Source organism: Chiloscyllium plagiosum, unplaced genomic scaffold, assembly GCF_037043375.1.
Source record: "Chiloscyllium plagiosum isolate Xiang-an unplaced genomic scaffold, Cpla_swu_hap1 HiC_scaffold_1, whole genome shotgun sequence".
Lineage (NCBI taxonomy): Eukaryota > Metazoa > Chordata > Chondrichthyes > Orectolobiformes > Hemiscylliidae > Chiloscyllium > Chiloscyllium plagiosum.
In genome coordinates, this window is record NW_028270139.1 from 14,272,919 (window position 1) to 14,345,007 (window position 72,089).

Genomic DNA, 72,089 nt, shown 5'->3' on the forward strand with positions numbered 1-72,089 from the left:
ACACCTCTCCCTATCTATATAACCTGTCCTAACCCTGAGTCCTCTCCCTATCTATATAACCTCACAAAACGCTGACATTTCTCCCTGACTATATAACCTGTCATAACCCTGACACCTCTCCCCATCTATATAACCTACCCTAACCCTGACTCCTCTACCTATCTTTATAACCTGTCCGAACACTGACATTTCTCCCTATCTATACAACCTGTCCTAGCCCTAACAACTCTCCCTATCTATATAACCTGTCCTAACCCTGACGCCTCTTCCTATCTATATAACCTGTTCTAACCCTGACACCTCTCCCTTTATATATAACCAGTCCTAACCTTGACACCTCTTCCTATCTAAATAACCTGTCTCAACCCTGACACCTCTCCCTATCTACATAACCTGTCCTAACCCGGACACCTCTTTCTATCTATATAAACTGTCCTTACCCTTATTCCTCTTTCTATCTAGGTAACCTGTCCTAACCCTGACACTTCCTGTCTACATAACCTGGCCGATCCCTGGCCCCTCTCCGTACCTATATAACCAGTCTTAGCCCTGACATCCCTCCCTATCTATAAAACCTGTCCTAACCCTGACACCACTCCCTTATCTATATAACCTGTCCGAACCCTGACACCACTACCTATCTACATAACCTGTCCTATCCCTGACACTTCCTATCTATATAACCTGTCCTAACCCTGACACCTCTTCCTATCTATGTAACCTGTCCTAGCCCTGACACCTCTCCCTATCTATATAACCTGTCCTAAACCTGACACCTCTCTCTATCTATGTAATCTCTCCTAACCCTGACTCCTCTTTTGATCTATATAACCTGCCCTAACCTTGACACCTCTCCCTATCTATATAAACTGTCCTAACCCTAACACCTCTCCCTATCTATATAACCTCTCCTAATGCTGACAGCTCTCCCTATCTACGTAACCTGTCCTAACCCTGATACTTCCTGTCTATATAACCTGGCCTATCCCTGACCCCTCTCCGTATCTTCGAGGAGAAAGTGAGGTCTGCAGATGCTGCCTGACCTGCTGTGCTGTTCCAGCAATAAAGTTTCAACCCTGTCCATATCTATATAACCTGTCCTAACCCTGACAGCTCTCCCAATCTATATAACCTGTCCTAACCCTGACTCCTCTCCCTATCCATATAACCTGTCCAAACCCTGACACCTCTCCCTATCTATATAATCTGTCCTAACCCTGACTCCTCTCCCTATCCATATAACCTGTCCTAAGCCTGACACCTCTCCCTATCTATGTAACCTGTCCAAACCCTGACACCCCTCCCTCTCTATATAACCTGTCCTGGCTCTAACACCTCTCCCTATCTATATAACCTGTCCTAACCCTGACACCTCACCCTATCGATATAAGCTGTCCGAACCCTGACACCACTACCTAATTATACAAACTGTCCTAACACTGACACCTCTCCCTATCTATATAACCTGTCCTAACCCTGACACCTCTCCCTATCTATATAACCTGTACTAACCCTCACACCTCTGCCTATCTATATAACCTGTCATAACCTTGACATTTCCCCCTATCTATATAACCTGTCCTAGCCCTGACACCTCTTCCGATCTATAGAATCTGTCCTAATCCTGACACCTCTCCCTATCTTTTACCTGTCCTCACCCTGACACCTCTCCCCATATATATAACATGTGCTAACGCTGACACCTCTCCTTATCTATATAACCTGCCAGAACCCTGACTTCTTTCCCTATCTATATAACCTGTCCTAAAACTGATAACTTTCCCTATCTATAATACCTGTCCTAACCCTGAATCCTCTCCCTATCTATGTAACCTCTCCCAATGCTGAAATTTCTCCCTTTCTGTATAACATCTCTTATCCCAGACACGTCTCACTATCTACATAAACAATTCTAACCCTGACACTTCTCCCTTTTTATATAACCTGTCCTAATCCTGAGACATCTCCCTGTCTACATAACCTCTCCTAGCCCTGACACCTCTCCTTAACTCTATAACCACTTCTACGCTGACACTCCTCAATATCTACATCACCTCTCCTGGCGCTGACACTACTCCCCATCTAGGTAATAACAATGACTGCAGAATGCTGGAAACCAGATTCTGGATTAGTGGTGCTGGAAGAGCACAGCAGTTCAGGCAGCATCTAAGGAGCAGTAAAATCGATGTTTCTGGCAAAAGCCCTTCATCGGGAATAAAGGCAGAGAGCCTGAAGGGTGGAGAGTAAGCTCGAGGAGGGTGGGGGTGGGGAGAAAGTAGCATAGAGTACAAGAGGTGAGTGGGGGACGGGATGAAGGTGATAGGTCAAGGAGGAGGGTTGAGTGGATAGGTGGAAAAGAAGATAGGCAGGTAGGACAAGTCATGGGGACAGTGCTGAGCTGGAAGTTTGGAACTAGGGTGAGGTGGGGGAAGAGGAAGTGAGGAAACTGTTGAAGTCCACATTGATGCTCTGGGGTTGAAGTGTTCCGAGGCGGAAGATGAGGCGTTCTTCCTCCAGGCGTCTAGTGATGAGGGGGCGGCGGTGAAGGAGGCCCAGGACCTCCATGTCCTCGGCAGAGTGGGAGGGGAAGTTGAAATGTCCCTGTCCAGATAACCTGTCCTAACCTAAACATATCTCCCCAACTATGTAAGCTGCCCTAATCCTGGCACATCTCCCCATCTATGTACGCTGCGCTAACCCTGACACATCTCCCCATCGATGTAAACTGCCCTAACCCTGATGTCTCTCCTTATCCATCTAACCTCTAGTAACCTTGACATTTTCCTTACCTGTATAACTGTCATAATGCTGACACTTCTCCATATTTATATAAACTGTCAGAAATCTGACCCCAATCCCTATCTATATAACCTCCATTTGCACTGGTACTCTCCCTATCTATATAACCTCCATTAGCCCTGATACTCTCCCTATCTATATAACCTCTAATACCCCTGGCACTCTCCCTATCTATATAACCTCCATTAGCCCTGACACTCTCCCTAGCTATATAACCTCTATTAGCCCTTACACTCTCCCCATCTATCTAACATCCATTAGCCCTGGCACTCTCTTTATCTATATAGCCACCATTAGCTCTGACACTCTCCCTATCTATATAACCACCATTAGCCCTGACACTCTCCCTATATATATAACCTCCATTAGACCTGACACTCTCCCTATGTAAATTTCCACTCTATGTAAACTGACCTAACCCTGACTCCTCTCCCCATCTATATAACCTGTCCTAACCCTGACACCTCTCCCTCTCTATATAACCTGCCCTAACGCTGACTCCTCTTTCGATCTATATAACATGTCCTAGCCTTGACACCTCTCCTTATCTATATAACCTGTCCTCACCCTCACACCTCCCTATCTATATAACATGTCCTAACCCTGACTCCTCTCCCTATCCATATAATCTGTCCAAACACTGTGACCTCTCCCTAACTCTATAATCTGTCCTAACCCTGACGCCTCTCCCTATCTATATAACCTGTCCTAACCATGACACCTCTCCCTATCTATGTAACCTGTCCTAACCATGACACCTCTCCCTATCTATGTAACCTGTCCTAACCTTGACACCTCTCCCTATCTATGTAACCTGTCCTAACCCTGACATCTCTCCCTCACTATATAACTTGTCCTAGTCCTGACACCTCTCCCTGTCCATATAACCTGTCCGAACGCTGACACCACCACCTATCTATATAAACTGTCCTAACCCTGACACCTCTACTTATCAATATAACCTGTCCTAAGCTTGACACCTCTCCCTATCTGTATAACCTGTACTAACCATGACACCTCTCCCTATCTGTATAACCTGTACTAACCCTGACACCTCTCCCTATCTATATAACCTGTACTAACCCTGACTCCTCTTTCGTTCTATATGACCTGTCCTAACCCTGACACCTCTCCCTATCTATATAACCTGTCCTAACACTGACTCCTCTCCCTATCTATATAAACTATCCTAACCCTGACACCTCTTCCTATCTATAGAACCTATCCTAACCCTGACACCTCTCCCTATCTATATAACCTGCCTTAACCCTGTCACCTCTCCCTATCTGTATAACCTGTCCTAACCCAGAGACTTCCACTCTATGTAACCTGGCGTAACCCTGACCCCTCTCCCCATCTATATAACCTCTCCTAACCCTGACACCTCTCCCTATCTATGCAACCTGTCCTAACCCTGACATCTCTCCCGATTTATATAACCTGTCCCAGCCCTGACACTTCTCCCTATCTATATAAACTGTCCTAACCCTAACACCTCTCCCTCTCTATATAACCTGCCCTAACCCTGACTCCTCTTTCAATCTATATAACCTGACCTAACCCTCACACCTCCCTATCTATATAACATGTCCTAACCCTGACGCTTCTCCCTATCTATATAACCTGTCCTAACCATGACAACTCTCCCTATCTATATCAACTGTCCTAACCCTGGCACCTCTCCCTATCTATATAACCTGTCCTAACCATGACACCTCTCCCTATCTATATCAACTGTCCTAACCATGACACCTCTCCCTATCTATGTAACCTGTCCTAATCCTGACACCTCTCCCTCACTATATAACATGTCCTAGTCTTGACACCTCTCCATATCTATATAACCTGTCCTTACCATGACAACTCTCCCTATCTATATCAACTGTCCTAACCCTGACACCTCTCCCAATCTATATAACCTGTCTTAACCATGACACCTCTCCCTATCTATGTAACCTGTCATAACCCTGACACCTCTCCCTCACTATATAACCTGTCCTAGTCCTGACACCTCTCCCTGTCTATATAACCTGTCCGAACTCTGACACCACTACCTATCTATATAAACTGTCCTAACTCTGACTCCTCTCCCAATCTATATAATCTGTCCTAACCCTGACACCTCTCCTTATCTATATAACCTGTCCTAACACTGACTCCTCTCCCTATCTATATAAACTATCCTAACCCTGACACCTCTTCCTATCTATATAACCTGCCGTAACCCTGATATCTCTCCCTATCGATGTAACCTGTCCTAACCCTGACACCTCTCCCTCACTATATAACCTGTCCTAGTCCTGACACCTCTCCCTGTCTATATAACCTGTCCGAACTCTGACACCACTACCTATCTATATAAACTGTCCTAACTCTGACTCCTCTCCCAATCTATATAAACTGTCCTAACCCTGACACCTCTCCTTATCAATATAACCTGTCCTAACACTGACTCCTCTCCCTATCTATATAAACTATCCTAACCCTGACACCTCTTCCTATCTATAGAACCTATCCTAACCCTGACACCTCTCCCTATCTATATAACCTGCCTTAACCCTGTCACCTCTCCCTATCTGTATAACCTGTCCTAACCTTGACATTTCCACTCTATGTAACCTGGCTTAACCCTGACCCCTCTCCCCATCTATATAACCTCTCCTAACCCTAACACCTCTCCCTCTCTATATAACCTGCCCTAACCCTGACTCCTCTTTCAATCGATATAACCTGTCCTAGCCCTAACACCTCTCCTTATCTATATAACCTGTCCTAACCCACACACCTCCCTATCTATATAACATGTCCTAACCCTGACGCGTCTCCCTATCTATGTAACCTGTCCTAACCCTGACACCTCTCCCTCACTATATAACCTGTCCTAGTCTTGACACCTCTCCCTATCTATATAACCTGTCCTAACCATGACACCTCTCCATATCTATGTAACCTGTCATAACCCTGACACCTCTCCCTCACTATATAACCTGTCCTAATCCTGACACCTCTCCCTGTCTTTATAACCTGCCCTAACCCTGACATCTCTCCCTATCTATGTAACCTGTCCTAACCCTGACATCTCTCCCTATCTATGTAACCTGTCCTAACCCTGACACCTCTCCCTCACTATATAACCTGTCCTAGTCCTGGCACCTCTCCCTGTCTATATAACCTGTCCAAACTCTGACACCACTACCTATCTATATAAACTGTCCTAACCCTGACACCTCTCCCTCTCAATATAACCTGTCCTAAGCTTGACACCTCTCCCAATCTGTATAACCTGTACTAACCCTGACTCCTCTCCCAATCTGAAAAAACATGTCCTAACCCTGACACCTCTTCCTATCTATAGAACCTGTCCTAACCCTGACACATCTCCCTATCTACATAACCGGCCCTAACCCTGACATCTCTCCCTATCTATGTAACCTGCCTTAACCCTGTCACCTCTCCCTATCTGTATAACCTGTCCTAACCCTGACACCTCTCCCTAACTCTATAACCTGTCCTGACCCTGACACCTCTCCCTATCTATGTAACCTGTCCTAGCCCTGACACCTCTCCCTATCTATACAACCTGTCCTAACCCTGACACCTCTCCCTATCTATATAACCTGTCCTAAACCTAACAACTTTCCCTATCTATATAACCTGTCCTAACCCTGACACCTCTCCCTATCTATAAAACCTGTCCTATCCCTGAATCCTCTCCTTATCTATGTAACCTCTCCCAATGCTGAAATTTCTCCCTTTCTTATCCCTGACACGTCTCACTATCTACATAAACAATCCTAACCCTGACACTTCTCCCTTTTTATATAACCTGTCCTAATCCTGAGACATCTCCCTGTCTACATAACCTCTCCTAGCCCTGACACCTCTCCTTAACTCTATAACCACCTCTACGCTGACACTCCTCAATATCTACATCACCTCTCCTGGCGCTGACACTACTCCCCATCTAGGTAATAACAATGACTGCAGAATGCTGGAAACCAGATTCTGGATTAGTGGTGCTGGAAGAGCACAGCAGTTCAGGCAGCATCTGAGGAGCAGTAAAATCGAAGTTTCAGGCAAAAGCCCTTTATCGGGAATAAAGGCAGAGAGCCTGAAGGGTGGAGAGATAAGCTCGAGGAGGGTGGGGGTGGGGAGAAAGTAGCATAGAGTACAAGAGGTGAGTGGGGGACGGGATGAAGGTGATAGGTCAAGGAGGAGGGTTGAGTGGATAGGTGGAAAAGAAGATAGGCAGGTAGGACAAGTCATGGGGACAGTGCTGAGCTGGAAGTTTGGAACTAGGGTGAGGTGGGGGAAGGGGAAGTGAGGAAACTGTTGAAGTCCACATTGATGCTCTGGGGTTGAAGTGTTCCGAGGCGGAAGATGAGGCGTTCTTCCTCCAGGCGTCTGGTGATGAGGGAGCGGCGGTGAAGGAGGCCCAGGACCTCCATGTCCTCAGCAGAGTTGAAATGTTGGGCAGGAGGGAGGTGTGATTGATTGGTGCGGGTGTCCCAGAGATGTTCCCTAAAGCTCTCTGCTAGGAGGCGTCCAGTCTCCCCAGTGTTGAGAAGACAGCATCGGGAGCAACGGAAACAACACTCTCCATCTGTATAATCTCTTCTGATCCTGACACTATTCCCGATCTATGTAACCTAGCCCAGACACCTCTCCCTATCAAAATAGCTTCTCGTACCCCTGACAGTTCTCCTTATTGATCTAGAGATATGTCTCTCTATTTACTTAACCTCTCCTAACCCAAACAAAACTCCCTATCTACATAAACTCTCCTAACACTTACACTTACACCTGTCTAGATAACCTGTCCTAACCCTGACACATCTCCCCAACTATGTACACTGCCCTAATCCTGGCACATCTCCCCATCTATGTACGCTGCGCTAACCCTGACACATCTCCCCATCGATGTAAACTGCCCTAACCCTGATGCCTCTCCTTATCCATCTAACCTCTAGTAACCTTGACACTTACCTTACCTGTATAACTGTCATAATGCTGACACTTCTCCGTATTTATATAAACTGTCAGAAATCTGACCCCAATCCCTATCTATATAACCTCCATTTGCACTGGTACTCTCCCTATCTATATAACCTCCATTAGCCCTGACACTCTCCCTAGCTATATAACCTCTATTAGCCCTTACACTCTCCCCATCTATCTAACATCCATTAGCCCTGGCACTCTCTTTATCTATATAACCACCATTAGCTCTGACACTCTCCCTATCTATATAACCACCATTAGCCCTTACGTTCTCCCTATCTATATAACCTCTATTAGTCCTGACACTCTCCCCATCAATACAACCTCCATCAGCCCTGTCACTCCCCCTATTTATAATAACTCCACTAGCCATGACACTCTGCTTATCTATATAACCTCCATTATCCCTGACACTCTCCCTATCTATATAACCTCCATTAGCCCTGACACTCTACCTATCTATATAACCACCATTAGCCCTGACACTCTCCCTTTCGATATAACCTGTCCTAACCCTGACACCTCTCCCTCTCTTTATAACCTGCCCTAACCCTGACTCCTCTTTCGATGTATATAACCTGTCCTAGCCCTGACACCTCTCCTTATCTATATAACTTTTCCTCACCCTCACACCTCCCTAACTATATAACCTGTCTTAACCCTGACGACTCTCCCTATCTATATAAACTGTCCTAACCATGACACCTCTCCCTATCTATGTAACCTGTCCTAACCCTGACACGTCTCCCTCACTATATAACCTGTCCTAGTCTTGACACCTCTCCCTATCTATATAACCTGTACTAACACTGACACCTCACCCAATATGTAAAACCTGTACTAACCCTGACTCCTCTCCCAATCTATATAACCTGTCCTAACCCTGAATCCTCTTTCGATCTATATGACCTGTCCTAACCCTGACACCTCTCCCTATCTATATAACCTGTCCTAACCCTGACACCTCTTCCTATCTATAGAACTTGTCCTAACCCTGACTCCTCTCCCTATCTATATAAACTGTCCTAACCCTAACACCTTTCCCTCTTTATATAACCTGCCCTAACCCTGACTCCTCTTTCAATCTATATAACCTGTCCTAACCCTGACACCTCTCCTTATCTATATAACCTGTCCTAACCCTGACACCTCTCCCTATCTACATAAACTGTCCTAACCCTGTCACCTCTTCCTATCTATAAAACCTATCCTAACCATGACTCCTCTCCCTATATATATAACCTGCCCTAACCCTGACACCTCTCCCTATCTATATAACCTGCCTTAACCCTGTCACCTCTCCCTATCTGTATAACCTGTCCTAACCCTGACACTTCCACTCTATGTGACCTGGCCTAACCCTGACCCCTCTCCCCATCTATATAACCTGCCCTAACCCTGACACCTCTCCCTATCTATGCAAACTGCCCCAATCCAGAAACCTCTCCCTATCTATATAACATGTCCTAACCCTGACACCTCTCCCTATCTATATAACCTGTCCTAACACTGACACCTCTCCCTATCTATATAACCTGTCCTAACCATGACACCTCTCCCTATCCAAAAAACCTGTTCGAACCCTGACACCTCTCCCTATCTATATATCCTGTCCTAACCCTGACTCCTCTGCCTATCTATGTAACCTGTTCTAACCCTGACACCTCTCCCTATCGATATAACCTGTCCTAACCCTGACTCCTCTTTCGATCTATATAACCTGTCCTAACCCTGACACCTCTCACTATCTATATAACCTGTTCTAAGCATGACACCTCTACCTATCTGTATAATCTGTACTAATGCTGACACCTCTCCCGATCTATATAACCTGTACTAACCCTGACACCTCTCCCAATCCGTATAACCTGTACTAACCCTGACTCCTCTCCCAATCTATATAACCTGTCCTAACACTGATTCCTCTTTCGATCTATATAACCTGTCCTAACGCAGACACCTCTTCCTATCTATGTAACCTATCTTAAACCTGACACCTTTACCTATCTATAGAATCTGTCCTAACCCTGACTCCTCTCCCTATCTATATAACCTGTCCTAACCCTGATACCTCTCGCTATCTATAACCTGCCCTAACCCTGACACCTCTCCCTATCTATATAACCTGCCTTCACCCTGTCACCTCTCCCTATTGATATAACCTGTCCTAACCCTGATTCCTCTTTTGATCTATATAACCTGTCCTAACCCTGACACCTCTTCCTATCTATAGAATCTGTCCTAACCCTGACACCTCTCCCTATCTATATAACCTGCCTTCACCCTGTCATCTCTCCCTATCTGTAAAACCTGTCCTAGCCCTGACACCTCTCCCTAACTATTTACCCGGTACTAACCCTGACTCCTCTTTCGATCTATATAACCTGTCCTAACCCTGACTCCTCTTTCAATCTATATAAACTGTTCTAACCCTGAAACCTCTTCCTATCTATATAACCTATCCTAACCCTGACTCCTCTCCCTATCTATATAACCTGTCCTAACCCTGACTCCTCTCCCTATCTATATAACCTGTCCTAGTCCTGACACCTCTCCCTATCTATATAACCTGTCCTAACCTTGACAACTCTCCCTATCTATATCAACTGTCCTAACCCTGACACCTCTCCCTTTCTATGTAACCTGTCCTAGTCCTGACACCTCTCCCTATCTATATAACCTGCCCTAACCATGACACCTCTCCCTTTCTATATAACATGTCCTAACATTGACACCTCTCCCTATCTATATAACCTGTCCTAGTCCTGACATCACTTCCTGTCTATATAACCTGTCCTAACCCTGACACCTCTCCCTATCAATATAACCGGTCTCAGCATGACACCTCTCCCTATCTGTATAACCTGTACTAACGCTGACACCTCTCCCAATCTGTATAACCTGTACTAACCCTGACACCTCTCCCAATCTGTATAACCTGTACTAACCCTGACTCCTCTCCCAATCTATATAACCTGTCTTAACCCTGACTCCTCTTTCGATCTATATAACCTGTCCTAACCCTGATTCCTCTTTCGATCTATATAACCTGTACTAACCCTGACACCTCTTCCTATCTATAGAACCTGTCCTAACCCTGACTCCTCTCCCTATCTATATGACTTGTCCTAACCCTGACACCTCTCCCTATCTATATAACCTGTCCTAAGCATGACATCTCTCCTTATCTCTATAACCTGTACTAACGCTGACACCTCTCCCGATCTATATAACCTGTACTAACCCTGACACCTCTGCCAATCTGTATAACCTGTACTAACCCTGACTCCTCTCCCAATCTATATAACCTGTCCTAACCCTGACTCCTCTTTCGATCTATATAATCTGTCCTAACGCTGACACCTCTCCCTATCGATATAACCTGTCCTAACCCTGATTCCTCTTTCGATCTATATAACCTGTCCTAACCCTGACACCTCTTCCTATCTATGTAACCTATCTTAAACCTGACACCTCTTCCTATCTATAGAACCTGTCCTAACCCTGACTCCTCTCCCTATCTATATAACCTGTCCTAACCCTGACACCTCACCCTATCTATAACCTGCCCTAACCCTGACACCTCTCCCTATCTATATAACCTGCCTTCACCCTGTCACCTCTCCCTATCGATATAACCTGTCCTAACCCTGACACCTCTCACTATCTATATAACCTGTCCTAACCCTGACTCCTCTTTCAATCTATATAAACTGTCCTAACCCTGACACCTCTCCCTATCTATATAACCTATCCTAACCCTGACTCCTCTCCCTATCTATATAAACTGTCCTAACCCTGAAACCTCTTCCTATCTATATAACCTATCCTAACCCTGACTCCTCTCCCTATCTATATAAACTGTCCTAACCCTGACACCTCTCCCTATCTATATAACCTGTCCTAACCATGACAACTCTCCCTATCTATGTAACCTGTCCTAACCCTGACTCCTCTCCCTCACTATATAACCTGTCCTAGCCCTGATACAACTCCCTATGTATATAACCTATCGTAACCCTGACACCTCTCCCTATCTATATAACCTGCCCAACCCTGACACCTCTCCCGATCTATATAACCTGCCTTAAACCTGTCACCTCTCCCTATCTGTATAAAATGTCCTAAGTCTGACACCTCTTCCTAACTATATAACCTGTCCTAACCCTAACTCTTCTCACTGCCTATGTAACCTATCCTAGCCCTGACACCTCTCCCTATCTATATAACCTGTCCTAACCCGGACTGCTCTTTCGATGTATATAACCTGTCCTAACCATGACACCTCTCCCTATGTATATAACCTTTCCTAACCCTGTTTCCTCTTTCGATCTATATAAACTGTCCTAACCCTGACACCTCTCCCTATCTATATAACCTGTCCTAACCCTGACTCCTCTTTCGATCTATATAACCTGTCCTAACCCTGACACATCTCCCTGTCTATATAACCTGCCCTAACCCTGGCACCTCTCCCTATCTATGTAACCTCTCTCAATGCTGACATTTCTCCTTTCCTGTATAACATCTCTTATCCCTGACACGTCTCCCTATCTTTCTAAACAGTCCTAACCCTGACACTTCTCCTTTTTTATATAACCTGTCCTAACCCTGACACCTCTCCCTTTATATATAACCTGTCCTAACCCTGACTCCTCTCCCTATATATATAAACTGTTCTAACCCTGACACCTCTCCCTATCTATATAACCTGTCCTACCCCTGACACCTCTCCCTATCAATACAATCTGTCCTAAACCTGACACCTCTCCCTATCTATATAACCTGTCCTAACCCTGACACCTCTCCCTATCAATACAATCTGTCCTAAACCTGACACCTCTCCCTATCTATATAACCTGCCCTAACCCTGACACCTCTCCCTATCTATGTAACCTCTCTCAATGCTGACATTTCTCCTTTCCTGTATAACATCTCTTATCCCTGACACGTCTCCCTATCTTTCTAAACAGTCCTAACCCTGACACTTCTCCCTTTTTATATAACCTGTCCTAACCCTGACACCTCTCCCTTTATATATAACCTGTCCTAACCCTGACTCCTCTCCCTATATATATAAACTGTTCTAACCCTGACACCTCTCCCTATCTATATAACCTGTCCTAACCCTGACACCTCTCCCTATCAATACAATCTGTCCTAAACCTGACACCTCTCCCTATCTATATAACCTGTCCTAACCCTGACACCTCTCCCTATCAATACAATCTGTCCTAAACCTGACACCTCTCCCTATCTATATAACCTGTCCTACCCCTGACACCTCTCCCTATCAATGCAATCTGTCCTAAACCTGGCACCTCTCCCTATCTCTGTAACCTCTCTCAATGCTGACATTTCTCCCTTCCTGTATAACATCTCTTATCCCTGACACGTCTCCCTATCTTTCTAAACAGTCCTAACCCTGACACTTCTCCCTTTTTATATAACCTGTCCTAACCCTGACACCTCTCCCTTTATATATAACCTGTCCTAACCCTGACTCCTCTCCCTATATATATAAACTGTTCTAACCCTGACACCTCTCCCTATCTATATAACCTGTCCTAACCCTGACACCTCTCCCTATCAATACAATCTGTCCTAAACCTGACACCTCTCCCTATCTATATAACCTGTCCTAACCCTGACACCTCTCCCTATCAATACAATCTGTCCTAAACCTGACACCTCTCCCTATCTATATAACCTGTCCTACCCCTGACACCTCTCCCTATCAATGCAATCTGTCCTAAACCTGGCACCTCTCCCTATCTCTGTAACCTCTCTCAATGCTGACATTTCTCCCTTCCTGTATAACATCTCTTATCCCTGATACGTCTCCCTATCTTTCTAAACAGTCCTAACCCTGACACTTCTCCCTTTTTATATAACCTCTCCTAGCCCTGACACCTCTCCTTAACTATATAACCACTTCTACGCTGACAACCCTCAATATCTACATCACCTCTCCTGGCACTGACACTACTCCCCATCTGTATAATCTCTCCTAATCCTGACACTATTCCCAATCTATGTAACCTAGCCCAGACACGTCTCCCTATCAAAATTGCTTCTCGTACCCCTGACAGTTCTCCTTATTGATCTAGGTCGATATGTCTTTCTATTTACTTAACCTCTCCTAACCCAGACAAAACTCCCTATCTATATAAACTCTCCTAACACTTACACTTGCACCTGTCCAGATAACCTGTCCTAACCCTGACACAACTCCCCAACTATGTAAACTGCCCTAAACCTGATGCTTCTCCTTATCCATTTAACCTCTATTAACCTTGACACTTACCTTATCTGTATAACTGTCATAATGCTGACTCTTCTCCGTATTTATATAAACTGTCAGAAATCTGACCCCACTCCCTATCTATATAACCTCCATTAGCCCTGATACTCTCCCTATCTATATAACCTCTATTACCCCTGGCACTCTCCCTATCTATATAACCTCCATTAGCCCTGACACTCTCCCTAGCTATATAACCTCTATTAGCCCTTACACTCATCCCATCTATCTAAAATCCATTAGCCCTGGCGCTCTCTTTATCTATATAACCTCCATTAGCCCTGGCACTCTCCCTATCTATATAACCTCTATTAGCCCTGGCACTCTCCCTATCTATATAACCTCCATTAGCCCTGGCACTCTCCCTATCTATATAACCTCCATTAGCCCTGGCACTCTCCCTATCTATATAACCTCCATTAGCCCTGACACTCTCCCTATCTATATAACCTCCATTAGCCCTGGCACTCTCCCTATCTATATAACCTCCATTAGCCCTGACACTCTCCCTATCTATATAACCTCCATTAGCCCTGGCACTCTCCCTATCTATATAACCTCCATTAGCCCTGACACTCTCCCTATCTATATAACCTCCATTAGCCCTGGCACTCTCCTTAGCTATATAAACTCCATTAGCCCTGATTTGGAGATGCCGGTGTTGGACTGGGGTGGACAAAGTTAAAAATCACACAACACCAGGTTATAGTCCAACAGGTTTAATTGGAAGCTCACTAGCTTTCGGAGTAACGCTACTGTGCTTCAAATTAAACCTGTTGGACTATAACCTGGTGTTGTGGGATTTTTAACTTTGTACACCCCAGTCCAACACCGGCATCTCCAAATCATGACTACTATTTACACCACTAACCGCCGGCTTAAAGTGGAGAGGATCTCCAGGAAGAGTGCACATATCGACACAGACATCATGTTTCTACAGGAATGCAGGCAAGCAGGAAAGATCCTGAAAGGATTACGGATCACAAACCCACTTAGGTCGACCTAGAACACAGACTACGCAGAGAGACTTTGCCACCGCACCTCGCGTAAACTTCTCAATCATCTCGTGCACCAACTCTACAGCAGGCGCCACAACCTTGAAGATGAAGGAGCGTCGCTCCGAAAGCTAGTGTGCTTCCAATTAAACCTGTTAGACTATAACCTAGTGTTGTGTGATTTTTAATCATTAGCCCTGACATTCTCCCTATCTATATAACCTTTATTAGCTCTGACACTCTCCCCATCGATATAACCTCCATCAGCCCTGTCACTCTCCCTATCTATAAAAACTCCACTCGCCCTGTCTCCTCTCCCTATCTATATAACTTCCATTAGCCCTGACACTCTCCCTATCTATGTAACCTCCATTAGTCCTGACAACTTCCCTACCTATATAATATCCATTAGCCCTGACACTCCCGCTATCTATATAACCTCTATTGGTCCTGGCACTCTCCCTATCTATATAACCTCTATTAGTCCTGGCACTCTCCCTATCTATATAACCTCCATTAGTCCTGACACTCTCCCTATCTATATAACCTCTATTAGCCATGACACTCCCCCTATCTATATAACCTCCATTAGCCCTGACACTCTCCCTCTCTATATAACCTCCATTAGCCCTGACACCCTCCCTATCTATATAACCTCTATTAGCCCTGACACTCTCCCTATCGATATAACCTCTATTAGTCTGGCACTCTCCCTGTCTATATAACCTCCATTAGCCCTGACATACTCCCTATCTATATAACCTCCATTACAACTGGCACTCTCCCTATCTATATAAACTTCATTAGTCCTGACACCCTCCCTATCTATATAACCTCAATTTGCCCTGGCACTCTCCCTATCTATTTAACCTCCATTAGCCCTGACACTCTCCCTATCTATATAACCTCTATTAGCCCTGAACTCTCCCTATCGATATAACCTCGATGAGTCCTGGCACTTTCCCTATCGATATAACCTCTATTAGTCCTGACACCCTCCCTATCTATATAACCTCCATTTGCCCTGGCACTCTCCCTGTCTATTTAACCTCCATTAGCCCTGACACTGTCCCTATCTATATAACCTCCATTAGTCCTGACACTCTCCCTATCTATATAACCTCCATTAGCCCTGACACTCTCCCTATCTAAAAAACCTCCATTTGCCCTGGCACTCTCCCTATCTATATAATCTCCATTAGCCCTGACACTCTCCCTATCTATATAACCTCTATTAGCCCTGACACCCTCCCTATCTATATAACCTCCATTTGCCCTGGCACTCTCCCTGTCTATTTAACCTCCATTAGCCCTGACACTCTCCCTATCTGTATAACCTCCATTAGCCCTGAACTCTCCCTATCGATATAACCTCTATTAGTCCTGGCACTTCCCCTATCGATATAACCTCTATTAGTCCGGACACCCTCCCTATCTATATAACCTCCATTAGCCCTGACACTCTCCATATCTGTATAACCTCCATTAGACCTGACACTCTCCATATCTGTATAACCTCCATTAGCCCTGACACTCCCCCTATCTATATACCCTCCATTAGCCCTGACACTCTCCATATCTGTATAACCTCCATTAGCCTGACACTCTCCCTATCTATATAACCTCCATTAGCCCTGACACTCCCCCTATCTATATACCCTCCATTAGCCCTGACGCTCTCCCTATCTATATATCCTGTCATAACCCTGACACCACTCCCTATCTATATAAACTGTCCTAACCCTAATATTTCTCGCTATCTATATAACCTGAACCCTGATATATCTCCCCATCTATGTAAACTGCCCCAATCCTGATGCCTCTCCTTATCCATTTAACCTTTATTAGCCTTGACACTTTCCTTTTCTGTGTAATTGTCATAATGCTGACACTTTTCCGTATTTATATAAACTGCCTGAAATCTGACCCCACTCCCTAACTATAAAACCTCCATTAGCCCTGACACTCTCCCAATCTGTATGACCTGACACTCTCCCTATCTACATAACCTCCATTAGCTCTGGCACTCTCCCTATGTATATAACGTCTATTAGCCCTAACACTCTCCCTATCGATATAACCTCTATTAGCCCTGACACTCTCTTTATCTGTATAACCTTTATTAGCCCTGACACTCTCTTTATCTATATAACCTCCATTAGCCCTGACTCTCTCCCTATCTATATACCCTCCATTAGCCCTGGCACTCTCCCTATCTATATAACCTCCATTAGCCCTAACACTCTCCCTATCTATATACCCTCCATTAGCCCTGGCACTCTCCCTATCTATATAACCTCCATTAGCCCTGACACTCTCCCTATCTATATAACCTCTGTTAGCCCTGACACTCTCCCTATCTATTTTACCTGTCCTAACCCTGACACCTCTCCCTATCTATATACACTGTCCTAACCCTGACACCACTCCCTATCTATATAAACTGTCCTAACCCTGTCACTCTCCCTATCTATATCAACTGTCCTAACCCTGTCACTTCGCCCTATCTATATAACCTGTCCTGTCTGACCCCTCCCCCTATCTGTATAACCTGTCCTTATCTGACCCCTCTCCCTATCTGTATAACCTGTCCTAATCTGACACCTCTCCCTATCTATATAACCTGTCCTAGTCTGATACCTCTCCCTATCTATATAAACTGTCCTAGCCCTGACAATGCTTCCTATCTATATAACCTGTCCTAACCCTGACACCCCTCCCTATCTAAATAACCTGTCCTAACCCTGACACCTCTCCCTATCTAAATAACCTGTCCTAACCCTGACACCTCTCCCTATCTATATAACCTGTCCTAAACCTCACACTTCTCCCTTTCTCTATAACCGGCCCTAAACCTGACAATCCAGCCCCATGAGTCTGCTCCACCATTTAATTTTTTATTCGATTAGATTACGTACAGTGTGGAAACAGGCCCATCGGCCCAACGAGTCCACACTGTCTCTGCGAAGAGTAACCCACCCAGACCCTTTTTTCCCTCTGGACACTATGGGCAATTAAGCATGGCCAATTCACCTGACCTGCACATTTTTGGACTGTGGGAGGAAACCGGAACACCCGGAGGAAACCCATGCAGACACGGTGAGAATGTGCAAACTCCACACAGACAGTCACCTGAGGCGGGAATCAAACCTGGGACCCTGGTGCTGTGAGACAGCAGTGCTAACCACTGAGTCACCGTGCCACTCCAATTTGATGATGGCTGATTTCGTGTGGGTTTCACCACCACACAACCTTTTACCTCGTTACTAATTAAAAATCTGTCTATCTCCTCCATTAGTTTTCATTCATGCACTGCACTTTGGGATAGTGAATTCCATAGATTTGCATGTTGTGGTGGTCCATTTGGATATCTCCTTCTGGAATGGGCATGCTGGAGTAGTATTGAATTACTTGGTTTGGCAATCAGATTAGTGAAATGTCATGGGGAATGGCTGGTGAGGTTGAGCATACAAAAGGCAGGATAACTGCCCAGAATTTGAGTTGCAGATTTAGAAGGTAGATCACAGCCCTAGGGTGTGGAGTGAGAAGGTGAAGAGAAATTGGGCTTCACATCTCCGATTAACAACATGCTATCAACTTGGGTAGATGCTTTTGGTTTCACTTTATTGCCAAACATGGAAGTAATTTTTGGTTCTCAGTTACGCAAAAAGAGATTGCTGGTTGGTATGCAACTCTCAAAAAACCATCTTGGTGCCCCCCTAATTGGGTTTTTGATCCCATATGGACAACGTTATACACAAGCATGGGGCTTTTATTGAATTAGTCTCCATTTATGCTACAACAGCAGCTACACCTGTGACTGGTACCCCATCATCAAAACAGCTGCTTATCTAATGGTTCCTTATTTGGCCTGGTTAAGTTTGGCTTCTGCTCTTAACTGCTGTGTCTGGGGGGACAGCAAGGATAAGGATGATTCGAATGATTAATTACTTGGAAAATCTAGAATCCAGTCTGTCCAACTATACTGGAAAACCCAAGAATAAACTGTTGTTCTTCTGTTGATTGTGTCTAAAGAATTCAAGATTACAATTAAACCTTTGGCTTATACCGATTAAAAAGAAACAAAAATAAAAAGAAAGGGCTGGCATGGTGCCTCACAGCGCCAGGGACCCGGGTTCAATTCCCGCCTCGGGTGACTGCCTGTGTGGAGTTTGCACATTCTCCCCGTGTCTGTGTGGGTTTCCTCCGGGTGCTCCGGTTTCTCCTACAATCCAAAGATGTGCAGGTCAGGTGAATTGGCCATGCTAGATTGCCCGTAGTGTTAAGTGCATTAGTCAGGGGTAAATATGGGGTAGGGGAATGAGTTGGGTGGGTTACTCTTCAGAGGATCAATGTGGACTTGTTGGGCCAAAGGGCCTGTTTCTATGCTGTAAGAAATCACTGAGACAGATCTAACGTCCTGGTAATGTCCATCTTCAGAAAACGTTATTCAAATAATCTTAAATAAACATAACTGACACATATTTACAAATATTTCAATCTATTTATTTATTGTGTCATTACTCTTAATATGTGGTAGTCTATATTTTGAAACATCAGTATTTGGAGTAAACAACTGGCCTGAAGTTGTCTTAAATATTGGGTTCCGTTTGTGACTGGTTTGTAAAGTTGAGGATGTGGGTTAGACTTGAAAAAATTTATGCCAGAAAATATTTGTTCAGACATGTGCGTACTGCCAAACAGGGAAAGAATTTTAGTTGCATAAGACTTCAGTTTGAAATAATTTGGTGCCAGATGTTTGCAAAACCTGTCCTTCAAACAAAACAGCAATTCTGTTTGGAGTTCAACTCGTACATCATAAAGATTGACAGATAATTTTGTAATGAAGATTCCAAGTTTCTTTCATGGTTCTTCAAATTCCTTTTACAGTTCATCAGTTTTGGCCTTGACCACTTGCAGTGCCAAGACCTTGATTTCCAAAAGTGCCACGCAATGAGTTCAAGGCAGTTAGTCTGGGACGCATCTTATCCCATAGGTAAAGCTTCAGTTCAAAGGTCCACATTTTCTCTTGTAGGTATTTTCTAATCAGCCTGTTAGAGACCCGCAGCTGTGATTTGGAGATGCTGGTGTTGGACTGGGATGTACAAAGCTAAAAATCACACAACACCAGGTCATATTCCAACAGGTTTAATTGGAAGCACACTAGCTTTCGGAGCGACGCTCCTTCATCAGATGGTTGTGGAGAATAAGATTGCAGGACACAGATTTTAAAGCAAATGTTGACAGTGTGATGTAACTGAAATTGAAAAAGACCTGGATTGTTTGTTAAGTCTCTCATCTTTTTGAATAATCATGTTGGCTTCAGTTCTTTCATATGTAAATGGCAAAACTTTTTTAAAAGTTACATTCTCAAGTGAATTTTAACAATTAGTGTCATGTCGGCCCAGATAAGGTATTGAAGGCGTGAGCTGCTCTGTGTGAGGCTGTCTGTGCCACAATAGTCAGACTGATTTTAACCTAAAAACGGATTTACAGAATCTTACATGGATTCATGCAGTTTTTGAGCAAAGTAAAATGTAATTCTGCAAGTCCAAATTTACCCCACAAACTTATATGTGTATGCGTGCATGTGGGTGTGTGTGTGGCGGGGGAGGGGGGGGGTTGGTGGGGGAGTTTATGAGTGTGTGTGAAAGGGTGTATGTATGTGTGTGAGTGTGAGTGTAAAGAAATGTAAGTCTGTGAGAGGATGTGTTCGGGAGTGTATGTGTCAGCGTATGAGAGAGGGTCTGCGTGAGTGTGTATCTGTAGGAGAGTGTGTGTCTGTTTGCCTGTGTCTGTCTGTCTGTCTGTGTCTGCCTGTCTGTCTGTGTGTATAGTGCAGTGGGATTACTTGTAGTGTGACATGTAGGTCCCGGTTGAGGCCATCCCCATGGGTACCAAACTTGGCTATCAGTCTTTGCTCGGCCACTTTGCATTGTTCCCTGTCCCAAAGTCTGCCTTGGAGGACGGTCACCCGTAGGTCCGAGGTCGAATGTCCCAGATTGCTGAAGTGCTCCCTGACTGGGAGGGAACACTCCTGCCTGGTGATTGTTGCACAGTGTCCATCCATCTGTTGCCGTACTCTCTGCTCGGTCTCACCAATGTACCATGCCTCTGGGCATCCTTGCCTACAGTGTATGAGATAGACAATGTTGGCCGAATCACATGAGTACCTGCTGCATACACGGTGGGTGGTGTCCCCACGTGTAATGGTGGCATCCATGTCCACACTCTGACACATCTTGCAGCATCTGCTGTGACAGGGTTGTATGGAGTTGTCCTGAAGGGTGGGCAATTTGCTGCGAACAATGATCTGTTTGAGGTTTGGTGGTTGTTTAAAGGCGAGGAGTGGAGGTGTGGGGAAGGTCTTGGTGAGGTGCTCATCCTCATTGATAATGTGTTGCAGGCTGCGAAGAACATGGCGTAGTTTTTCGGCTCCTGGGAAATACTGAACAACGAATGGTACCCTGTCAGTTGCAGCACGTGTCTGTCTCCTGAGGAGGTCATTACGGTTTCTCACACATCGAAACTGGCAGTCGATGAGTTGATCATCATACCCTGTTCTTATAAGGACATCCCTGAGTCCTTCCAGGTGCCTGTCATGTTCTGCCTCATCTGAACAGAACCTGTGTATGCGTAGGGCTTATCCATAGGGGATGGCTGTTTTAATATGTTTCGGCTGGAAGCTGGAGAAGTGTGGCATCATGAAGTTATCCATGGGTTTGCGGTAGAGTGTGGTGGTGAGGTGCCCATCCTTGATGGAGATGCAAGTGTCCAAGAATGAGACAGATAGTAGAGAGTAGTCCATGGTGAGTTTGATTGTGGGATGAAGCTTGTTGATATCACTGTGTAGTTTTTTCAGTGACTCCTCTCCATGGGTCCAGGGGAAGACAATGTTGTCAATGTGCCTGGTGTATAATGTTGGTTGGAGATCCTGCATAGAGAAGGAGTCTTGTTCGAACCTGTGCGTGAAAATGTTGGCTTATTGGGGTGCACATTTGGTGCCCATGGCCGTTCCATGTGTCTGGATGAAGAACTGGTTGTCAAAGGTGAAGTTGTGATTGAGGATAAAGCGGATGAATTATAGGGCAGTACTCTGAGATTGGCAGTTGTTGGTGTTGAGTACTGAGGCTGTTGCCGCGATGCAGTCATTGTGGGGGATGCTGTTGTAGAGTGCGGAAACATCCATTGTAACGAGGAATGTTCCCGGTTCGACTGGTCCGTGGGTGCTGAGCTTCTGTAAGAAATCTGTGGTGTAGCGACAGAAGCTGGGGATTCCCTGTACAATGGGTATCAAGATGTCTTCGACATAGCCAGAGAGGTTCTCACATAGGGTCCCATTGCTTGATATGATGGGATGTCCTGGTGGAGCACCTGGGCCTTAATCCTGGGCCTCTTGTATTCTGCTACTTGTTTATTATGCTTCTGTTAAGTTTAGGTGTTCTACAATATTGTTTGCAAACAAGAACATCAATATGTTTCCCTTTCAGCAAGCAATTGAAAAAAAAACATTCTAAAACTGCCCCTCATTCGTCACATTCTTGTAACACAGCTGGTGTTTGAGGCCACTATTTCAACAGAAACATATCACTTTAATAAAAATATTCACAACATTTTCGAATCTTTGTTACACAGATGTTTCTGATGTAAAAAAAAGCTGTTACAAATAACTAAAATACAGGTTTGGGGTGAGAGTTTATAACTTTAGTTTCAATTTTGCCAGAGTACTGTTTTCATACTCACTACTGAGTGTCTATTCTTTGTGGTCAGACAAGCAGCTTTTCTCTGGTTTATATCGGATTCTTTCAAACCACTCGTTGAGCTATCCAAGAGGTCACCACCAATTCTACAAGCCCCTCTGGCCTGAAAAGATTCTCTTCAGCTCACTAAATAGATTTGGTAGCATTAGTAACATCACTGCTTTCATCCACTGAGTTAAAAATTACACAACACCAAGCGCTGCTCCTTCATCAAGTGCAGCGCTCCGAAAGATAGTGCTTCCAATTAAACCTGTTGGACTATAACCTGGCGTTGTGTGATTTTTAATTTTGTATACCCCAGTCCAACATTGGCATCTCCAAATCATTCATCCACTGAATTTGAAATAAAGATGCAAAGGGCTTTGCTTCGCCCTGGAGCAGACATTCACATTCTCAGCTGGTCCAAACATTTACGGGAATACTGTGGAAAGGTTGTAACAGCTGCTAACGTAGCACAGTTTGGAACCTGGAAATACTGGTGTACACAATGACAGTGTCCCATTACAGTTGGCTGTTTGTCTTGTTTCCCCAGTTGGACAGGTCAGCGGCAGTAGCAGGAGAGAAAATCTGAGAGTGAGCTGGGCAGCTGTGTCTGTCTCTCTATCTCTCTCTCTGTCTCTCTCTCTCCTTTGGGAAAGGCCCAGCAAATAGGGCCAAGCATCTGGGAGAAGTGGGCCACTGTGGGCTGAAGAGAAACTCAGGTATTTGCAGCAGTGGAGTGATAGTGGGCTGACAGCAGGAGTCTGTAAGGAGTGGTAGCTGGGCACGTGTTATGGACCCAAAGCTTTTCACCTCCCTTTGAATTTTGAATTCCCGATGTCAGGGAGACCCGTGCTGAACAGTCAGTTGTAGATCTGGATTCCCAAATGCATGGTGAGAGTTTGTAATGAACATGTTTAACCTCACCCCAGTTGCACCATTGGACTCTAAGGTATCAATCAACAACATTAAAACAGTTTGGTGAGTATGTGATTCTCACTCACCTTTCTTGGAGAAGTGGGGTTAATATGGAGACAATTGATTCTCTCAACAAAAGTTTCGTCGCAGACTGGGTATTTACAAACGCTTATTGTTATCTGGATAGACCAAATCTGCAGCTTCTAGAATTGCAGTCCTTCGAAAGTTCTCTGCCAGCAAATGCCTTTCAAAGATCCAGTTAGTTCACCATCAGTCATGTGGTTTGTCCCAACAGTTAGCATCATTTCTCAACATGAACATAGATAGTTGCTTTCTAACTGTGTGAATTGTGGGTTACATTACACGCCCAGTCTATTCAGCACATGCTGAAGACAGAACTGCATTGGGGAGCCTGAGCACAGCAGAGGTTTCTAATCTCCAAGGCTACTTCTTGTGTCTTCCACAGGTTCAGATATCACTGAGACTATCACTGTCACCATTACCAGTCATGGGCAACCAGAGCAGAGCTCAGCCCAAGCACTGACACCCCTTAAAAGTGCATCTTCCACCAGAACTGATAGTCACCTCAATGAGTCCTCATGCATGCAGGACACCATCTAGTCACGGCTTATCATGATGGTTCAGAGTGCGTAAGCTCCTCCATTTAGAGACAAGCCACCCTCCTGGATAAGTAGCAACACTCGGAGTGCAAGAACTGTCCATGATATTTACAGGAGGGATGCCCCACCATAGACTGTGGCATTCAATGTCTCTGGTGGCTCATGGATGGGTCTGGAGGGGATATATCAGTGATATACCCAACTGCTAGTCTCTTCCAGCCAACTGATGGACCATCCAAGTGTGGAGGCAGTCACTGAGGAGGATGAGGATACCAACTTTCACGGGGCATGATCATAATAATTTGCCCTAAGCAATAAGGCCCGGTATATCTGCAATGATGCTGGAATATTGTCCCCAAACCGAGGACAATTGCCACGTTGGCTGCAAGCCAGGTCAAGTGGACAGATTGCCTGAACCTCATCTGGGGCCACAAGGGGAACGGTCTGACTGAAGTAGCTGAGCTCAGAGATCCCTGGATCAGGGAGAGTACTAAGTGTATCACCGGGGCATCAACTTCCTGTGAGGGTCCATATTTGTCTTTTGGAAGTGCGTGTACATATAAACACATGAAAAGAGACAACGTGATCTTGATTTTTTAAAATAATGGCACATAGAAAATGGACAAAGCAGACCAAGAGTCAGTGAACAGTACCAGTTAAGCCTCAAGATTCCACTGCCTCTCTGGTTGTAGGGAAGAGATGAGCTAGACCAGGCTATGCCTGTGTTGAAATGCTCTCACAGGTATTGGAAAGTCATTTCAGATCATGTTGTTCTTCTCTGGTTGGAGGTGCTCAGGGATGACACGTCCTGGAATGAGATGATCTGTAGTGTCACTGGCATTCTGACAGACCCTCCCAGCCAGCACTGGGTCCTGCCTGTGTAGTAGGGCTCCTCCGTCCTACATCTTTCTCAGGAAACCTGTGTTCATCCAACATGTGCCACTCATCTACACCTCCCTGGGTAATAGTAACACCAGGGGAGTGAAGTGCAGACATGCAGGAAGCCCATGTTATGGCCACACACCAGCCAGATGTTGAGGGAGTGGAAATCTTTCCTGTTGATGTATCTACTTGGTCAGTGATTGAGTGTGATGATGACTGAAGTCAAAGATCCCTTGCACCTAATAGAATCCAGCAATGGTGTTGTATCCTGCTACCCTTTGTGTCAGTTGTGATTTGGATAAACTCCCCAACCTTTGCAAAGTAGGCTTCAGAGACCTGCAAGGTGCAATACTTTGATTATGAGACACCGACAAAGTCCACAGCTGATCGTTGGAAAGATCCCAAGGTAAAGAGGTTCAAAACCATCGGCCCAAAGTTTCACTGTGGGGAAGAGGTTCTCTACCATAGCAAAACAAACCTAACAAAAACGGGCTTAATTTGCAAGTCCTATCCCCAGATACTGGACTCCACTTCAGGAGTGGAGTCAGACCAGATTTTGCACACGTGTGTTTCAGAGAGGAAACTAGCAAGTTAAGTCACCAGCTGCCTCCACTGAAGTTGGCAGTAGTCCCTGTAATGTGGAATCTGAAGTGTGTTTATAAAACCTGCTAAGAGCAAATCTGAACTGTGTTGATTTGTTTGGATAGCCTGTGTATCCCTTTTAAGTGGTGTAGTCACCCTCTGAATACAATCCTGGGGGCTGCTGGGGAGAACAAGTGCCATTGGGGTTGGGAGAAGACTATTCCCAAAAGGTGCCATCCCTTTGGAATGCTAAAGCTGTCAACAAAGTATCAAACCTGTCAGAAAGTGTCAAACCTGTCAGAAAGTGTCAAACCTGTCAAGAACTGTCAAGAGCAGTTAAAACATATTTTATGAACAAAACTTCAATACTGAATAGTCTGAAATATAAAACTTGATGGAATAGAACAGTTTTATTTTCTCTTCTCTACTACAAATAGATGAGTCTTCGGTAAGTTGGCACCACCTTCTCTACTGTTCATAATCCCTTGCTGCCACCCCTTCACCCCTGTCATCCCTCTCCCAACCATACCAATGCCCAGAGAGCGATGACTCTCAGCACTCCTGTACTGAACAGCCTGCCCCCAACCTGCAGACACTCAATGGCATCTTAATACCAGTATTAGGGTAACCACCTCAACTACTTCTCCCTTTGAAATGCCCATTCAATTTATTGGAGCAACTATGCTGGATGCCCACTGTGTGCCTACCCCCACAGACATGGCCTGCCTTAAACTCAGCCTACAGCCCCTGTGCCAAAAGCAGGACAAGCTCTTCATAAGCTCTTTTCCCAGCTCACTTGTGGCAACCAGGGTGTTCGCTCACTTACTGGGACCCTGGTGAATATCTCTAGTACTGGGAATGGAGACAGGAGTCATACACACTGGTCATCACCAATATTTCCATTCCTCTCCAGCTCTGTTTTCGATCCAGTGGAACCAAAACGTTCATCTCCTTATTTGAATCCATAAACTGAAGGGAAAAATTGGGGGGTTCTATGTTTATAGATTTTAATTACTTAGAGTCACAGAGTCATCGAGATAAACAGCACAGAAACAGAACCTTCAGTCCAACTTGCTCATGCCAACCAGATATCCTAAATTAACTTAGTCCCATCTGCCAGCACTTGGCCCATATCCCTCTAAACCTTTCCTATTCATACACCCATCTAGATGCCTTTAAATGTTGTAATTGTACCAGCCTCCACCACTTTCTTTGGCACCTCATTTCACACATGCACTATCCTCCGCGTGAAAAGGTTGCCCCTTAGATCCCTTTTATATTTTTCCCCTCTCACCCTAAACCTATGCCCTCTAATTCTGGACTCCCTTATCCGAGGGAAAAGACCTTGTCTATTTACCCTATCCATGCCCCTCATGATTTTATAAACCTCTATAAGGTCACCCCTCAGCCTTCAATGCTCCAGGGAAAACAACACCAATTTATACAGCGTCACTATACAGCTCAAATCCTCCACCCTGGCAACTTCCTTGTAAATCTTTTCTGAACCGCTTCAAGTTTCACAACATCCTTCATATAGGAAGGAGACCAGAATTGCATGCAATATTCCAACAGTGGCCTAACCAATGTCCTGTACAGCCATAACATGAGCTCTCAACTTCAGTACTCAATGCTCTGAACAATTAAGAAAGCATACCAAACGTCTTCTTCACTTTTCTATCTAACTACGATTTCGCTTTCAAGGAGCTATGCACTCCAAGGTCTCTTTGTTCAGCAAAAGTCCCCAGGACCTTACCATTAAGTGTATAAGTTCGGCCCTGATTTGCCTTTCCAAAATGCAGCACCTCACATTTATCTCAATTAAACTCCACCTGCCACTCCTTAACCCAGTGGCCCATCTGATCAAGTTCCCTCCACCACCACCCTCTGTCTTCTACCTTTGAGCCAGTTCTGTATCCAAGTGGCTAGTTCTCCCTGTATTCCATGTGATCTAAGGGGGGAACCTTGTTGAATGCCTTACTGAAGTCCATATAGATCACGTCCACTGCTCTGCCCGCATAAATCCTCTTTGTTACTTGTCAAAAAACTCCATTAAGTTAGTGAGACATGATTTCCCACATGTAAAGCCATGCTGACTATCCCTAATCAGTCCTTGGCTAGACAAGTACATGTAAATCCTGTCTCTCAGGGTTTCCTCTAACAACCTCCCACCACCGATGGCAGGCTCACCCATCTATAGTTCCCTGGCCTGTCCCCACCGCCCTTCTTAAACAGCGGCACCATGTTTAGCCAACCCCCAGTCTTCCGGCACCTCACCTGTGACTATTGATACGCAAATATCTCAGCAAGAGGGCCAGGAATCACTTCCCTAGCTTCCCACAGAGTCTAGGGTACACCTGATCAGGTCCTGGGGATTTATCCACCTTTATGCGTTTTAAGCTATCCGGCACCTCCTCTGTGGTATGGACAGTTTTCACAATGTTGCTATTTGTTTCTCCACATTCTATATCTCCCATGTCCTTCTCCACAGTAAACACTGATGCAAAACACTTGTTTCGGATCCCCCATCTGCTGCCGTTCCATACATAGGCTGCCTTGCTGATCTTTGAGGGGCCCTATTCTCTCCCAGGTTACCCTTTGTCCCTTAATATATTTGTAGAATCTCTTTGGATTCTCATTAACTCTATTTGCCAAGCTATCTCAGACCCTTTTTGCCCTCCTGATTTCCTCTCAAGTATATTCCTACTGCCTGTATACTTAATCTCTACTGTCTATAGGTGACATATGGCTCTTTCTTATTCTTAACCAAAACATCAATTTCTCAGTCATCGATTATTCCCTACACCTACCAGCCTTACTCTTCATATTAAGAAGAATATACTGTTTCTGGACTCTTATTATCTCATTTTTTAAGGCTTCTCATTTTCCAGCCATCCCTTTACCTGCGAACGTCCGCCCCCAGTCAATGTTTGAAAGTTCTTGCCTAATACCATCAAAATTGGCTTTCCTCTAATCTAGAACTTTAACTTTTAGATCTGGTCTACTTTTTTTCCATTACTATTTTAAAACTAATAGAATTATGGTCACTGGCCCCAAAGTGCTCCCCCACTGACACCTCAGTCACCTGCCTTGCCTTATTTCCCAAGAGTAGGTCAAGTTTTGCACCTTCTCTAGTAGGTACATCCACATACTGAATCAGAAAATTGTCTTATACAAACTTAACAAATTCCACTCCATTCAAGCCCTGAACGTTATGGCAGACCCAGTCTGTGTTTGGAAAGTTAAAATCCCCTACCATAACCACCCTATTATTCTTACAGATAATTGAGATTGCCTTATAAATTTGTTATTCAACTTCCCACTGACTTTTGGAGGTCTATAGCAATAAGGTGATCATCCCTTTCTTATTTCTCAGTTCTACCCAAATAACTTCCCTGGATGCATTCCTGGGAATATCCTTCCTTAATACAGCTATAATGTTATCCCTAATCTAAAACACCACTCCCCCTCCTGTCTTGCCCCCCTTTCTATCCTTTCTTCCCTGGAACATTAAGCTGCCAATCCTGACCATCCCTGAGCCATGTCTCTGTAATCTCTATAATATCCCAGTCCCAGAATCATGCCCCAAGTTCATCTACCTTACCTGTTAAATCTCTTGTATTGAAATAAATGCAGTTTAATTCATCAGTCCTACCTTGATCTTTGCTTTGTTCCTGTCTACTCTGACTGTTTGACCTGCTACCTTTCTGAACTTTACCAGTCTCAGACTGATCAGTTTCCTCATGATCTCCCTGCACCCCCACAATCACCGCCCCCTCCCCACCCTTACTAATTTAAACCTTCTGGGCAACTCTAGGAAATCTCCCCACCTGTGTATTAGTCCCCTTCCAATTCAGGTGCAATCTGTCCTTCTTGTATTGGTCAAGTCTACTCCAGAAGACATTCTAATGATCCAAAAATTTGAACCGTTCTCCCCCGCACCAGCTCCTTAACGACACATTGATCTGCTCTATCCTATTCCTACCCTCACTAGTTGCTGGAAACTGGGAGTAATCCAGATATTACTATCCTTGAGGACCTACTTTTAAAATTCCTGCCTGCTTTCTGATGTTCTCTCCTCAGAATTTCATCCTTTTCCCTTCCTACATTGTTAGTTTCAATGTGTTCTTTGCTGGCCCATCTCCACTTTGAGAACATTCTGCACCCTCTCTGAGATATCTTTGATCCTGGCACCAGGGAGGCTACACATCATTCTGATGTCTCACTGTTTGCCACAGAAATGTCTGTCCATGCCTCTGACTGGAGAGTCCCCTATTACAAATGATCACTTGGAACCTGATGTACCCATCATTTCATTGGAGCCAGTCTCAGTACCAGAAACTTGGCTGTTCGTGCTACATTCCCCTGAGTGTACATCACCCCCTTCATTTTCCAAAACAGCATACTTGTTAGAGATAGGGATAACCACCAGAGACTCCTGCACTACCTGCCTCCTTCTCCTACCTTTCCTAGTGGTAACTCATCTACCTGACTGCAGTTTATCTCCCTCTCTGCTACTGCCAACCATCACAGCCCCCAACTCCTGTAAATCCCTCACTGTCGCTCTAACCTTGCGATCAGATAGGATTTGTAACCAAACACATGTCCTGTAGACACGATCATCAGTAACATGGAAATTCTCCCCAATCTTCCACATCCAACAAAAAGAGCACATCACTCTACTAAAGGCCATCTTTGTACCTTAAAAATCTACAGACTTAGAAAATAACACAGTCTTACTGCTCTTAAAAATACTGTCCCAAGATAACTTATACCCATGTTTTATATTTTTAGGTTTAATCAAGACAAAAATCTCAATAAACATATGATCAAGAAAGACCCCACTCTACTCAATACTGTAGATTTACAAAAAAAAAACAGTAAGGTTACAGTTTAAAAAGCTACTTAACTGCTGCCCCTCTGAGAGTTCCCACATATATGCTTCTCCAAGGTCATCTGTGAATTTAGCTATTGGCTTATTTTTCTTAGAATGAACTCCTGATGTCCAGAGATACTTGAAACCAAATAACAAATGCAACAATTGGATCAGACAGCAGTATACGTTTCTTTCTCTGTTTGAATCACCTCCCTTTGATCACAATCTTTGTCTCTCTCCTTTTTAAAGTGCCATTGTTTTGATCTTTTAGCCTCCAAAGTTCCAAAACAATGGAATAGTTTATAAAGCAGCAAATTACTGCTCCTAGTATTTGAGGAAATCAGCTCCAACATTGAAAATACCTCAAAAAAGGAACAGCTCTTACAGCCACATTTTTGCCCCATCCTCCATCTTGTATTACTTCTCTATTCCTTTTGTGGCTATTTGTCCTGTTGCAGACTTTCAGGATTAATAGTTCTCTTATGTAATTTGTTTCTCAGTTATTTACGAGTTTTGTTTTGAGGTTCATGCCTCCTCTGTTCCATTCGATTACTATAATTAATGAATAAAATACGATACTGAAGCGTGAAACCAAAAGTCTCAGTCAAGAGCTTGACGAAAGGGTAGGTCAATGGACAACTGTCAGCCAGATAGATGTGACCAGCTCATGAAGGATGATAATCCCATCTCTCAGTAAAGTGAGCAATTTCCCTCCATGTTTTTACAATATCATAGGGAGCTTTTTGATGGAGCTTTGAGATAGAATGATTGTGTAACTCAACCAATCACCTGCCGCAACAATACAGTGGAACAGTGGCTCAGTGGTTAGCACTGTTGCCTCACAGCAGCAGGGAGAAAGTGAGGACTGCAGATGCTGGAGATCAGGGCTTAAAAATGTGTTGCTTGAAAAGCGCAGCAGCTCAGGCAGCATTCAAGGAGCAGGAGAATCGACGTTTCGGGCATAAGCCCTTCTTCAGGAATGAGGAGGGTGTGCCAAGCAGGCTAAGATAAAAGGTAAGGGAGGAGGGACTTGGGGGGAGGACCGTTGGGAATACGATAGGTGGAAGGAGGTTAAGGTGAGGGTGATAGGCCAGAGAGGGGCGGAGAGGTCGGGAAGAAGGTTGCAGGTCAAGAAGGCGGTGCTGAGACTGAGGGTTGGGACTGAGAAAAGGTGGGGGGAGGGGAAATGAGGAAACTGGAGAAATCTGCATTCATCCCTTGAGGCTGGAGGGTTCCTAGGTGGAAGATGAGGCTCTCTTCCTCCAGGCATCGTGTTGCCATGGTCTGGCGATGGAGGAGGCCAAGGACCTGCATGTCCTTGGTGGAGTGGGAGGGGTAGTTAATTCATCCCTTGTGGTTGGAGGGCTCCCCTTCCCCCACCTTTTCTCAGTCCCAACCCTCAGACTCAGCACCGCCTTCTTGACCTGCAATCTTCTTCCCAACCTCTCCGCCCCTACACCCTCTCCGGCCTATCACCCTCAGCTTAACCTCCTTCCACATATCGTATTCCCAATGCCCCTCCCCCCAAGTCGCGGAGGGAACGGTCTTTACAGAAAGCGGATAAGAGTGGGGAGGGAAATATATCCCTTGATGAGGGTGAGGACCAGTTCAGCCAAACGAATGAGAGTGTTGGTGGAAGGGTACTGTAGGAGACAGAACTGGGTGGTGTGGGGTTCCCGAACTATGAGGTTGGAAGCTGTGGATGGGAGATCCCATAAGGTGATGAGGTAGTGCGGTCCGTTTGTAGATGGCTGAAATGGCTGGTGGGTGGAAGATGAGGACCAGGGGCATTCTGTCCTTGTTGTGGTTGGAGGGGTGGGTTTCGAGAGCGGAGGTGCAGGATGTGGATGAGATGTGCTGGAGGGCATCAACAACCACGTGGGAGGGGAAATTGCGGTCTTTAAAGAAGGAGGTCATCTGGTATGTTCTGTGGTGGAACTGGTCTTCCTGGAAGCAGATGCAGCAGGCAGAGGAATTGGGAATACGGGATAACATTTTTGCAGGAGGCAGAATGGATGGAGGTGTAATCCAGGTAGCTGTGGGAGTCAGTGGGTTTGTAGAAAATGTTGGTGTTGAGTCGGTCACTGTTGATGGAGATGGAGTGGTCCGGGAAGGGGAGGGAGGTGTCAGAGATGGTCCAGGTGCATTTAAGGTTGGAATGGAATGTGTTGGCGAAGTTGATAAACTGTTCAACCTCCTCGTGCGAACACGAGGTGGCGCTGATGCAGTCATCAATGTAGAGGAGGAAGAGGTAGGGAATGGTGCCAGTGTGACTTCGGAAGATGGACCGCTGTACATAGCTGTGGCCCATACGGGTGCCCATGGCTACCCCTTTGGTCTGGAGGAAGTGGGAGGATTCGAAGAAGAAATTGATGAGGGTGAGGACCAGTTCAGCCAAACGAATGAGAGTGTTGGTGGAAGGGTACTGTTGGGGACGTCGGGAGAGGAAGAAACGGAGGGGTTGGAGGCCCTGGTCATGGCGGATGGAGGTGTAGAGGGATTGGATGTCCATGGTGAAGATGCGGCATTGGGGGCCGGGGAAACGGAAGTCTTGGTGGAGGTGGAGGATGTGGGTGGTGTCTCGAATGTATGTGCGGAGTTCCTGGACTGGGGGGAATAGGACAGTGTCGAGGTATCTGAAGAGGCAGGAGCAGGCTGAGACAATGGGTCGGCCAGGGTGGTCAGGCTTGTGGATCTTGGGTAGGAGACAGAACTGGGTGGTGTGGGGTTCCCGAACTATGAGGTTGGAAGCTGTGGGTGGGAGATCCCATGAGGTGATGAGGTTGTGTACGGTCTGGGAGATGAAGGATGAGGACGTTGAATTGTAGGAGGCTCTTGTTTAGTTTGATGGGGATCAGTGGCATTTGCCCCAGAAGGTGGATAGGACCTGATTGTCACCCAGTTCCAGTAAATACGAGCTGTATGCAGAAGACTATCATGGACTGTCAAGGTCATCGTGTCAGCATTTTGTTCTCATTGTCGGGATGAACTGCAGCCCCTATTCATTTCCTTTGTGTTCACTCTGCTGGCTGTGAGTAAAAGCTCACGTTTAGACCGGTCCGACTGCTTGCCTCTATGTGATGTTCAGAGAAAGTGAGGACTACAGACGCTGGAGATCTATGTGATGATCTCCTACTACATTATGATAAGGCACAGGGAGCCCAATGGGAATTGAGGACAGAGTAGTGGTGACCCAGAGAAGGTCTTCAGATGGGATGTATCAAAAGGACAGGTAATGTGTGTGGCCTAATCGTTAAATGGCAACAAGGGTGAGAGAATGGGAGTCACATATGGGAGGAAGTGTCAGCCATGTCGAGAGTGTGGCATTGGAAAAGCACAGCAGCTCAGTCAGCATCCGTGAAGTCGGAGAATCGGCGTTACGGGTATGTGCCGTGAGCAACCTTGACTTTGTGGTTGTTGTGTCGTTATGCTGCCGGTGATGGGTATTGACAGGTTGCCAGCGTATACAGCAGCTTCTTAAAGATGGCACCAGTGCAAGATGTGCCAGTCTCTTGGTGGATAGCTAATGAATGGTGAGTTGTTCCGAAAACAGCACTTGAGCAAGTCATACTGGTGCAGTGAGTAGTTAATGAGACAAGTTTGATAAGATACGACATAAAATCCCTCCAAAAAGCTCAATGCAACTTAGACTTAATTTATAAAGTCAGTTTCAATCCAGTGTAGTTCAGGATTACATTGATTTCTGAATGAAGTTTGTAACTTCATCCACTAGATGGTGTATTGTTACTCTGTATAGCATGAAATACAGTACGGCTTTTTACAATAGAGAACAGTCTTTCAACTTATAGCATGGATACAATGCTTCAATCAGTTTCATCCAGGTCGTCTGGAATTAATCTGTTACTTTTTCCTTTGCTATCTTCTCTTTAAACTAGTGCGACTAATTAAGCCCTTGAGAAATGGACATGTTCATTTAACAATCAGAAACTGAACATTTTTCACATTTTGATTTGCAAAATACCGATTCTTCAGTCAGTGCTTTGAACTATATACAAAATGAAGGCAATGTTCATGCGAGCCAAACCCCAAAGTAAAGAAAAAACGTCTAGCGAGTCGGAGTTTGAGGGATGACCTTATAGAGGTTTATAAAGTCATGAGGGTCATGAATAGGATGAATAGACAATGTCTTTTCCCTAGAGTGGGGGAAGTCCTAAACTAGAGGGAATAGGTTTAAGTTAAGTAGGGAAATAATTAAAAGGGACCTAAGGAGTAAAATTGTCACACAGAGGGTGGTGCATATATGGAATGAGTTGCCAGAGGAAGTGGTGGAGGTGAGTACAATTACAACACTTAAAAGGCATCTGGATGGGTATATGAATAGAACGGGGTTAGAGGGATATGGTCCCAATGCTGGCAAAAGGGACGAGGTCAGATTGGGATGTCTGGCTGGCATGGATGAGTTGGACTGAGGGATCTGTTTCTGTCCTGTATGACTCTATGACTCTGTATGTGTGTGGCACCACTATCATTATGGTTTGAAACACTAAAATGATAAAAATGTAAAGTCACCATAGCCCCAGAGCAACATAGGGCTACTCTGTCATTACAGAAAGAGAGAAAGAGAGGGATGATGGATGGTGGTTTAACCTGAGGGTCACCATACCTCAGGGGAGGGGGCGAGGTTGGGAAGATGGGACACACACTGTCTTATCAAAACAAATGTTCAAATCCGAATCTGTTTGCTGTTAGTGTTGTGATGTGATTTCACTATTGGAAAGAATACTTGTTTGCAACAATTAGCAGTGTATGAAGTTTAGCAGTGGTCAAAGATTCAAATCTGATGAAGAGTGGAAAAAGTTAAATTGGTTTCAGAATTTGGATTCAAAATACCAAATAAAAATGAGAAAAATCAACAAACCAATAACAGTCTGGCAGTTCATTTAGTTTCTCAATTATTAAATTATTTTGTTTATTCATATCAGATATATTCTTGGCTCTGGTTTGAACACAAAATTGACAATAACTTCGTTAAAGCATAGTTTTCATAGTTACTATTTATGACCTCTGCTATTGCATGTGATGACAGAATGTCTTGCAGAGACATAATGGGGAGAGGTTACATCTATCACATCTATTTGTTCTCACATGTGCTCAAGCCAATTTACTTCTACATTTTCTGGTAATGCCATAATTCCTGCGTGAGCGTAAGATTGATGTAAAGAAATGGAAATCAGTGCAAACATTTAGGGACGATGGATTGGGGTAGAAGGGGTGGGTTCATAAAATGCTGTTCCTGGAGGGATGGTGAGAAATGATGCAGGTAAACCTGACCATTCCACAATAAGCTGTGAAATAGAATGAGTGACTGAGTCACTTGGGTGAATAACTCTGCAGTTTTCATGAATGTGAGCAATTTTGAGGTGAAGGTGTGTGAATAATTGAAGTGACGTGTGACACAATGATTGTAAGAGAGTTTTGGTAAGTACAGAAGGGAAATGTTGCTAGGAGTTGGATTGCATGCATGAGCAGTGAACAGTGGAGCTGGCATCTTTAACTTTCTAATGGCAGTGAAGTCATTTAACTGTATTTTGATATTATAGCCCTGTCCTGAGATCTAAACTATTGGTATTCAACTCTTCAGTTATCTCTTCCCACAGTGTTTGCAGATGATGGTGGGATCTCTGTCTTCCTGTAGAAGATTCTCCAAATGTGCATCAGAGAATCAGGTTGTCCTTTATAGATGTATTTAGCTTGTTCTGAGACATATGTTTGTCTAACCCACCGCAGCAGTTGTATGACACTTTCATGTTTTACAATAAATTCTTTGAAATATGTATCCTGTCCCACTAGCTACCTGACAAAGGAGCAGTGTTCCAAAAGCTTGCACTTCCAATTAAACCTGTTGGACTATAATCTGCCATTGTGTGATTTTTAATTTTGTACACCCCAGTCCAATACCGGCACCTCCACATTATTATTTGAAGAAGAGTAAGGCATTGAACTCTCAAATAACATCACAGAAATTACTTTATCTTATTGCTGTATGTGTGCAAATTGACGTTTGTAACTGACTGTGTTACAGAATTGTAGAATGTTTGCAGCATGGAGGAGGCCTTCCAGTCCAGCCCACTGTGTCTATGCTAGCTCTCTGCAAGAGCAAGTCACGTACTGCCACTCCCTCCTTCCCTGTAATTGCTCTCCAATTTCTGTCATTTTATCCAGTTATTTTCTGAAAACCACAGTTCAATCTACCTCTATTACACTCTACCCTTCAAACTGTTCATTGCATTAAAAGTTTGTTCTTACATCTCCATAGCTTATTTTGCCTATCACCCTAAAACAGTGTCATCTGGTTCTCAAACCTGCCTTCGGTACTTCATTGTCAACTTATGAACTGCTTTGAGGAAGCCTAATGTTGTACAAAGAAAGCTTTTTTTTCTGTTTCGACCTGGGAAATAGGCTGGTGTATTTCACATTATCATTCAGCGAATGCTATATACCAGATGAGGAAACAGTCAATGTGTACAATGAATACAGCCTAATTTTAATTACTTTGCTGAACTATTTTAAACTGAGCAACATGAACACAACATGAGCAAATGCTTTCACAGAGTTCATGTGCCATTGTAATTAGATTAGATTAGATTACTTACAGTGTGGAAACAGGCCCTTCGGCCCAACAAGTCCACACCGACCCGCCGAAGCGCAACCCACCCAGACCCCTACATTTACCCCAATGTTCCTGAAACTCTGGGACAGAGAAGAAATTCCTGATCTCTGGGATATTGCCATCACACCGTCTTCAAGAAAGGAGACAAAGTGGACTGTGGGAATGACAGGGAGGAATACCCACCATCACTGGGAAGACCATTGGCCAAATCCTCGCAAGACATTTTCTCCCAGTTTCTGAAGAAGCCCTTCCTGAAAGGTAGTGTGGCTTCTGACCACACCATGGAACAATAGACATGATTTTCACTGTTCTGTAACTCTCAGTAAAATACCACAAACAGCACAACTCACTCTACATGGCCTATTGTCAGTCAGGAGGTTCCATGGAAGATATGGTCAAAGGCCAGCTATCCACTGAAATTCATCAACATCCTCTGTCTCCTTCATGATAAGATGTCAATGATGGTCCTCTCCATCAGTAGTATGACAAATGCTTTGAGGTCAAGACAGGGTTCAAGCAGGGAAGTGTCAAAGTTTTGCAGTGGTGTGGATATTATCTACAAAATGGGTGGAAACCTTAAGGGTGAGAGTCTTTGACAACCGAGACATCTGTGCTAATACCTAGACCCTATGTATAAGGCAATCATCCTTCTGCCTCTTCTATATGGCTCCAAAACTTGGACTCTGTATAGATGCCTCCTCAAGGCATTGCAAAATATCCATCAAAGTTGATTGAGAAGGATCCTCCACATCAGCTGGGAAGACAGAAAAAGTAGCATCAGCGTTCTTGAAGGATCCAAGTAGCGCCACCGTCAAGGCATCTGAAACCATTTCCACTGGGCTGGATTCCAGCCACCAAAGCAAATCTTCTTCACCCAGCTCAAGGAGTGTACTCAAAGGAGAGGAGGGCAAAGTTCCCTGAAGGCTTCTCTCACGAAATGCAACATCAGTGTCAGTACATGGGATACCATCACTCAAAAGAAGTGAATTTCGATGAATCTTCGGTAAAAAGGACATAATTCTTTGAGAACACCTGTCAGCCAGAGGCAGGACAGAAAAAGGAACCGGAGAAAGGGATGACAGTGACCTCGAGGCTGAGTATCAATTCCATTACCTGGAAACACCTAAATATGTGGTCAGAGACATGGCTCTAGGATCTGGCTCATCAGCCACATAAGGGCCTATAGAATCCATGAGCAGTGACATGGAATTTCCTCAGTGGACAATCATTTTCATTCGTGAGTGACAACAACTTCATATGTGGAACATTTTCAAATCTAATACATATGCAAATGCTGTCATTGAAATTAAAAGGCAAAGTCACCATTGTCCTGTAAGGCTGCTCTCTCATTAGAGACATGTCCTGTGGTAGTTTAAACTGAGGTTCATCCACACCCCAGGGAAGAGAGATGCTAAAAAGGGGACCCCTTTATGGTAACCTCAGCCAGAATGGGAATCAAACCCACAGCGTTAGACATCACTCTTCAATACAAACCAGCCATCCACGCTCACCAATCTCCTCACTGAAATTAGACCATAAGGGAGAAGATGTATAATAACCATTGCATTGCATCCTCTATTGTATCCTAAGATGTAACTACTGCTTCAATTCAAAGTTTGACAAGTTTTACCTGATTTGCTGAGAACTTGAAATAACTTTTGTTTTGGCATTTCCTCTGCTTAAATATTCCTTCAGCATACTACCTAGACCAAGTACTGGGGATTTATCTGAAAGAAATTTGAAAAGATATCTAATCATGAAGGTTGATACTTCCTTAAGTGAACATTATGTTAGTGATGCCAATATCAACACAATTCTTCATTAGGTCAACAGACAAGACAACCCGACACTAAAGTTTTAAATAAAAGCAAATATTGCGGATGCTGGAAACCTGGAAATGAAACCAAAATGTGCCAGAGGAAGTCAGCAGGCCTGGAGAAAGAGACAAGAGTCAATGCTTTCTCCACTTTCTCCACTTTCTCCTCAATGCTTCAAGCCCAGTCTGACTCCTGTTTCAAAGAAAAGTTTGTTTTCTCTAATTTTCTCTCCACACAGTTGCTGGCAGGCTGCTTTCTCCAGCATTTTCTGTTTTTATTTACTGAAGTTTTAAAATATTTAAAATATCATGCTTACAGTGAGTACCTTTACTTGAGTATATCTGCATTTCATCGAACGTTGTGTAACTGGAAAAAATGTTGGGTAAAATGGAGTCAAATTTCCTTGGCTATTCAAATAAAGGTCATAAGTTCCAGGTTTAAACGTGATAACAGTAGTTCCTTTACATAAAGAATGAAGAGTGAATTTCTGTTTCTGGATGCAAGCCCTGACATCCTTCATAAACCTGCTAAGAACGCAAGAAAAATGTAGGAATTCAGCTCGTTGAGCAAGCTTTGCCCTTCAATAGGGTCACAGCTGATCTGACTGTGGCATGAACTCCACTGTTTTTGCTACAAGTCATAATCCCTGACTCCCGTGTCTAACTTAACCTTGAATATATTCCAGCCTCCAGTGATCTGTGTGCTGAAGAGAATCCCAAAGTTTTACTGCAGTCTCCATCAAATGCTGTGTCTGTAGTACAGGTCAGCACAAAGTCAGTATTCTGAGTTGTCATGCAATCTGCATGTGTGTGTCAGATCTGCAGCGCAATCTCTTCATCACTGATTTTGAGACTGCAGAGTAAGCGATTAGACCAGAATGCAATTTGTACCGAACTTATGGCTGATCACCATGTGGTGTTTTACGAGATGAACGCTCTTAGCACCTTGTGGCATTTGCCATGTTTACCGGAATATGTACTGGGTGAGGGCTGTTTGGTGCACTTCACCTCCACCAACACTCTTTTGCTTTGCATAGGCCTATCTAGTGATTAGGTAAAAACAAGGACTGCAGATGCTGGAAACCAGAGTCTAGATTAGTGTGGTGCTGGAAAAGCACAGCAGTTCAGGCAGCATCCGAGGAGCAGGAAAATCGACGTTTCGGGCAAAAGCCCTTCATCAGGAATAGAGGATTAGTTGTAGGGAGTATAGCGCCTATCAATATCTATAAAAGAGAAATTGTTCATGGATAACAAGAAGGTATACAGTAGAACTGCAATTGGCACAACTACATAATTACTAGACCTTAGCGGAGCTGGTATGAACTCATCTGGTCCCTCTCCAAACTAAAGTAGAACACTTCATGTCCACCCAGAGACTGTGTGTGATACCAGTCGAATGGTGTTAATGTAAGATGAACATTAACCCTTTCAGATATATTGTCTTGTACAACACAGCATGCAGTGAGAATAGGCAGCAATTGTTCCATGAGATGTAGTCACTTCCTCATGAGATGCTGTGCAAAGGAAGAGGATATGGTCAGTGAAATAACTATTCACTGGTGAGAGTTCAGTTCCAATCTCCCAACATCCCCAGAATCTACTCTCCCCGACAAATCACATGGGCTAGGAGAAAGCGAGGACTGCAGATGCTGGAGATCAGAGGTGAATAGTGTGGTGCTGGAAAAGCACAGCAGGTCATTTTGAAGAGCTTATGCCCAAAACGCTGACTCGTCTGATCCTCAGATGATGCCTGACCGGCTGTGCTTTTCCAACGCTACACCCAAATGGATCCATCACTTCCTGGCTTCACAACCATCAGGAAGCCATCATAGGGAATTCAGTATCTTAAACAATCAGGGAACTTCACAGACTACATGAAGAAAGATTGCGAGTGGGATACAGAAGCTAGCATTCCTGTCAGCTTGTGGCAGCTAGGTGCCTGAGATATAATGACACAGGTGCCTGATGGCAGCTGACTGTGTATCCTCTCCTGAGCTGCAGGAAACAAACAGAAGAACATTCAGTGACACAATCCTAACATAAGTGCTGAGATGGACATTTTGTCTTAACAACTTGATTTTATATCATGCCTTTAAATATCGAAAACATTCCGAAGTTCTCCTCAGAAGGCAGAGGCTATTAAGCAATAGTTGAAGATATCAGAATACTTGAAGAGAAGGCAAAGAACTGCAAGGCAAGTGTATGTAAGAGGGGTCATTCCAAAGATTGGCAGCTGAAATAGATTCAATGTGGAGAGAGAACTGCAAAAGATAACAGATTCTGAGGATGCAAGTGTTTGTTTGGGATAAAAGAATTGAGGGGTTTGGGACAGGGCACAGAAAAAAGTGTAATTAAAGACAAGGATTTTGGATTTGTTGCATTGGAGGATGTAAGGATGGGATTGATGGGACCTATGTTGGGCACAATGCTGGAGGCTCATTCTTAAAGATGCTGGAATGTATAGACAATGGAATGCGGAGGGTATTTATTTATTTGTGTAGTCCACAGGAAAGGCAGATGTGGATAATATTCAGAGATGTGGAATTTTAGATTTCATTTAGCATTGGGTAAAATGCAGAATTGAACAATCTGGTCTGAATTTAGGGAACAGGTGGGAAGGAAATTAGATGCAAAATGTTGGATCTTGGCAGCAAACAATCAAAAGGCTTTGGTCATTCCTGTGGTCAGCGAAGGATATTTTGCCTTAGCCATAGATTCATGTGAAACAAGTAGTTCTTCAATCCAGATATTGGATTGTGGAATGTTACAGCACATAAATAGTTTCCTTGGCAAGTCTGTGCAGTGTTCTTTCTTCATATGAGCTACCTCAGCTGATCCCAGTCTTCTGCTTCCTTCCTCTGCCTGTTGGGACTTTCTTTTTGAAACATAGAAATCCCCTGTAAAGGAATATGTGCACTTAACACACATTTGTAACAGAGAATTTCTGGGTGAAGAAACATCCCTTTTCATACAATCTTACTCCCATCTCACTAACAAGCAGAAAAAAGCCAAGAAAACTTCTGTTATCAAAATTCCAGTCAAAATCTTGAAAATCTCTGACAGGGCACCTTCAGACCCTTTTCAACTCCAGGAAAAAAGGAACAATTTCTCATGTCTCTCTTTACAACTTACCTCTGGCAATATCCTAGTGACTTCATAGTGTATTTTCCACTGTTTTTTTGTATAGTCTTTAAACAATTCAATGTTCATCACCTAGAATTTTACAATCTTCTAAGTTCAACGTGACTTCCTCAATTTTATATCCTATGTCACTATATGAAAACATCAAGGATTCATACGTCATGTTAATCCCTTTATTTATTTATTTCACCATCTACAATATCTGCCAAGGTCTTGATTTTCCTTCATTTCATTAAAAAATCTCACAATTTCACATGCATTTTCTTTCTATATTCTTACATCTAAACAGCTTGAGAGTAGCAGAATGTTCTGCTGTCGAGGGTGTATTGCGTTGCTTGAGATGGTTACTCTACATCTAATGTTGGGTGACTATGAATTTTTTGCCTCAGTCTTGATGAAATACTGAACCAGGATGAACACCAGAAATTGGAGACTATGAGTAACTCCATGCTGATCAAGCTATTCCCTACATCGCTAAGGGAACTGTTGAGTAAGGCATGTCTATGTCAGAGCAAGAGGCTGCAGCCAAGTTTCAGACCACAGCTGACTAATAGTCCCTGCCCAAGGAACAACTCTATGCTTTAGAGCAGTTGTAGGCGGTCTTATAACAGGATGCACAGCCAGACTGCTTCCTGTCTACTGACTCTGAGAACACAGTGTCTCACAACTTGGGAAGGAATTATCGATGCTACCTTGGCAGCCAAAGAGGCAATGCCCGTTCTTCATCATCGCTTTGCAGAATACAGCATACAGCTTGGCATGCTCAATGTTATTCAGGTGCTTTTGAAAAGTCTTACAGTTGGTCAGACATTTGCACCTCGTAATGATTTCCTGGGAAGCTGGGAGAGAGTCCGACAGTGCGGCCATCTTTCGGATAGGCATCTGCTACCACACAGCCACCACCTCATACGCCCCCTTCCCACTGTCTCCCTGTCCTCATCCCTCCTGCCTCTCCTGTGTGTTACCCCTTTTATCAGAGTTATGGTGATGGTCACAGAGCTGATTTTCCTGGTATCCCTCCACTTTTTGTTCCTCTTCCTTCCAACATCTCAGTTCGGAGGATCGCTGTTGGTTCATCTCATTGTGCCAACCATCTGAACCGGTGGTTAAAAAAAAAACACAGAATGCCAGCTCACAACACGCCAATGAAAGTCTAAATGCCATGTGGGGAAAGAAATACAAGAAGGATTTAACCTGTAATGTCAGTAGTCACAGAAGCCCTATGGTGTAGAAGCAAGCTTGGCTCATTGAGTCCACACTGACCTCTGAAAACCATCCTATCTCATTCCTATCCCTGCATTTCCCATGGCCAGCATGGCCAATCCACCTAACCTGCACATCTTTGGACTGTGGGAGGAAACTGAAGCACCCGGAGGAAACCCACACTGACACAGGGAGAATGTGCAAACTCCACACAGTCACCCACAAGTGAAATCAAACCTGGGTCCCTGGCACTGTGAGACAGCAGTGCTAACCACTGAGCAGTTGTGCCATCTTGTAGATAGCAATAGATATCTTAAAGGCTCTCCCATCTGTAACAATTCCTGAGAGCTCTTCACCAGGTCGACATTGCAAAATGGCACCAACACACTCCTATCCCATAATTTACATATAATGATGCTCTGATCTGCCTCAAACCCCAACAAGTTAGTACAAACCCGATTAAACTGATTCCCACAGCATTTTCCACTCTCCATGTTTAGGTGAGTAATTTAGAGTGAAATTATTAATATCCTTGGGGCTAATTTAATGGGGAAGTGATCCAGCGTATTGTACCACCCTAATCATGTTGTCAAGGTGGCCTGGCTTTACTGGAGGCGGGGGGTTGGGAGATGAGGGGAAGGTCAGATAGGGAACTATATCTGCCTTTTTCTCCCCTTTGTCCCAAGTTTGAAGTCAGGGCAGAATTTAATGTCGACTCCATGGCAAATTGGGTGGTGGGGGCATTTAATCAAATTGGGCAGTAGGAGTTTTCCCATCATCATCACCAATTGATGGTGTGGGCAATTAATGCCAATTTGACGACCTTATTCTCTCTGGACTACTATTAACTCAGTGACAGGCAGGGAACTTGCCACATGGGGAACACAAAAAGCAAAGTCTTGCAAGGTCGCTTCGGGGTCCTTTCCTTCAAAAAGCGTTCAGTTTCTGCCCAAGATCCTCTATGTCCTTGCCCTCCATCTCCATCCACGCAAGGCTTCCGCTTTCATGTCTCCGTTAAACACAGACAAGTTAGAGGTGAGTTAGGTTTCGATTTGAGAATTCAGAGGTTTTAATATCTCACTCATTTCAATGCATTTAATTCAGGGGTTGGAATGGGAAATTTCAACCCTTTATCTCCAAACAGAAATCCTTTAGGAACTGATCAGTAATGATAAGAAAAAGTACAAGAGATGATGTTTTGTAGAATTCCATAACAACTTCCCGCTTGAAAGTGTCCAATATTGCAATCATTTTTATTTCTAGGTTGCCTTGTATTTTCCTAATCCATCTGTAAATTAAACTGATCCAGCTTGAATTTAGGTAGATTAAAGTCTTGGGTTTTATGGTAACTCCCTTGAGTTGACCCTTCGCTCCGACTCATCCAGAAAATAAGTCACATATTTTTACAAATAAAATTTTGTTTTGTGTGTAGGCATGTTTTGAATGGGTTTTATGGATGGATCCTTTTGAACAGCAATGGGAAAAGCAATAAAAGCTCCAGCAATATATCCCTGAATTATGTGTTAAAAGCTGAAACATCTGAAATACATGCTTCTTACCCTTGTAACTGAGTTCAGAGCATCTCAATTGACATTTACTGCTTTTAACTTATATATAAATTACATTCTGCTTCCTAAGTGTGATACAAAAGGAAGCTATAAAACTCCCCAACAAAACCATATGTTTGATATAACATGACACCTCGACAATTTGTAGTTCTAACACACTGTACCCAGTACTGATATGGGATCACTGCAATTGTGTTCAATGCTTTTCCTGTAACCAAGCAGAAGTGTTAAATGAGCTATGCTGCCTTTCAATTTTCCTCCCACACTTCATCATAGCCATAATATTATTAGCAGCTGTTTGTGTGAAAATCACTTGGTTATCCCAGGGCCTAGCACAATGTGAGCTCAAAATGGAAAGAGGGGACAGCGATGAAAAAAAGAGCATGGAAAATCAAAACCATTACATTTTGAATTTATGCCCATCATTTGCTTTATAAATTGCACTTCAAAACACCTTGGGACAAATTTCCTGTGAATTATGCACAACAAAGTCATAAACATTTTTATAACCATTTTTAGCTGCATGGAGTACAGAGGGGAAATTTCCTTCTTCCTCGTAAGCAACGTTTTTGACAAAAAAGAAGGCCTGATCAATACTCTTTTCATAGCACAAATAACCATGAGAAACAGGTTTGAATGTGTTATCCACAGTAAATATGGTCAAATTGACCAAAATAAACTAGAAGTAATCCTCAATGAGAGGAGGCAATGAATGCCCTCCATTCATTGAAACCACTTTTTTCTATTACTGGTATATCATGTGGTTCACCAATAACTGGCTATATTGGTGCTAACCACAACATCCTGACCTGGTACTGACTGGAAGTTACAGAGCAGAATTTCAGGTCCCCTGCATTATAAACAAGGGAAAATTCCACATGTATAACTAATTCTCTCTCCTCACTATGTAGAAGACATTTTGCATCATTAGAAACCAAACTAAAGAGCCAAAAAGAGATGTCTGATTAGATTTACCAAGCTGTTCAGCTCAAATCCCTCTAAACCCTTCCTATTCATATACCCATCCAGATGCGTTTTAAATGTTGTAATTTTACCAGCCTCCACCCTCTGGCAACTCATTTCATACACACACACCACCCTCTGCATGAAACTTTCTCCCATCTCTCCTTAAAGCTATGCCCTCTAGTTCTTAATTCCCCCACCACAGGGAAAAGACCTTGCCTATTTACCCTATCCATGCCCCTCATGATTTTATAAACCTCTATAAGTTCACCCCTCAGCCTCTGACATTCCAGGGAAAACAGTCCCAGCTTATTCAGCCTCTCCCTATAGCCTGAATCCTACAAACCTAGCAATGTCCTTGTAAATCTTTTCTGAACCCTTTCAAGTTTCACAACATCGTTCCGATAGGAAGGAGACCAGAATTGGATGCAGTATTCCAATAGTCACCTAGCCAATGTCCTGTACAGCCACAACATGACCTCCCAACTCCTACACTCAATGCTCTGATCAATAAAGGCGAGCATACCAAATGCTTTCTTGACTATCTTGTTTACAAGTGGCTCCATTTTCAAGGAGCTATGAACCCGCACTCCAAAGTCTCTTTGTTCAGTAACACTCCCCAGGACCTTACCATTAATCATATAAGTCCTGCTCTGATTTGCCTTTCCAAAATGCAGCACCTCACATTTATCCAAATTAAACTCCACCTACCACTCCTCGGCCCCTTGGCCCATCTGGTCAATGTCCCATTGTACCCTGACATAACCACCTTTGCTGCACACTACATCTCCAATTTTGGTGTCATTTGCAAACTTATTAACCAATCTCCTATGTTCTCCTCCAAATCTTTATGTAAATGACAAAAAGCAGTTGACCCAGCACCAATCCTTGTGGCACTCTGCTGGTCACAGGCCTCCAGTCTGAAAAGCAACCCTCCACCACTACTCTCCATTTACTACCTTCAGGACAGTTCTGGATCCAAGTGGTTACTTCTCCCTGCATTCTATATAACCAAATCTTACTAACCAGTCTACCACGAGGAACCTTGTCAAATGCCTTGTTGAAGTCCATTTCAATTACATCCACTGATCTTCCCACATCAATCCTCTTCATTACTTCTTCAAAAAACATAATCAACTGCACACCCATGGTATTGGTGTTCATGAGAAAGTGAGGACTGCAGATGCTGGAGATCAGAGTCGAGAGTGTGGTGCTGGAAAAGCACAGCCGGTCAGGCAGCGTCCGGGAACAGGAGAATTGATTTTTCGGGCATAAGCCCTTCCAGGAATAATCAGGGCTTATGCCCGAAATGTCGATTCTCCTGTTCCTTGGATGCTGCCTGACCTGCTGTGCTTTTCCAGCACCACACTCTCAACTATTGATGTTAGTGTATTAACGTGGTTAGAGAATTGGCTAATTAATACAACACAGAGAATGGAGATAAAGAGTGCATTTTCAGGATGGCAACCTGTAGCTAGTGGAGTACCATCAGTGTTGTCGCCCTAATTATTTACGAACTATATTAATGATTCGGATGAGGGAATCAAATGTACTAATTGCCAAATTTGTGGATGACAAAAAAAAGATGGAAAAGCAAGTGGTGAGGATTATATAAACAGTCTGCAGAGGGATACAGACAGGTTAACTGAGTGGATAATGTGGGAAAATGTGAAGTTATGCACTTTGGTAGGAAGAATGGTGGAGCTGAATATTATTTACATGGAGAAAGACTGCAGAATGCTTCAACAATGAAGGACTTGGGGATTCTCAAGCATAAATAACAAAATGCTAGCAAATAGGTTCAACAGGTAAAAGGGAAGGCAAATGGATTGCTGGTCTTTATTTAAAAGGAAGGGAGTTTTAAACCAGGGAAGTCTTGCTAAAACTCTGTAAGGCTCTTGTTAAACCATAATCAGAATATTATGAGTAGCTTCGGGCCCCTTGTCTAAAGAAAGATATACTGACATTGGTGGCAGTCCAGAGAAGGTTCAGAAAGTTGTTCCTGAGTACGGAGTGATTTCCTTACAAGGAAAAGTTGAATAGGTTAAGTCTATACTCATTAGAATTTAGAAGATTAGGAGGAGATCTAATTGAAACACATATGATTTTTAGGGGACTTTACAGAATAAATTCTGAAATGTAGGAGAATCTAGGAGCATAGGCCATAATCTCAGAATAATGAGTCACCCACTTAGGAGGAACGAGGAGAAGTGTCTTCCCTCAGAGAGTAGTGAATCTGTACAATTCTCTAATGCACAGGGCTGTGGAGATTGGATTGTTAAGTATACTCAAGGCTAAGGTCGATAAATTTTTAATCAGTAAGTAAATCAAGGGCTAAGAGGAAATTGTAGTAAAGTGGATATAAGGATTATCATCACTCATCATCTGATTAAATAGCACAGCAGACTTGATGGGTCCAATGGCCTAATTCTGCTCCCACTCTCGTAGTCTTATAGAAGCTTATTTCCAGAAAAACAACCTCTCCCTGAACATCGACAATCCTCTTTACTGCAACTTTTATTTTTAACAACATTGATATCGTCAATGCTTTTCTTAGGTAGTCTAATCTTTAAAAATAGAAACATAGAGAATTGGAGCACAAGTTGGCAGTTCAACCCCTCAAACACTGTTCCAGCATTCAACATGATCAAGGAGGGACATTGAGCTCAATACTCTAATCCTGCTTTCCCATAATCCCTTTATCCAGAAGAACTACATCTACCTCCTTCTTGAAAATACACAATGTTTTGGCCTCAACTATTGTCTGTGGTCGTGAATTCTACATGCTCACCACTCTCTCGGTGAAGAAATGTCTCTTCATCTCAGTCCTAAAAGGTTTAGCCTTATCCTCAAACTATGACCCGTGGTTCTGGACTTTCCCACCAACAGGAACATCCTTCCTGCACCCAGCCTGCCTAGTCCCCCATCATTCCTCTAAACTTCTAAATATAATCCTAATTGGCTCAATGTCTTTGTCAACCCAGGAATCAATTTGCTAAATCTTTGATGCTCTCCTACTATTGTAAGAGCATTGTTCCTCAGATAAGGAGACTAAAACTGTATACACTATTCCAAGTGTGATAAGATAGATTCCCTACAATATAGAAACAGGCCCTTTGGCCCAACAAGTCCACACCAACCCTCCGAAGAGTAACCTACCCAGACCTATTCTCTTATATTTACCCCTGATTAATGCACCTAACGCTTTGTGCAATTTAGCATGGCCAATTCACCTGGCCTTCACATCTTTGGATTGTGGGAGGAAACCAGAGCACCCGGACAAAACCCAGGTAGACAGTCACCTGAGGTGGGAATCAACCCGAGTCCCTGGTTCTATGAGGCTGCAGTTTAGATTGGATTCCCTACAGGGTGGAAATAGGTCCTTCAGCCCAACCAGTCCACACCAACCCTCTGAAGAGTAACCCACCCAGATCCACTTCCCTCTGACTAATGCATCTAACACTATGGGCAATTTAACATGGCCAATTCACCTGACCTGCACATCTTTTGGACTGTGGGAGGAAACCGGAGCACCTGGAGGAAACTCATGCAGACATGGGGAGAATTTGCAAACTCCACACAGACAGTCGCCCAAGGTTGGAATGAAACCTGGGACCCTGGAGCTGTGAGGCAGCAGTGCTAACCACTGAGCCACCATGCCGCCCCAAATTTGGTGATCTTCTACTAATATACCTCTCTAAATTCATAGCCTTATTTCCGTTGTCCCATATATATTTTTCTAATCAACCTGCTCAGAGATGTTATTAATGCAATTATACAGGCCATTGGTGAGGCCACACCAAGCTTTGTGGTGCAGTAGCAGTGTCTCTATGTCTGAGCTGGGAGGCCTGGGTTCAAATCCCACTTGGTTCAGAGATGTTATTAAACATCACCCTTCCACCCAGTTTTGTGTCATCTGCAGATTTGGAGATAATGCATTTAGTTCCTTCATTTAGTTGGTCATTAACATATATTGGGAATAATTGAGGTCCTACTTCTTCCAGGTTTGAAATATGCCCAATTAGAGATTGCCCTTGTTCTGATACCCCCATTCTCTCATGTGTATGGAGAAGAGGTGTTAGTGCATGGTGGAGATATTGGGCAGGATTTTCTCTTGAGGCTAAATGTCAATGTAAGTTCAAAAAGTGCAATGGACATCTGCCCTGGCGCAGTCAATTGCATTCTTATAAGCTTCTGACATATGCAGGAGAATGTAAAATATCAAACTTTATAGGAAGGATATTCAGAAACCTGCCGGATGCTTCCAGGCTCCAACATGCATGGGGCATGTTTAATGGGCATCCGAACAATACTTCACTCTGCAATCCAGGAGCATCATTGAATCTCCGCTGCTCAGTCTCTCCCAGGCCGCATTGGCCCAAGACCAGGCAAAAGGGGCATCATATTTTAGTGCATGGCTTCTTCAAGGTTCTCATGAAAAGAAGAGAAGATCCTTTCCCTATGAATGATTGACAAGAGGCCAGTCAGCTGGTGAAGGTTGTGTGGACCCAGATGCCTGAGGAGGTCAGTACCCTTGCGCAGCTTAGAAGGCCCATGCTCCAGTATCACAAAGTAATTAATGGTTCGCTGCATTCTGCCAGGGTATATACCACTGACTTCTCAATGCTTCAGGCTCCCAGGAGTGTAGAGTTTGCATTACAACTTTGTCACTGCACAGGACTGCAACAGAGGAGAAAAGTTTGAATATCTACATACAAGGTAAAATAGAACTTCATTTTAATTTAGAATTAAATAAGCAATTAACTGCCTGCTGATACATCAAATTGAACATAATGTTTTGTAAAGTACCAATTTTTAAAGATAAAGAATAGCACTTCGTAGAAGTAAATAATTCCAAGCTTTGTTCAATTTTTCCTCTCTGCAGTTTGGGAGTCAGGCATCACTATCAGACCCTCACATGCAATCCATGCCTGTCATTTCATTAGAACTACCAGTGTAGCACTACATGTACCACAGTACCTCCCAGGATTCACACTTAATCATAAACTGAACAACAACACTCAACTGCTCATGCACCCTTAAGTCATTGACCTTTCATCATAATGAGGAGGACCAGAGATGTCTGGTACCTTTTCACCAAAGATTTGAATTGGGTAAGGGGATAAATAGACAAAGTATTTTCCCTGGGGTGGGGGAGTCCAGAACTAGATGGCATAGGGTGAGAAGGGAAAGATGTAAAAGAGACCTAAGGGGCAAAGTTTTCAAGCAGAGGATGGTGCATGAGCTGTCAGAGGAAGTGGTTTAGGCTGGTACACTTACAGCATTAAAAAGGCATCATGGATGGTTATATAAATAGGAAGGATTTAGAAGGATATGGGCCAAGTGTTGGCAAATGGGACTAGATTAGGTTGGGATATCTGGTTGGCATGGACGAGTTGGACGGAAGGGTCTGTTTCTGTGCTGTACATCTCTATGACTCTTTGATGGTATGACACAAGCACAAAAAGATAGCCTTTGGAATTGAGCACCTTTTGAATTCAGCAGCACTTGCCTGTCTTATTGCCTTGCAGACTTGTTAGCCCGGTCTGGCCTCACCATTACTGTTAGGAGCAATGCCAAAGTGTATGCCTGAGGTTTCTCATCAACTGGTCAACATTAAGGGACTCACGTCTAAAATGTTTGCACAAAGAAACAGCTTGGTTGTGTATGAGCCAGATAACAGATGATGCTTGCACCCATCAGAGTTTGGAAGAAAATGCCAGCCCTGTCAGGTTCATGCCTCATATATTTAGTTAAATTTGTGAACAGATGTGCTTACTATTTTTGACTAACAAAATTGTGCATGTGAACATAATTCCTGTAGCCTGGAGTGTTAATGAGTATTTGTGAAATGCTAAAGAATGCAAAACAGATTCCCAACCACAATGATTAGCAAATCTAACCCACCTGAGAAGTTCCAAGAATTTTCTGGTAAAGGTTTAATCTGCCATCTTGAAACTTATAGTTTGTCTCCTTCCAGATTTAGTTCCCCACATCTAAACATTTGGGGTGGATCCAAAAATTTCCATTCATGGCCTACCATTTCCATTTTTTTAAGTGATTTCAATGTACTATAAAGTACAAGCAGTAATTTCATTGATGGTAGGTCAGACAACATCTGATAGCTTTTTGCCAAAGACTTGAAAGGAACAAGGACATAACCAAGAAGATGTCCTTTTAAGTGAGGAAAGACTGGTTCCAGCATCAGTTGAAGTGTAGTTTGCAGGTGAACTGGATGGGTTGTGCACAAATGGAGATACAGCTGCCAACAAATAGATGGTTTTTTGGTGGACCAGCCATCAATGAACAAAGGCCTTTTGCCTTGTCAACAACTTTTGTGATTAATTCTCAGGTAATTGGAACATTTAGGGTTGTGAAACAGATAGTGAGAAGCCCTCAGATCTCCACCAGCTCATGCGTTCTCTCTGTTCTCTGCAATAAACACAACTTCAAGTCTGAAGAAAAGCAGTTTATTTTCCCTTCAGGTGTTGGTGTGAGATGTGACTCTGAATTAATAATTGTGAACCAGCCAACTTATGTCTCCTGTTAAATCAGCAAAGGCATCCAGAGAAGGAACATTGGGAATTTGTGTTCTGGCGTGTGTGTGTCCTGAAGCTAAAGTCTTATCGCTTCTGAGAAATGGTGATCTTTGTACAGGAACCTTCACTGTGCTTCAGTCAACTTGGGTCTAAAAAACAGGTAAATTGGAGAATTTTACATGCATCTATACAATCTTTAATGTTTACAAAGTTCTGGGAATGGTGGGCCTTGATTTCTAGTACAGTACTCACCCCCACTCCCCCACCCCCCCACCTCTGTCAGTGAGTCGTACTAAGTTAAGCTGCCTAGGTTGCAGGCTTACCAGGAACATTATACTCAAGATTCATTTCATTTTCTCAATCCAATTCATTCCTACAGCTTCTGAAAACCCTGGCAACCCCCCTCCCCATCTTTCCTTCTTCCCACAGCCTTCAGATTTTCAGATTCATGTTTCTTGAATTTTCTTTTGTCCTTTACATTTTCTAACCTTGCTGGAATTCTTCAGTTCCTCTTTAAACTGATGTCTCAGTGATTTAAAAATCCTGAAGGAGGCCAAACTGTTACTACAGTTGCAGCTATGCCATTTTTTTTCTCCGCTTATAAAATTGAATTAAAGTAGAACAAACGTTGATATGCTTATGCTGGTTTTGAAACGTTCGATTAGTTCATGGAAATGCAGGCTGATGGAAACCCCAGTGATCACATTTCACTGTGTAAAATTCTCACTAAACTATTCACCAACTAACTTCTTTTTCTGGCACCCATAGTCACTGGTATTCTTAATGCTGTCTTTCATCAAATATTGTACTCACCTTCAAATGTACTGTCATCATTCCCTCCTCAAAATAACAACTTTTGATCCGCTTGTTCTTGCAAATTACAAACTGATCTCAAATCCGTGCCAATCTTTTCCAAAGCTAAATCCACCCAGTCAGGTTTCCATCATGGGTACTGTACCAAAATGACTGGTATCAAAGTCATCAGATGTGGCAGCATCTGTGAAGAGAAATCAATGTTAACGTTTTGGGTCTGGTGATCCTTCCTTACAATCAGTCTGAGGAAGGGTCACTGGATCCAAAACATTAACCTTGATTTCTCTTCACAGATGCTGCCAGACCTGCTGAGCTTTTTCAGTAACAGCTGTTTTCTGATTCTGATTTACAGCATCCGCAATTCTTTGATATCAAAGTCACAACTGTCCTCCTGATGAAGGTAAACCGTTTCTTCTCATTCTTGACTTTTCTGTAGTCTTTGTCACAGCTCAGAACACCATGCGCCTCAAATGGCTGTTCACTGTTGTCCAGCTGGAGGGAACTGCACTCATCTTAATGGATGTACCGATGACGCATGACTTAGTGGCAGGTTCAGGTCATTTGGCCACTCAAGCCTGCTTCACCATTTAATAAGATCACGCCTAACATCATCATTCACATTCCCATCAACCCCCAATAACCTTTCACCCCTTTGTTTAATCATTGCCTGAACAATATTGAAAACTTCTCCTCTCATTACTATTTGAAAAAGTATTCCAAAGACCTAAGATCCTAGAGTTCTTTTTTCTTAAGTGTTTTAGAGATTTTACACCTCAGAAAGTGACACCTCAGTCCATCATGTCTGCGCCAGCCTTGAAACATCCATGTATTCTAATCTTATTTCCCCCATACTGGAAAACAGGATTAGAAGGTTCATGTGTAGACCTTCCCAATGGTACAGCCCACACTTTCCTCAGTACTAATGCCAGTGCCCAGTGAATCAGAACCCACTTCTGCCACATACAATGCATTTATTTCTTAATCTGATTTTCCCAAAGGAAATTTTCTCATGACTCGGGTAACAATTCCGTTGTTATTACCTTTGAGGTGCTGCCTCTTAATTCAGTGCCTAGCTCCTCATGCTGGCAATATGAAACCTCTTTTCTGGTTTTGCATTGTCATCGGTACCTACATGAACCATGATGACTGGATCCTCCCTCTTCCAATGTAAACCTTTCTCCAGCCCTAAGTCCTGAACCCTGGAACCATGTAGCCTTCTTTTTGCTGCTGAGAGTAGTGTTGACCCCCAGTACCACCTTAGTCATTTTCACTCCCTGAACTTTAAAAATTCCTATTCCACGCTGCCATCCTTCATTGAGCTCAGCCATCCTGCAGTCCTCTCTCTCATCCAAGCAAGCTTTAAAGATCCTCAAACCCATTGGATATTTGCAAAGTCTGAGGAACCTGCACTCTTGCCTTCTGGCTCCTTTTGCCTGATCCATTTACTGCCACATACTCTGCTCCCTGACCAGTGACCAATCAAAAACTCTAGTCATAAGGGATGGGACCACCTCCTAGAATAAAGTGCCAAGGTGGTATGATCCCAGCTGATGGTAATGTTGGTTACGACAGATCCCAGAAAGAAACCAACCTTGACTGATCAGACGTTCGTTGTCTGCAGTTGGATAGAGTTGTGGTTGCTCACCAAAACATGTTCAGGTGAAGTTGCAAATGTTCTTTTACTAACCAAACATAAGCTTATTACACAAAATAGAGAGGAAAGAAACAAACTAACAAAGTTTCAAGAGGCCAGCTGAAAAGTTCTTCCAGCAGCAAACTTGTTGTCCAACAGACCCTCAATTCCCAAGACATTTCATTCCTGTCTCAATGCTTAGATTAGATTCCCTACAGTGCAGAAATAGACTCTTCGACCCAACAAGTCCACACCGACCCTCCAAAGGGTAACCCACCCAGACCCATTCCCCTGCTCATGCACCTATCACTACGGGCATTTTAGCATGACCAATTCACCTGACCTGCACATATTCGGAGTGTGGGAGGAAACCGGAGCACTCGGAGGAAGCTCATGCAGACACGGGGAAAATGTGCAAACTCCACACAGACGGCCGCCTGAGTCTGGAATCGAACCCAGGTCCCTGACGCTGCGAGGGAGCCGTGCTAACCACTGAGCCACCATGCCACTTCTTTTACTTCACTAGATACCATGACAATGTATATTTCACAACTTTAATAACTGTTATACTTGAAAGATCAACTATAACTCTTTCTTGTATAAACACCTTCTTGAAATGAAAGAGACAAGGGGAAACTGCTATGCAATTTAACCACCTCTCAGAAGAAGCAACATAAGCAACCTGTTTCTTGGCAGAAAGGAGATAACAACTGCTTTGATATCAACTTGTTTAACTGGATGTTTTATTGCTACAAGGCCAACTGATTGCCCTGTGGAGGAATTTAAGGAGTTGACTGCAGGAAAAACTGTGTTTTAAACAGATAGATAACCCTGCATGTAAAAGGAGCAGAGGAGCTGCTTCTGATAAGGCAAGCTACAAACTTGAGGTCTGCAGGAAATATAATTAATGTATGGGATGAAAGAATCTATTGAATCATCAATAATGTTACATTACAAACTTGGAAGAAAAATTATATAGGAATCCAACACAACACAGAATCCACACAAGTCAGTAGCAGAACTTCAAGAAACAACATTGCATTAGGGTAAGTCTGGACACTTCCAGAGACAGACCATTTTTTGATGAAATCCCAGTCGATTCCAGCATTAATCAAGGTAATAGCCAGGTTGAGTTGTGAGGCTTCGCTTGCTTACCTGAGAGGTCTTACTTTGACTGCTATGTGTAATAAAGTTTCAGTAATAGGTTGTCTGTGAGATTTCTAAATAAGTGTCTGAATTAAAGATAACTTGTGGTGAGTTTATCCACAACAACCCCAGTTTCCATTCCTTGGATTGTGGAGACAATTTATGATTCATTTCTGAACCCATTGACAATGGACCTGTCACAATTCAGATGGCCGAAATGTTTTCAGTTCTGACAATGTGAAGGCTTCTATCCAAGCCGTCCTGGCTTAAAAGCTATACAAACTAAAACACTTTGGCTGGGTAACAAATTCCTCTGAACTAAACATTTGATCTTCCGCCTGGGAGCAACTGTTCTCCCTTCTGAACTACACACCTTATTCTTCCAAACTTAACACAAAAGCTGAAACTGATGGATTTCTGGTCGACTATAAACCCACCAGCAGAAACATTCCATTGGGCACTTGATTGCAGTTGTGCGTTTTCATAGAATTGATGCAATTAGAACACTTTCAAATGACTTTCTGACCTGTTTACATAAAAAAAGCCTTCACAGAATTGACCTACATCCATTCGTCCCTATTTTAAAATCCAAATCTCACAACATAACATGTATATATTATATACCTTCAATCAAATTAGCTAATTCTCCCCCTCCCTAATGTGTTACAGGGTCTGAATTTCAGCTTCCAGCTCATAAGTTCTTAGATGAAGCTTCTTCACCTGTCCTGCCATCCTTAATGTATTTCAAGTAATTACTTAATTGTTTTATTCACTTCTTTATTTTCAGTTTAAGAAAAAGAAATGATCAAACTTACCAATAGCTTCTGGATTGTTTAAAACTTTTTTAATAGAACAGATCTTAACCACTTACCAGTTCCAAATAGCTAGCTTCTTCCCCCATACTAGAGTAGGAACCAAATTCTACAAGGTGAAAAGATGGCAAAACGGAAACGAACTCTAACTCTTTCTCAACAAACGCACAACATTGTTTAAAACCACATAAGGTTCCACTCTCATTTAAATAAAAGCAACATACCGCAGATGCTGGAGATCTGAAATAAAAACAGAAAGGGCTGGAGAAATCTTTCTGATCTAGCAAGCTGTGCAAAGAGATAAAACAGAATTAAGATTTCAACTCCAATATTACTCTTTATCAGAACCTCTAAAAATGAGTTATACTGTATACAGAACATTAAGTCTGCTTCTCTCTTCTCAGAGGCTGCCAGACTTGAAAGGTTTCTCCAGCATTCTGTGTTTTTATTTCATTCTTACCTAACTGTCAACTACAATCAGTTGACGGTCCCTATTCTCACACAGTTACCTCTGATGTTGCTGATGGATCTAAGCTTGGCATCTTCCTAGTCCTTGTGTAGATGTCACCTCTCAATGACATCATCCAAAAACATTTCAGTTTCCACATGTACGCTGGCAACACCCATATCTCCTTTAACACTAGTGCTCTTAACCCTTACCCATGTCTAAATTGCCAGACTGCTTGTCTGACACCCATTGCTGGATGAGCAGAAATTTCCTCCAACTTGATAAACATTAGGAAGACTGAAGCCATTGTCTACAATTCCTGCCGCAAACTGTGCTCCTTCACCACCGACTCTATCTCTTTCCATGGCAACTGTCTGAGGCTGAACCAGACTGTTTGCAACTTAGGTGTCTTATTTGACCCCGACTTGAGCTTCCAACCACATTATGTGGCATGACAAAGACCCACCTTTAAAACATCGTTCAACACCACTCCTGCTGCAGTTCAAATGTTTTCATCCATATTTTTCCCGTCTCTGGCATCAACTATCAATGTAAACTATCCAAAATTTCCCTGCCCATTTCCTAATCCGCATTAAATCCTATTCATCCTTCACCCCCGTGCTTGCTAACCTATATTGGCTCCTGTTTAAATAAATTTTCAGCTTTAAATCTCTCATCTCTGTTTACAGATCCTCCAATGGCTTTGACCCCCCCCCCCTCCCCACCCCCGGTCTCACTCCCACACCCTCGCCCCATGTCCAGGTTTTGTCATGCTCTGTAATCACCGTAGGATAGCTGGTCTCTTCAACATCCCCAGTCTTAGTAATTCAGCCATCACTGCCGAGGTTCTAAGCTCTGGAATTCCTCCATAAACATCTCCACCTTGCATCCTACTTTAAGAAATCCTTTAAAACTTAATCAGTTGACTTAGCTGTTGCATAAGCTGTTGGCCATCATTCTTAATAAGAATGTAAGAAAGAGGAGCAGGAGTAGACTCTTCAGCCCCTTAAGATAGCCCTACCATCCTGTAAGGATATCTACCTCATGCCTCAGCTCCTCTTTTGTGCCAGCTCCTAATAGCCCTCAACTCCTCGATGTTTCAATAATTGACCTACACCTTCTTTAAGTACTTTCAGTGAGCTAGTCTCCACAACTTTCTGGGGCAGAGAATTCCAGGCATTCTGCTTTGCATCTCAATTTTAAAAAAGTGTCCTCTTATTCTCTTTTTTTCCTAGTTCAAAATTCTCCCACTAGTAGAAACTTTGTCTCGATATCTAAAACCCACAGAATCTTATATACAGTCATAGAGATATACAGCATGGAGACAGACCCTTCGGTCCATCCCGTCCATGCCGACCAGATATCCCAACCCAATCTGGTCTCAGCTGCGGGCACCCGGCCCATATCCCTCCAAACCCTTCTCATTCATATATCCATCCAAATGCCTTTTAAATGTTGCAATTGTACCAGCCTCCACCACTTCCTCTGGCAGCTCATTCCATATATTTACCACCCCTGGCATGAAAATATTGCCCCTTAGGTCTCTTTTATATCTTTCCCCTCTCACCCTAAACTTATGCCGTTTAGGTCTGGACTCCCCCCACCCCAGGGAAAAGACTTTGTCTATTTATCCTGTCCATGCCCCTCATAATTTTGTAAACCTCTATAAGGTCACCCCTCAGCCTCCGACGCTCCAGGGAAAACAGCCCCAGCCTGTTCAGCCTCTTCCTGTAGCTCAAATCCTCCAACCCTGGCAACATCCTTGTAAATCTTTTCTGAACCCTTTCAAGTTTCCCAACATCCTTCCAATAGGAAAGAGATCAGAATTACTTGGGACTTGTAAATGATGGACAGGCTTTGGAGGACCCAGCACTGATCCTTGTGGCACTCCACTGGTCACAAGCCTCCATTTTGAAAAACAACCCTCCACCACCACCCTGTGTCTTCTACCTTTTAGCTAGTTCTGTATCCAAATGGCTAATTATTCCTGTATTCCATGAGATCTAACCTTGCTAACCAGTCTCCCATGGGGAATCTTGTTGAACACCTTACTGTCCATATATATCACATCTCCCACTCTGCCCTCATCAATCCTCTTTGTTACTTCTTCAAAAAACTCAATCAAGTTTGTGAGACATGATTTCCCACGCACAAAGCCATGGTGACTATTCCTAATCAGTCCTTGCCTTTCCAAATACATGTACATCCTGTCCCTCAGGATTCCCTCCAACAACTTGCCCACCACCGACGTCAGGCTCACTGTATGTTTCAATAAGATCATCCTTCATTCTACTAAACTCTCATGAATAAAGTCCAAACTTGTTGAAACTGTCTTGATAAATTAACCCTTTCATTTCAGGAATCAGCATAGTGAATGTCTTTTGACAGCAAGCAATCCCAGTAGATCCTTTGTTAATTATAAGGATAGCCTTCCAACTTGAAAAAGACACCTTAATCCCAACTCTCCATTTTCTATGTGTTAACCAATCTGCAGCCTATTCGAATATGTTATATATGGTTAAATGTAATGCTATGTTTTGTAATGGTGCTGTCAAAAAGTGCCTTGGAATATTTAATTTTGTTAAAGACACTATGTAAGTGCCTTGGAATATTTAGTTGTGTTAAAGTCACTATTTAAATATAAACTATTACAACATTCATCAGATTTTGGGGTGGGGGGTAGGGTCAAAACTCACCTTCGTAACTATTTAAGTTAGTTTCTCGATTGGGACCAAAGAAGTTGAGCAAAAATTTCATCATTTTGTCATTTTGACATTTCGTCAGAAACATAAATGAAATGCACATAAAAAAAACTAATGTAACAAGTGATATGTTTTGATTGTGTTGTGGGAGGAGGATAGTAAAATCGCTCTGTGCTTTCAATGGAACTACTGTCTCGAAGGAAGCTGTTTTTCATGTATAAATCTTTCCAAGAATTCTCCCCTTATTCCCTGTAAATCTACTCTTGTGATACAATCTCCAACAATTCTGCACTTCTTCAACTTTGGCTGTTCTGCATTCTCCACACTCTTTGAACTTACTAATTTAAACTGTAAGCTGTGGAGTTTCTTTATTGCACCTCTGAGCTACCTGCTGCTCAATTGAGACCTTCTACAAAATTCTTCTAAACATCTCTTTCTTTGACTTGGTGTCAATGTTTTTCTGGTTGTCTGTCTTGGAATGAAACTCCTTGGAACGTGCCTTTGTTAAATACAATTTGTAGACACTTTGTAAATTATTTTTAAGTTCAAACATAATACTGACCACAGCTCCATTGTGCTAGAAATGCAACAGAATTACTCATTTGTGCTCAACTGGATTGAAATGTAGATTTGTGAGATATGGAAATACGTAACTTTGAGAAAAGTGTTACTTTACAACAAATACACTTCAAAATTCCTGGAAGAGTGCAGGAGTGATTGAAGAATGAAGCAATGAGATTAACTGGAAGAGCAGAATATGCCATACAACCGTATTCCACGACATCAATTGCTTTTTGGCCAAGATAGAATTATTCGGGTTGGCATCAGTCATTCTAGAAGATGCTTACAAACAATAAAAAGAACTAAAATCTGTTATTTTGTTCACATATTCACATATAGTTACAAACTGAAATATGTAATTGTACAACATTTGCTATTTTATGAAAGAAATGTGCAAGATCGACAGTATTCAGTGTCAAAAAATGAAACGTCTGAATAATTGGAGGACATATCGTATTTGAATTAAATATTTTACAGAACAATGAATGAGAAAATGATTTTGTAAATTGGAAATGTATGATTATGTTTGGAGCTATGATGCATTTCTCTGGAGCAATAATAATAAAAACCGATAAGCCAATAATCTGGAAGAATGAATGTGGCTATGATAAACTGAACTCACAAACCAATGCACGAACAAACTGTGAAGATTGACTATATCTTGTGTGTAGATGTATATATCTCAAAGGCTTAAGGCTCTTGCCAAGCAGACTTTAACAGTGTGCTTGTACCTTTAGTTTCTAAAACAAATTGATAGATCTTTGCAAACGCTCAGTTAAAAAGCATCATAAGTAGAAGTACGAAGTTTTGTTGTGTGACTGAATAACTTAATGAGGCTAACAGTTGGATTTCAGTTGGCACAAGGGTGGATAGTAAAATTAGCCACAATGCCATGAATGCCATTCCTAATGCCTGCCCCCCGCCCTCCCCCCCCCCCCCCATCTCATGCCAATTTTACCACTGGCAAGGTGAGGTATGAGCATATTTGAGGATTGAATTGATGTCCCTAAATAGCAAAGTGATATTAACTTAAGAGCTTCCTCCTGCTGGGATCTTACTTCAGTAGGAGAAACACATTTGAAATGTGCAGGTGCCATGGTAAACTAAGTCCTACAGTGATAAAGTCTTCAGTGGACAAACAACTGAAACTTTGCTTTATGATCCACAGAATAAATATTTTGTTGTAGGAATATAAAGAATATAAAATCTAAGCCATTGTGTTAAAATACGGCCCCCCATTCCAATGGAATTGTGATAAATATGCTCCTGGTGATCTTACCGTTGCTGAATCCCCAACAAAATTACCGTGAGCAGAAACTGAACAGGACCAGCCATATAAATATCCTGGATACAAGAGCAGGTCAGATACTAGAAGGTTTGCAGTGTGTAGCTCACCTTTTATCCCTCCAAAGCCTGTCCATCATTTACAAGTCCCAAGTAATTCTGATCTCTTTCCTATTGGAAGGATGTTGGGAAACTTGAAAGGGTTCAGAAAAGATTTACAAGGATGTTGCCAGGGTTGGAGGATTTGAGCTATAGGGAGAGGTTGAATAGGCTGGGGCTGTTTCCTCTGGAGCATCGGAGGCTGAGGGGTGACCTCATAGATGTTTACAAAATTATGAGGGGTGTGAAGAGGATAAATAGATGAAGTTTTTTTCCCTGGGGTGGGGGAGTTCAGAACTAAACGGCATAGGTTTAGGGTGAGAGGGGAAAAATATAAAAGAGACCTAAGGGGCAGCTTTTTCACTCGGAGGATGGTGCGTCCAAGGAATGAGCTGTGAAAGGAAGTGGTGGAGGCTAGTTCAATTGCAGCATTTAAAAGGCATCTGGATGGGTATGTGAATAGGAAGGTTTGGAGGGATATGGGCCGGGTGCTGGCAGGTGAGACTAGATTGGGTTGGGATATCTGGTCGGCACGGATGAGTTGGACCGAAGGGTCTGTTTCTGTGCTGTACATCTCTATGACTCTATGACTCTAAGTCAGGGGTATGATGGAATATTCCCCACTTGCCTGGATGTGTACAGCTCTAACAACACTCAAGATGCTTGACATCATGCAGAAAAAAAGTATGATTAGCACCTTATACATCACCTTCAACATTTGCTCCTTTCATGACTGAAACACATTGGCTGAGGGTTTACCATCTATCAGCAACTTGCCGAGGTTTCTCTGACAGCACCTTCCAATCCTGTGACCTCTACCATTTTGAAAAACAAATTTAGCAGTTGTGTGGGTTCACAACTTGCAAGTTCCTCAACAATCCACACAGCATCCTGACTTAGAGATACATCACTGCTCCTTCACAGTTACTGAGTCAAAATATTGAAATTCCCTTCCTGACAACACTGTGGGTATAAATGAGGACTGCAGATGCTGGAGATCAGAGTCGAGAGAGTGGTGCTGGAAAAGCACAGCAGGTCAGGCAGCATCTGAGGAGCAGGAGAATTGACGTTTTGGGCATAAGCCCTCCATCAGGGAACTCTGTGGGTATACCTACACCACATGGACAGCAACAGTTCGAGAAGTCAGTTTACCTTCTCAATGGCAAGTCACGGGTGAAAATAAATGCTGATCTTGATGGCAGCACTCATTCCCCAATCAAAAAACATTGTTAACCTGGGAGACAGGCTGACTAAGTGCTTGTAAATATCCCTTACCTGAGTGGAGTTGAATTTAAGTGAATTACAACTGTCTCACAACCAGTCAAACTCTAGTTAACAATGAGGCACAAAGTGATTTTAATTCCATGTCTGCTTAGAGTATGATATCTCATAATGTCTAGGTCTGTCTGCTGACCAGAGTTGGGGAGTTGATACTTATGAAGGATCTTTATGATGAGTGGATCAGGCAGCTGGTGTGAATTAGTAACATTTCACAGTGTGGAGGTCAAGCAGACACTGAGGGGAGAAAAGGTCAGAATCACCAGTTGAGTGTTCAAACCACTTATGAGCATGCATGTGATGTGCCATCTTGTGATGCTGTTAGCCAAAAGGACTCAAACCTATTACCCAGGTATTCTTCCCTTGTGTGACAGATAAAAGGCAGGGACTCAACTCATATTTTAATTAAACAAACTCTTCCTTGTTTAACTCTTTAGATACCAATACTCAATATAAAACATACATTTGTTGAAACACTTCTAAATTCATCTAATTTCAAATTTAACTCACTTCATTTGATTTACTTTACCTTAGTTTTAACTCAATTCACATTTATCTCTAATTCTAACTCTATAAGTTTGGCTTGAAACAAATACTATTCTCATTTGAGTGTAACACCCAACTTTGCTCTCAGTTTAAATCTTGCCTTTTTGTTCATTGTCTTCACTGAAGATAACTTCAGGGCATGTGCTTCTCAAATGTTGATCTCAAAGGCTTAATCCCGCAAAGTTCCTTATGCTGGTAACTTTTACCTCACTTTCCAGAAACTTCCCTGGTATTTGGCCAATGAATTGACCAAACCTGATCACAACGTTCGATCTCAGCCAATGGGGTTTACTGGTGAACAACTCCCAAATGTTTGTACAGTCGTAAACAGTTACAACATCTACACCATATAAGGTAATAGTGGTGCAGTATGCCTAGCAGACCATCATGATACCTCCCTTATTTGGTTGACTCAGAAAACTGTGGGTCACAGCCTTACAGGATAGGTCCTGGCTGCAGTTTTCACCGAGGTCAGAATTGAAATTACCTTGACCAAAATTCCCAGCATGCTTGATTGTAGCTCTTTAAACAGTCTTGTAGTCATTCCTGCTGCTGGCCACCTGACCACAGCATGAATATGGATCATCATGGTAAATGCTTTCTTCTGACTGCTTTGGACACAGCAGCTACAGGTGGCAGTGAGTCAGCAGTAGTTGCCGATGATGTCAAGATGAGGCATAGTGAAGACTCTGAGCCACACTTCACAGAGGAAAGTGAGGCTTCATTGAGTTAGGCAGGGAGAGGAGTGGCATGCGGGTGATCCTGAGTGGGAGGGCAGGAACAGTGATGCTGTTACCCCTGTCCTCATGCTGCATCTTCAGGGTTCTGATGTGTGGTGCATGATGAGGGGGGCGGTGGGGGAGGGCGGGATGGGGGGGGGGGAGTTCTGTTCCCAGAAGACTCTGAAAGAATTAAACACTTGCTTGGTACAATAAACACCATGCACTGTCATCATGTTTTGAGAACACAGCGGGAGAATAAATAGGATTGTGTGAGAGACACATCTGAAAATTAGATCCTCAGTCTTTGTAGCAATGTTCTCATAACCTATATCTTTCTTACTGAACAAAACACTCCTCATTAGACCAGAAAGAAAGCTATCCATGTGCACACTAGACCAATGTAGGCCCCGAAAGACTCTACACATTTAACTACGGATGACAGTAGACACAACAGTACAGCTGTGATTCCCAGGGACAATACTGAGATTGTAACCTCTCAATCATTGACTTCTCTTAGTCTGAGCCAGAGACTGATGGGGTCATCACGAAACTGATGTTCTGGGGGACTGAGATGATATATGGTAGGCTTGGGATTCACCTCCAATCTCCCCATTGCCTGTTCCCCATCTATAAGGCACAAGTCAGGAGTGAAATAGAAAGCTCTTTATTTGACTGGATGGGTGCAGCTCTAAAAGCTCCCCAGAAGCTTGATACTATCCAAGACAATGCATCCTGCTTGATTGGCATCACACCTAACACCTTTAACATTCACTCCTTCACCAGCAGTGCCCTGTGGCAGCATACAAGTGCAGTAATTCAACAAGACTCCTCAGACAGCACCCTCCAAACCTGCGAACTCTATCACCCAGAAGGACAAAGCGGTAAATGTTCCACTTAAAACCCCACACCATCCTGACTTGGAACTAAATAGCTTTTCCATTATAGTTGCTGGGTCAAAGTTCAGGAATTTCCTCTCTAAATCATTGTGTATGTCCATACACCCCAAGGACTGCAGAAGATCAAGACAGAAGTTCATTGTCACCTTCTCCTGGTAATTAGGGATGGACAACACATACTGGCATAGCCAATGATGCCCACACTCCATGAAACAATATGAAAAAAATGCTAGTGGTTCAACATGACAAGCAGCTTGACTTTTTGGACATGATCACATGGAAGATAACAAGCCTTTGCCAACAGGTGAGGAAGTTGAAGCCATGTATTTCTAATTAGATAGCAATTTCTATTTAAAAAATCCTGATGAACTGACTCCAACACAGTAGATGCATCTTGATTATGATGCATCTAACAACAATATGAACACATGAGGTATTTGGGGACATGAGGGGGACTTGGATAAACTACAGAATTGGGCTGATAGGTGGCAAATGGAGTTCAATGCAGATAAATGTGAGGTGATTCACTTTAGGAAGAATAACAGGAAGGCAAAATACTGGGTCAACTGGAAAGATTCTTGGTAGTGTGGATGTGCAGAGGGATCTTGGTGTCCATGTACATAGATTCCTGAAAATTGCCACCCAGGTTGATAGTGCTGTTAAGAAGGCTTACGGTGTGTTAGGTTTTACTGGTAGAGGGATTGAGTTCCGGAACCATAATATCATGCTGCAACTGTACAAGGGTTCAGTTATCAGGATGTTGCTAGAGTTGGAGGGTTTGAGCTATAGGGAGAGGCCGAATAGGCTGCGGCTGTTTTCCCTAGAGCATCAGAGGCTGAGGGGTACCTTACAGAGGTTTATAAAATCATGAGGGACATGGATAGGCTAAATAGACAAAGCCTTTTCCCTGGGGTGAGGGAGCCCAGAAGTAGAGTGGCATAGGCTCAGGGTGAGAGGGGAAAGATATAAAAGGGAGCTAAGGGGCAACTTTTTCATGCAGAGGGTGGTGCCTTTACAGCACTTAAAAGGCATCTGGTTGGGTATATGAGTAGGAAGGGTTTGGAGGGATATGGACCTGATGCTGACAGGTGGAACTAGATAAGATTGGGATATCTGGTCGGCATGGACGAGTTGGACTGAAGGGTCTGTTTCCGTGCTGTACATCTCTATGACTCTATGAATTGCTCGATGCTGTGATTGGCTAATGATTGGGAAATCCCACAAAGGTTTCCAGAGGATCCCTGGTGTGACCCTGAGACCCGAATCTTAAATATCAGGGCCACATTCGCAGACAAAGGCAATGGCCTCCGCCACCTCGATCTGACCTGAGGCCTTCCCCTAATTATCGATGCACTTGGGCTGGACTAGTGCACCTTCAGCCACATTGGTGCTTCATTATATGTATTGAAGTGATGAAGTGGAGGTGCCATTGTTGGACTGGGGTGGACAAAGTTAAAAATCACACAACACCAAGTTATAGTCCAACAGGTTTGTTTGGAAGTACAGTAGTCCGCCATACCGCCCCCCCCCCCCCCCCCGGCCCCGTTAGGGATATATTCCACGACCTACCACGGAAACCTGAAACCATGGATAGGAGCAAACCCATTTATTTAAATGGGAAATTTACCGTCCAGCCACCCCACTCCCTGGTGCTGGAACGTTCACTATAATAAATTTGGGCCGCGGTAAACTTCAGGGAACTGAAACTGTGGAAAATGATTCCCTGGATACAGCAGTCGGTCTGTACAAACCTTTGGAGCGCTGTCCCTTCATCAGGTAACTAGTCCAACCCAGTCCACCAGTCCTACACTGGCACCACCACATCATGCCTACCATCGACATCATCAACTGCCAGGTCAAAGTGGACAGGATCTCCACTAGCTACCTGACGAAGGAGCAGTGCTCCAAAAGCTAGTGCTTCCAAATAAAGGTGTACAAAAATAATGCGAGGAATAGATACAGTCAATAGCCAGAGACTTTTCCCCAGGGCAGGATTGACTGGTACAAGGAGTCATAGTTTGAAGATATTAGGAGGAAGGTATAAAGGAGACATCAGAGGTAGGTTCTTTACGCAGAGAGTTGTGAATGCATGGAATGTGTTGCCAGTTGAGGTGGTGGAAGTGAAGTCATTGGGGACATTTAAGTGACTGCTGGACATGCACATGGATAGCAGTGAGTTGAGGGGTGCATAGGTTGTTACTATAGGATTAAATCTCAGCACAACATCGTGGGCCGAAGGGCCTGTTCTGTGCTGTACTTTTCTATGTTGCATAAACCTGTTGGACTATAACCTGGTGTTGTGTGATTTTTAACTTTGTCCAGATGTGTTGAAAGCTCAGCCTTTCATCTGGGTTCACAGCCTTCCGTGAACTTTAGCCAAGCACTGGCCTTCAGACAGAGAACTCGAAGAAGTTCATTTGTTTTTATATTCAACCAAGCATTAAACATCCCTAGAGCCACATTTCTACAAAAGCCGGTCAATTTGCTTGCGAAAATGTAAATCAGTTTCCAACACTAATTTTTTTTTGTGCTGTGCCTTATTACATATTACCTTCAGGTATGTATAAGCTTCCAATTGCCAGAGTTTTATTTTAAAGCACTGATCATTTGAAATTGACTTCTGTAGTGGGGATTGTGATTATGGGAGGTTCAAGCGTTTAGAAAGAGCTTTCCTACCCTTCGCCAACAAGTGGATCCTCTCTGTGTGGGTTGGGTCACTGCAGCCGCTGGGACCTCTACATTGGCTGGAGTGTAATGAGTCACGGGGGGGAAAAAAAAACTCAAGGAGCTTTCTTTATTACTTTGGCTTTCCAGTCTCGCTCATCATTCTCACTCAGTCCCTTTGCAGAGGTGATTTTCCGCTTTGATTCTGCTGAGCTCAGATTTCCAACTGGGGAAAAGTTTTTCGGGCACTCGGTTTCTTAGTTCTCAAGTTACCGTGTTTTGGGTTTTCATTCAATTTTTTTGTGTTGAGTTTTCACGCCGTAAACTTTTAATACATTTTGAGGCGGTCGCAATACAAGTTAATTTGGAATAACAATCCCTTTCCGCTCGGAGCTCAACAGCATTGGCTTGTTTGGAGTTGGTCAGTTTGCATTGTGTGTATGAACTGAGTTTAGTCCCTGTGCTGCAGCGATGGCGAGTTTAGCTGCTGCCCTTGTGTTGAGCTGCTTGCTGCAGACAGCCAGTGGTGGGCTGACCGATGCTGAAGTCTCCCCGCAGCCCCAGCCCCAGTGCTCCCGCCGCTGCGATGTGTCCAAGTGCCCTAGCCCGAGCTGTCTGAATGGCTATGTGCACGATGCCTGTCACTGCTGCCTGGTGTGCGCGGCCGGGGAGGGACAGAGCTGCGGGCTCCCGGGAGATGTCGGCTGCGGGGACGGCATGCAGTGCAAGTCTGTCCTCGGCAAGCGCCTGGCGAGGGGACCGGGCATCTGCCGCTGCAAATCCAACCACAAAGTGTGCGGCAGCGACGGCACCACCCATGACAACGTGTGCAAGCTCAAGTTGGTCAGCAGGAGAGCCCTGCAGCTCAGACTGCCACCCGTCGTTCAAGTTCACAAGGGCGCCTGTAAACCAGGTAAACAAGTCCTTTTAATAATGTGCAACGCTTGGCCTTTATTGCAACTTTTACAAGTTACCTAAAAACCTTATTTCGCAGCCACCAGCTTGAGTTTTCTAATTGGTGTGGCCACCAATTGATATCCCAACCTGATCTAGTCCCACCTGCCAGCACCCCGACCCATATCCCTCCAAACCCTTCCTATTCATATACCCATCCAGATGCTTTTCAAATGCTTTATTTGTATCAGCCTCTACCACATCCTCTGCAGCACAAACTTGGTCAGTGTGTTTGTTTTAGTGAGATTTTGGAGGAAAGTATATTGGAGAATTTAAAAATAAAGGCCTGAATTTATGTAGCATCTTTCACAGCCACTAGATGTTTCAGTGATTTACAATAGACAATAGGTGCCCTTCGAGCCTGCACCACCATTCATTATGATCATGGCTGATCATTTCTAATCAGTATCCTCTTCCTGCCTTATCTCCATAACCCTTGATTCCACTATCTTTGCGAGCTCTATCCAACTCTTTCTTAAATGAATCCAGAGGCTGGGCTTCCACTGCTCTCTGGGGCAGAGCATTTCACACAGCCACCACTCTCTGGGTGAAGAGGTTTCTCCTCATCTCTGTCCTAAATGGTCTACCCTGTATTTTTAAGCTGTGTCCTCTGGTTCGGCACTCACCCATCAGCGGAAACATGTTTCCTGCTGCCAGAGTGTCCAATCCTTTCATAATCTTATGTCTCAATCAGATCCCCTCTCAGCCTTCTAAACTCAAGGGTATACAAGCCCAGTCGCTTCAGTCTTTCAGTGTAAGGTAATCCTGCCATTCCAGGAATTGACCTCGTGAACCTACGCTGCACTCCCTCAATAGCCAGAATGTCTTTCCTCAAATTTGGAGACCAGAACTGCACAAAGTACTCCAGGTATGGTCTCACCAGGGCCCTGTACAGCTACAAAAGCACCTCCTTTGCTTCTATACTCAAATACTCTTGTTATGAAGGCCAGCATGCTATTAGAGCTGAAAATGTGTTGCTGGAAAAGCGCAGCAGGTCAGGCAGCATCCAGGGAACAGGAGAATCGACGTTTCGGGCATAAGCCCTTCTTCAGATTCCTAAAGAAGGGCTTATGCCCGAAACGTCGATTCTCCTGTTCCCTGGATGCTGCCTGACCTGCTGCGCTTTTCCAGCAACACATTTTCAGCTCTGATCTCCAGCATCTGCAGACCTCACTTTCTCCAGCATGCTATTAGCCTTCTTCACTACCTGCTGTATCTGCATGCTTGCCTTCATTGACTGGTGTACAAGAACACCCAGATCTCTCTGTACTGCCCTTTTTACCTAAATTGATTCCATTGAGGTAGTAATCTGCCTTCCTGTTCTTGCCACCAAAGTGGATAACCATACATTTATTCACATTAAACTGCATCTGCCCACTCACCTAACTTGTCCAGGCTACCCTGTAATCTCCAAACATCCTCATCACATTTCATCCTGCCACCCAGATTTGTATCATCAGCAAATTTGATAATGTTATTGCTGATACCATCTTCTATATCATTAACATATATTGTAAAAAGCTGCGGTCCCAGCTCGGATCCCTGCGGTACCCCACTGGTCACTGCCTGCCATTCCAAAATGGAGCCATTTATCACTACCCTTTGTTTCCTATCAGCCAACCAATTTTCAATCCAATCTAGTACTTTGCCCCCAATACCAAGCGCCCTAAGTTTACTCACTAACCTCCTATGTGGGACTTTATCAAAAGCTTTCTGAAAGTCCAGGTACACTACATCTATTGGATCTCCCTCGTCCATCTTCAGAGTTACATCCTCAAAAAATTCAAGAGGATTAATCAAGCATGATTTCCCCTTCATAAATCCATGCTGACTCTGTCCTATCCTGTTACTACTATCCAGATGTGCCGTAATTTCATCCTTTATAATAGACTCCAGCATCTTTCCCACCACTGAGGTCAGACTAACTGGTCTATAATTTCCTGCTTTCTCTCTCCCACCTTTCTTAAAAAATGGTATAACATTAGCCACCCTCCAATCCTCAGGAACCGACCCTGAATCTATCGAACTCTGGGAAAATAATCACCAACGCATCCACGATTTCCCGAGCCACCTCCTTCAGTACCCTGGGATGTAGACCATCAGGCCCCGGAGGCTTATCAACCTTCAGACCTAACAGTCTCTCCAACACCAAATCCTGGCAAATATAAATTCCCATAAGTTCAGGTCCTTCAGCCACTGTTACCTCGGAGATTGCTTGTGTCTTCTCCAGTGAACACAGGTGTGAAGTACCAATTCAACTCTTCTGCCATTTCTTTGTTCCCCGTAATATATTCCCCTGTTTCTGTCTTCAAGGGACCACTTTTAGTCCTAACCATATTTTTGCCTTGCACAAACCTAAAAAAGCTTTTACTATCTTCCTTTATATTATTGGCCAGTTTACCTTCGTACCTAATTTTTCCTCTGCGTATTGCCTTCTTAGTAATCCTCTGTTGCTCTTTAAAAGCTTCCCAGTCCTCAGTTTTCCCACTTATCTTTGCTATGTTATACTTTTTCTCTTTTAACTTTATATGTTTCTTAACTTCCCTCATCAGCCACAGCCGCCCATGCCTCCTCCTGGGATCGATCTTCCTTTTTAGGAATGAACTGATCCTGCAACTTCTGCATTATACACAGAAATATCCGCCATTGTTCCTCCACGGTCATCCCTGCTAAGGTATTGCACCATTGAACTTTGGCCAGCTCCTCCCTCATAGCTCCATAGTTCCCTTTATTCAACAGAAGTACTGTCGCTTCCGACTGTATCTCTCCCTCTCAAATTGCAGATTGACGCTTAATGTATTACAACAAATGAAGTATTGAAGACTGGCTTCCAGGGTTTCCTCATGTTGTGGCTGTACAGGACATGGGTTAGGCCACTGTTGGAATATTGTGTGCAATTCTGGTCTCCTTCCTATTGGAAGAGTGTTGTGAAACTCAAAAGGGTTTAGAAAAGATTT

At 43.5% G+C, this 72,089-nt stretch overlaps 1 protein-coding gene and 2 pseudogenes across 1 annotated transcript in view; 2 read left to right on the plus strand and 1 right to left on the minus strand.

Annotated features, from left to right (window-relative positions):
• Nucleotides 1-18,686: 18,686 nt before the first annotated feature.
• LOC122546477 (translocator protein pseudogene) lies at nt 18,687-19,046 on the plus strand (annotated as a pseudogene).
• Nucleotides 19,047-21,069: 2,023 nt separating this feature from the next.
• Nucleotides 21,070-22,108, minus strand: LOC148152075 (uncharacterized; annotated as a pseudogene).
• A 46,269-nt stretch (nt 22,109-68,377) lies between these two features.
• Nucleotides 68,378-72,089, plus strand: part of LOC122554151 (serine protease HTRA3) — a 44,624-nt gene continuing 40,912 nt past the window's right edge. The window contains exon 1 of the mRNA XM_043698729.2: nt 68,378-69,091. Coding sequence (XP_043554664.2) covers nt 68,650-69,091 — 442 coding nt within the window. The 5' untranslated portion in view covers nt 68,378-68,649. The remainder of the gene's footprint in view (nt 69,092-72,089) is intronic.